General features: G+C 39.8%; 6 protein-coding genes across 6 annotated transcripts; 4 read left to right on the top strand and 2 right to left on the bottom strand.

Annotated features, from left to right (window-relative positions):
• Positions 1 to 14810: 14810 nt before the first annotated feature.
• On the top strand, positions 14811 to 16292 carry LOC140945280 (uncharacterized). The gene is made up of 2 exons (XM_073394327.1): positions 14811 to 14942; positions 15605 to 16292. The coding sequence occupies exons 1-2, from the start codon at positions 14811 to 14813 to the stop codon at positions 16262 to 16264; spliced, it is 792 nt and encodes a 263-aa protein (XP_073250428.1). The 3' UTR covers positions 16265 to 16292.
• A 3046-nt stretch (positions 16293 to 19338) lies between these two features.
• LOC140945279 (uncharacterized) lies at positions 19339 to 27221 on the top strand. Its single transcript, XM_073394326.1, has 5 exons — positions 19339 to 19498; positions 20892 to 21050; positions 22907 to 23043; positions 23730 to 24213; positions 27139 to 27221. Exons 1-5 carry the CDS (start codon positions 19438 to 19440, stop codon positions 27219 to 27221), a joined length of 924 nt encoding a protein of 307 aa, XP_073250427.1. The 5' UTR covers positions 19339 to 19437.
• A 1819-nt stretch (positions 27222 to 29040) lies between these two features.
• Positions 29041 to 32627, top strand: LOC140945276 (neuropilin-1a-like). Its single transcript, XM_073394325.1, has 5 exons — positions 29041 to 29141; positions 29838 to 30018; positions 31060 to 31207; positions 31431 to 31675; positions 32535 to 32627. The coding sequence occupies exons 1-5, from the start codon at positions 29041 to 29043 to the stop codon at positions 32625 to 32627; spliced, it is 768 nt and encodes a 255-aa protein (XP_073250426.1).
• Positions 32628 to 35497: 2870 nt separating this feature from the next.
• LOC140946027 (replication factor C subunit 1-like) lies at positions 35498 to 69590 on the bottom strand. Its single transcript, XM_073395094.1, has 23 exons — positions 69480 to 69590; positions 69275 to 69403; positions 66563 to 66653; positions 64791 to 64824; positions 64207 to 64283; positions 62620 to 62710; positions 61695 to 61806; positions 60773 to 60970; positions 59249 to 59569; positions 58599 to 58778; positions 57594 to 57852; positions 56788 to 56934; positions 54618 to 54836; positions 53865 to 53950; positions 52060 to 52197; positions 50866 to 50961; positions 50447 to 50545; positions 49887 to 50038; positions 47180 to 47297; positions 38459 to 38604; positions 37661 to 37742; positions 36769 to 36912; positions 35498 to 36193 (listed from the first exon to the last, which is right to left on the bottom strand). Exons 1-23 carry the CDS (start codon positions 69480 to 69482, stop codon positions 35879 to 35881), a joined length of 3237 nt encoding a protein of 1078 aa, XP_073251195.1. The 5' UTR covers positions 69483 to 69590; the 3' UTR covers positions 35498 to 35878.
• LOC140946605 (uncharacterized) lies at positions 40986 to 43848 on the top strand. Its single transcript, XM_073395725.1, has 2 exons — positions 40986 to 41795; positions 42094 to 43848. Exons 1-2 carry the CDS (start codon positions 41274 to 41276, stop codon positions 43846 to 43848), a joined length of 2277 nt encoding a protein of 758 aa, XP_073251826.1. The 5' UTR covers positions 40986 to 41273.
• Positions 44063 to 45499, bottom strand: LOC140946025 (uncharacterized). The gene has a single exon (XM_073395093.1). It carries the CDS (start codon positions 45410 to 45412, stop codon positions 44159 to 44161), a length of 1254 nt encoding a protein of 417 aa, XP_073251194.1. The 5' UTR covers positions 45413 to 45499; the 3' UTR covers positions 44063 to 44158.
• Positions 69591 to 71091: the final 1501 nt, after the last annotated feature.

The raw sequence follows: 71091 nt of genomic DNA, 5'->3' as shown, positions 1-71091 counted from the left end.
ACAGTGCAATGGCTTTTTACATCAAAGAAGATAATTACGCGGTGACGTCATTAACTGTCGAGTGGCAAGGACCTTCATTCCTGGAGTTGACATTATTTGAAAAACTTTCGGAGGCAAATGCCGCCGAACATATCGGAGCAAATTTATTGCACCGCAGAATTGAGGTTTGTTAATTGTGAATTATCAACTGAAAAAAAAAAAAGCGACAACAACAACAACTTAGCAACAGTGATCGGGTGATGACTTCTGTCAATAGTAGGAGAGTTTTCATTGGTATGCTGCACCTCTATGGCACACGCGGGGAATACTAAGATATGGGCGAAAATAATTTCCACGTATGCGAAGAAGTGCTGCATAACCGGGTTTTCGTCGCTGAGGGGAGGAGGGAGGGCAAAACACGCAAGTATATATGCACTCTCGGGGCATGAACGCATAGAAAAGCGATCTGATCAGTGATCCTGATGTTGGCAAAGCATTTCAAAACCACGCTCAATACCCAGGGGTAATGCAAGGGTCCCAGGAGGGAAAACGTGCTAAATTATGGGGCCCGCGTGCCCATTTCGGAGCAAACATTTCAATGAAAATAGTAACCGTATTAAAGGAAGGGGGTGAACAAACTTGTCAAGTTTTAAGTTAAAGTAAACCGTTAGTGATATTTTGCAAAAGTCATTTACGACATTTTAGTCTGTTACCACGATTTTCCAGGATAAATGACGGGGACGTTTGTGTATCGTTGTTGTTGACCCAGAACAAGGATCCCCTCATTCTCAGAACACGTTTACTTTTGCCAATAAAGGTCAATTCTCCTACAATTTTTTCAGAGCCAGGGTCAGTCCTATTACTTTATACAAATGGGTAATTTGAGTCATTACCATAACAACAACATTAAACCATTTTTTCCCTATAACGTTTTGTCAGTTTGGAAGTTTTAACGTAACGAAACACGCTCCTGTGAGGTTCACCTTGCTAATAGATCCGAAGAACGAAACAAGGAATGGACGATCATATAACGTAACAACGTGGTTTCGCTTGAATTACACTTTGGTTGGAAAAGAGTGTGCAGACCAAGAAGAACAGTATTTTCCATTTTCTTTCACTTTTTACAGTCCAGGTAACGAATAAAGTAGTGCAATCTTTCAGAACTAAATTTTTTTACACAGCTCCGTTTTCAGCATTTTAAGTGCACAACCTCGTTCCCAGGGTTCTTTTTGACCTCTTGCTTCCAGAGAGAGAACTTTGGGAACGAGTTTGAATAGTGCTGTGTACTGGAGGTATGCGTCATCGCATGCGCTGTAAAAGGGTAGCAGTACTTCAATATGTTAGGTAATGCTTTAGTTGTTCGCATTTAGGATGTAACAGACTTGCACATCAGCGTATGTATTTGGGCTGAATACCACTAGCGACACAACCATAGTCATAAGGGGCATTCATGTCACATATTTTGCATTGGCAGCGCCTATAAAACCGACACTATCATAAAGACGCTTATCACTTTTCAAACAACAGAAAGTGGGGCGTGTGTTTAAAGGTTCAAACACAAATGTTTTGTTTTTAATGTTATGTTGTTACCGTTTCAGCTTGCGACATGTTCGGTCCATTTCGTGCGAGCGTACTGAAAGAAAGTGATATTACATCCTCTTATGTGGCTCGACCAGAGCAAAATTTAGTTGGGACTTCTCCTTTCAATGCGAGGCTGGGAGAAGATGACACTTTCTGGAGATCGAATAGGAAAAGTCGAGATGAATTCATCTCCATGGAGTTTAATAAAAAAGTGCAATTTGAAATGGTGAGTAAGTTTCTCATCGACGTAGTTACTACCTTGTAGGATTTTTCGGAAAGAGTCTTGGAAAGGTGATTCCGCGGAGCAAGATTCTGCTTAAATAAATTAAATAGCACATGATCTCTTCGAAGCAGTCTAGCATGCAAGTTTTGATTTTAAGGTGGCAACCACCATTTCTTGCTCTGCTACAAATGGTGGAACAGACTTCCTTTTATTAAATTATTTACAATAAATAAAAACTTTCTCCCGGAAGAAGTAGGTCATGATGTTAACTTAGTCTAAAAAATCTTACGGTGGTTACAAATAATTCTTTTTATTTTTCTTACTTTTGCCAACATGGTAGCTGGCTGTCAAAGGATCGGAGCAGAGAAGAGTCACATCGCTATACGTCTATACAAGCGATGACGAAATACACTAGAAAATGTATCATCATCGGGCATTAAAGGAAATGGTATGTACCAGGCAATCAGTCTGAAGCTTGAAGAAAATGGAACTCATGTGAAATGTTTGATAAAGGCTCAGAAGAGAAGAGGGGAAGGGGGAAGGTGGGGGGGAGGGGGGGGGGGGGGGTGAGTAAGGAGATAAAAATGTGTATAACATCAACACTATCATCATCATAACTACCACTGTTATCTTTACCTTAATCACCGCCACCTCCATCATCGTCATCATCAACATCAACACCACAACCATAGTCAACATAATCATCAGTATATTCATCATCATCATCCTTATCATCACCACTATCATCATTACTACAACTATCGTCATCATCATCATCATCTTTATTATCTTCATATTTTGCACCATGATCATCACTTTCATCGTCATCAGAATTCATGATCTTTGTTCTCATTGGGAGTTTAAGAAGAGGTAGGGGTTCCGATTCCATGCTTCTATCAAAATCAAAGTTTATAGTTGCTAATCTTAATTTTTGGTATATTTTAGGAATTCCGCATATCCTACGACTGGACTTTTATTACCCCAATTGTTTTCAACCCTCCAATCAAGACACGATTTGTCAGAATAAAATTACATTCTTGGTCAAAAGAAAAGTACCTTCAGTTTGAAAGTTATGGTTGCGTGGAAGAGAATGCCACAACAATACATCCACTTGGTAAGTTTACAGTAGGACTCAGGCGATTCGAACTCGGATAATTCGATCGAACTCCCCGCTAACTCGAACAAGTCTCATTTCCTGTGAATTTGACCTTCCTTTTCAGTCACTTTTACCCGGATAACTTGAATTCCCCGCTAACTCAAACTAAATTTCGTTTCCCTCGATCAAAATTTACCTCGATAACTCGAATTCTGGATGTTACAACTCACCATGAATGCCAACCCGTTAGCTTTTCTTGTCGTGCAATCGGTAAAAACCATAAAACTATCACTACGGGGATTTGTTTTTGATAAGTGCAACGAACAGATCACGTATTTCACAGTCATATGCATGTTTAATCAACATCTTTATCTTTAAAGGTTTCCCATTACGTTTCCCTGTATAATCATAAAAATGAGTAATCGTGTTACAATGTCTAATAAGTCTGATTTGCACTCTGCTCTATATTGATGTGCTGAAATATAAGTTAACTATCAATATTTAAAGCTTTAAATGCTGTAATTTGCATGATCGAAAACACTTTTCCTTGATAATGTAGTCTTGACTACTCTGAAACGTTGGATTTTATCGTTCTTTTTTACCGTTTTATGTCTTAAGAAATCTCTTTTAATACTATCAATATTAACATGGAAAATTCAAGATTCAATCGACCCCGCTGAATAACTGGAACTGTTTTTTGTTTTCCTTCAGAGTTCGTGTTAACTGGGTTCTACTGTGTTTTCAACTACAGAAACAAATAAAGCTCACCCAGAAAATTTGTTCATCATTAGTTCACCAGGCTTTACAGTGCGGACACTCAAACCTGGACATTTGGAAGAAGAATGTCCAAAGACAACGTTTTCAGAAAAGCAACAACAACAACAACAAAAAAAGGTTCAACAAATCAACCGTTGACAACTTTAAAACTGTTCAATTTTACCTGACCTCTCAGAGAACAGCCCTCAAATGTCTGAATTTTATTGGTCCGTTTGCACAAAAAAAAAAAAAGATTAAGAATGTTTTATTTTCAGAAAACGTTGTGATTGGGCAACCTTGTTTCAAGTGTCTCAGTTTGAGTGTGCGCACTGTAAGGTTACCATCTCATTATTAGAATTTTATTTAATTATTTTACCCTCTTTCTTTCAGACTATGGCTACCCTCTAGGGACTGAGTCAGGGGACATTTTGGACAGTCAGTTTTCGTCTTCCTCGTCATCTCTTCCTTCATTTGAACCCTTCAAAGCGAGGCTTAACTCTGTCTCCGCCTGGTGCATGGATGAAAGAAGCTTGTCTGACTACTTACAAATTGATCTTTTGGCGCCACACTTTATTCAACAGGTACTTTGAAATTCAAAATGTTTTGTACCACAATTTTGCGTAATTTTACTTCCCTGATGTTTTCCTGAATGAACTTTTATCTAGAGAAAAAAAGCCACGGCAAAGGTAGAGAAAAAAACTTTATTAAGGGCTGGTGATGCACAGAATATACTTAACTGAATTTAAAGTGTTACTGCCATTTGTACTGATATAAGGCCTAGCACAAGAGGATCGGGAAAAACAGAGATCTTTTTCTCTTTTTTCAAAAAATAAATAAATAAATAAACACGCGTCCACACGCAGCATATGCGAATCGTTTTCACCCGTCCTCTCGAAAATGCCAAAGCAATAGACTTAGCGTCCCTTGCAGACGGAGCATGCGCTATAATGTATGACATCATCGAATTCGAAAATCTCCGTTTTCGTCTGTCCACATAATCCAGCGTCTTCAAAAAAACACCACTCTAAAAGGCCTTGCTAAAACAGACGGCTAAAACGGTGAGCGAGATTAATACGTTCAGTAATAACGCATAAAGGACGCCACGCTATGTGGGGCATTTTATCTGGTTCCCTTTTCTCCGTTTTCTGTGAGACGTTTCCCATGGCATTCCCAGTCATACATTTTAGGGACATATCGAAAACAAGCAGCGCCTCAGTTCTTCTCTTCACCCTGGGGGTTCTGCGGTATAAAAGACCAGATAGGTATAGGTAGGTATAGATATCAAACCCAGCAAACTTCTGTCACTTCTGGAAAATTTGTTTGGGGTTGTACGGCTCATTTTCGGTAACCCTTACCTTGAGACAAAAATGACGAGATCGGGTGGTTTTCCGTACCATATTTCAGAGGTTTGTTTATACTGACTGTATTATAGTGAAAAAAATAGAATTTTGTTGGATTAGTCAATCTCACCTGTAATTTGACCGGTTAATCTTTTGAAACTGATTCCAAGCGCGGGAAGGTGATAGAAATCTTACGATGCATCGGTAAAAATTTTCTCTTTTTGTTTACTCCCTTGCGCGCGTTAAGGATAATGGACACTTAAAAATCGATAAGCCAATCAGACAAAAATCTCCTTTGTTATTAGAGTTAGGTAACCACTCCAAGAAGAAGAGACTTACAACAAGAATATTTTCCCTTCTTAGGTGGCAACACAAAGTGAGTACTGTGACGGAAGCAAGGAAAATTTTCGTGGTGTGACGTCATATTATTTACAATACAGCGTAACAGAGAGCGATTTTGTTGACTACAGACAAAATGGCGATAGAAAGGTGTGGATCAATTTTGCAACGAAAATTTAATACATTGCCGCAGATGAGAGAGAAAAAGTGGTCTTTACATTTTATATGAACAGTAAGCTCGGATCTCAGTATGCAATGGCGCCACTGACTACCGCTATCGGTCCATTTATGAGCTTACCGTAGATGTGTGATAGCTAAGATGATAACAGAGGTAGAGGCAGACCATACAGGGGCGTAGCAACCTTTAAGCCATTAAGCCCGGGCTTAGCAAATGTTATCGCATGTTAATGTTGACGGGGCACGTATTTTTAGCGTCTCTCCCCAGTCGCGCTCTCCGTTTTCAGCCTCGTTCCAGACCTTTTGTTTGACTGCTCGCACGTATTTAAATACTCAAAACTACGGACTGTTTTGCAGTCCAGGCGTGAAAATGAATGACCCTCCCGAATACAATACTCGGTATGGGCACCAATGTCTGTCGTGGTGGTGGATATGGGAAATTGGCACATTTTCCATATCCCATTTTTGGCCGAAAAAATAGTAGTTAACTGAGAATTGGGTACCCCCATTAGCACCCTCTTTGACTGCTAAAATTAAAAAATAAAAATAAAATTCCGAGCTTTCGCCGATCAACATCATTAGGGATAAGAAAAATATTCCGCATGGTAATATACATATGAAAATATTGGTGTGAGCAAAATGTGTGAAAAGCGCAAGAATGGGGCGGAATGTATCAGAGGTAAAAAAATATAAACTTGAATAAAATACAAAGATCTAATGAGCGAGTGGCATAGGACAAAGAGTCTCTCGAAAGGCAAAATGATTCGTAATGATGGTATTTAAAACAAAAGGTCCGCAAATTCATTGCATTCCTCATGGGACGCGAGGACCGGCTCAATGTAAATCGAACTGCGAAGAACACGCTGGTTCTGATAAACGTTTTGAGAATACAACCCTATTCCTTGATTACCTACCGCATAAAATTCAATTTACAAAGGAAAATATAATACTGAAAACCCTGGTTCTGAGACGAGAAGCGATCACACTACCTCAATGTAAATCGAGCTGCGAAGAACAAGCTGGTTCTGACAAAAATTGGAGCGTAAAACCCTATTCCTTGATGAGCTGCTGCTTTAAACGCAATTTATAAAGCAAACCAGAGCACTAATAGCCCTTTCAAATCTAGAAATCGTATTAAAGATTTCCTCACCTGTTAGGGCCTCTTAAACAGAACACGGGATCACCCAATTTCCAACCACGAGTTGTAAATACAAGATCATGACGCCACTACCCAAATATGGGGTCTTACTTACACCCAAATATGGTCAAAAAAGCAAATTTTAGAGGGCTATGCAGAATTGAGAGATTTTTTTCTACTTTACGCGGGATTATGAATCTGCCTCGCTGGCAATTAATGGAGCATGAAGTAGACAAGAGGGAGGTGTTTTTGAGCGAAGCGCTGAAACACTGCTTAAAGATGAAACTGGCTGAAAAACCCTGCAAGTGTTCGTCCTGTCCATCAGGGTTTGGATTTGATATTTCTCAGCAAATTATCGATTGAAAAAAAAAAATCAAACCTTGGAAGCTGGGTACTAAAAGCAAGCTCTTGTCTTGTAGGTTTTCCTCGGAAATATGGTAGAAAACGTAGCGGTGAAGCAGAAGTTACTCAAACCATTCTCCGCTCGATTTGTTCGGTTTTTCGCCAAGACGTACATCGACCGCATTTGCCTAAGAGTGGAACTGTATGGTCGTCAAATCAATCAATCAAGCAACCACCCAGGTAATGATTAACAATTATTTCACGAACGCGCGTGGATATGAGTTGGCTATAATCTTCTCATATCCAACAAGCGCGAGTGGAATAATTGTTTTATTTAAAACGCCCACAAATATCGAAGAATTCTTCCCGACTTTATTTGTGAAAACAACCGATTTTCAGCTTGTTTGTAATTTGGAGCAAACGCGTACAGTTACCATATTTGGAGAGCATGGTATAACAGCTTTTAGTAAAATCCAGATAGTGATCTATTATCAATGCTGCGTTCTGATTGGTTGAGCTACTACTAGGCTATATATTATACCCACTAGTAGCGAAAAGCGCGGGCTTTTTGGGGGCAAAAAATGATTAAAGTCTAGCTTTAACTAGCTAAAAGTTTTTTATTCTCTATACTTTTGAACGGCTAGTTGGATTTTACTAAAACAATTATTCCTCTCGCCCTCATGGCCTCTGAGTCAACAGCCAATTCGGCCTTCGGCCTCATGGGCTATTGACTCAGAGCCCATTCGGGCTCGAGGAATACTTGTTAAATATACTATGATGGCTAAGCCAATAAGAGCTCTAGAATTGCATTATCCAATGATTCTGTTTTTAATAAAATTGAATAGATGTCGCCTTTCTGCGGGGAAGGGAATTTGGCAGATACTATCCCGCCTTTAAATAACAGAAAAAAACGAGCAAGAGTGTTTTATTTATATGGAAACACAATCAGTAGTCGAGTGGTTTTTAAAGACCTTTGAACGGCTAAAAAAGATCAATTCTGTGCAGAGACTGATTTTTCATAAAGGCTTTTTCGAAATGATCCAGAAAGTGTTCTTAATTTCGTACAGGGTGAATTGAGCATACTCTGAGACTTGAAAAGCTGAAGTTTCTTCCGTTATAGCAGGTTTTTTATGGTCGGATAACATCAAAGTCGGCTTCCTCCAGGAATACAATAGGCAGAATTTTTAATTACAGTCATTTGGCCTTACGTGTAACATTTTTCATGTATTCTCTATAGATTTTCCACCCGTGTTAAAACGGAGTTACCTTGTGGAGCCAGTGTCTGGTTTGGTGTTTGTCTGTAACGCCAATCAACTTCCGTAAGTGATTGCTATAAGTTATTGCGTACAGTGACTGTTTGTAAACAGACATACCTCAATAGCCGATAATAAAACAAAGCAGATTCAGGAACATGAAGGAACAACAACCTCGTGAACAACAAAATTAGCCACATAAGAAATTGAAGCTTACAAAACTTGCCATTTTGAATCATCAGTTAGACCAACTTATCCAGAATTCAAAAACGACCGGAAAATGAAAGAATCAAAACAACACCAAAAACCGGAGAAAATTAGTCTTTAATTAAATGATATTCTAATTCACTTTCTTTCTCAGGCCCGTTTCTTCAAGAAGCTATTGCTATCATGCCACACGACATCGCGGTATCACACGGTGGACCGGTCAGTAAAAGTCGGTTAAACCCAGCCTAGTCCTAGGCATTCTCTCTTGATCCGTTTTCAGAGCGAAGTCTGGGAAAGAGCGGGTGAGTCCCTTTCGGTGACCTCACAGCTCACGGTAGAGTCCAGGATTGACCGAGCCGAAAACGCCTAGGGACTAGGCTGGGTTAAACCTTATTTTCAATTTGTTATAAGTTCTCTCTGGGCAGCTAATTCAAGTCGTTACTTCCTTAGCTGGATGAAAAACTTCCACTTTGTCTTCATCTGCATTTTGTTTGAAAAGTGATGTCAATCCATAGATAGAGTTTTTCAACAAAAAATAGCATAGTGAAGCATTAAATTGACGTCACTATGCAATTGTCTTTTTACCATAACATTTTGCATATAGTTTTGCATTTCTTCAGCAACTATTAAGAGACACTTGATCGAACACTCGACACAGCGTTTCATCCAGTATCCAGGAAATCGGTCTTACGAGTAAAGAAAGTTGGCTGAACCGCGTTTGATGTTTGAATTTATCACATCAATAAACATGACTTAATTTATGCCGGGTAAAAAAGTAATACTTTACCTGGGCCTTGCTAGCCTGCGAGCAAGCTCTCCTTTTGGATCGGAGTAGTCGAGGGAGGGCCTAGCAAAAATGACGGAAAAAATAAAATAATAAGAATACTACTACTAATAAAAAAATAACAACATTATCGATGATGATAATGATAATGATGATGATAATAATAATAATATAGAAATAATGGCATTCTTATACTATTACGAATTAAATACAAATTAATATTAAATTCATATCATTTAATCTACCTTTAAACTGTGATTGAATTTCTGTACAATTAATCTGCTTCATTTTGCACTTTTGGCATCTTTTTTCCAGTTCTTCTTTCAGTGACAAAACACTGCGTCTATGTTGTTTGATAAATCAGAAATATTCGTCTTTTATTCACTTCCTATGTAACTAACTCCTCACACTTAGAGACAGTAATGTAAATTGGTATGCTAATGATTCTTTAGGACTAGGATTTCGAATGCTGAGCATGCTCGGATACGACAGTAGGAAAAGAACACTCTATGGAGTAGCAGGAAACAGGAGGGCCTATATGAAGTACAATATGGATGACAGCAGGGGAGTTATCGGTGTGTCAAAGGTGGAATGGTTCCAAGTAAGAGACCTACACTCCACAATACTTGCAACTGAAATTCCTTTCATACCAGAGACGGATTTCAGTAACACCCTACAACCTAACGAATGTCTGGAAACACAAGACGCCAACGGAAATTCGTGGGGAGGTAAGTAACAAATTCTAAAGAATAGAGAGGTTTAGAATCAGTCTTATAGTAGGCTCGATTTTCGTCGCTTTCTTGGGACCGATCTTGTTTCTCTCCGAGAAGAGACTTCTTTCGGGAAGAATCGCGGGCTCATTTCTCGAATAGCGGCTGGTCATCTAGCCTACATTTACGGCAATTGGCAAACGTCAGTTTTTACTACGTGACCATATTTTTTTCTTTACTTGCCGTTTAGTGTTCATTGCTTACGTATTACTTAGTTTCATATCCGGTTTATCCATACAAATGTAATTGCACAGTTTTTATCTTTTCATTTTCTAATTTGAGAAACATGAACTCGAAGAAGACTTTTGCTGTCTGTCGTAAACGTGACTCTGAGTCCCTCAAACGATAAAATGACAAGACGTAAAAAACAACAAATAATCTTTGAAAGGTACTCTGTTGCGAGGAACTAAGTAACCAATCAAGTCAGGGGAAGGATAACTAAACCTCAAACAGTAACAGTAATTGGTCTGTTGTTGTGCGGTTTCGCTTGTGCTTCCGCCTGATGTTCAAATCTATATTCCCGAAATGTCTCAGACGTTTTTGATTTTCTTACAGAACTGTAGCATCTACTCGTTCGTAATGTGTCTCCTCAGGGACGCAGAAAATAATAACACAACATTGTTTATCTTTATTTCCATTGTTTTACGGTTTGGCAGGCTTCCCAATCGATAGAATATTAAAATCCTTCTGTGTCGCATACATTTATTGCCAGATTCAGACAAGAAACACTTTTCTTTTTTCCCTGGAATTCTCCTTCAATTATGGAATTCGAACAAACCGGCATTCTCAATTCGCGAGCGCACTGTAATCTGAGTTGTGGCATAACGCTCCACGAACAGCAATCAACAAAAACATTCCTCTATCCTTTTTTTAAGTAAAGCCACCCTTACTAAGTTACCAAATCCACTTTCTTTTCATATCTCTTGAAGGAAACATCTCCACTATTTCCTAATATCCTTCAATTCTAATGAAATTACCATCAAAATTGTTTTACGTGGGTCATTCATCTAATGGACAATAGGGAGCTTAAGCAACGACAATGGCGACGGCAACGATAACAGCAAAAAGCAATAGGTTTAGAATGGCAAATCAACAACTTTGCAAGTGTATCACACTTTTTTGTACATTTCTTTGCGGTCACTGCACGACTACGACGTGAAACTTCCTAGTTTCACCTTTTATGGAGGACGTGAACGCAAGGCAAAGATCTTCAGTTTCTTTTTCTTAACTTAAATACACTCCTTCAGAATTAACTCTAGAAAAATTCTCCAACGCTTGACAAATTGAATGAGAGGGAATAAGAGTAATAAAGTTTGAAACAGCACGAATTCACTTTTCAAGTGCGGTTTTCACTTCCGTTGCCGCCGTGGTTGCTTAACCTCCCTAACAGGGACCTTAAGATCCGAAGACGGCGACGGCAGAGAAAATGTTGCTGAAAAAGTGAATTCGCGCTCTTTCAATCTTCATCGCGATTTCTCCAAGTCACTAACTTTGTCAAATGTAGGCGAACCCTTCTAAAGTTGAATTCCTAAGAACCATATCCAAGTTCAGAAAGAGAGAGGAAATTTCGTCGTCGCTTGTGTACTTCCTCTGTACATCGTGAAACTAGGCATTTTCACGTCATAGTCGTGCAGTGACAGCAAGAAATGTACAAAAAAGCGTGATGCACGCGCAAAATTGTTGTTTTGCTAATTGAACCTATTGCTTTTGTGGCGTTCCCGTTGCCGTCGCCGTCGCCGTCGTCGGATCGTAAGGTCCCTAGTGTAAGTCATGCGACAGCAATTTTTTTTCAATTCTGTTTCTGATTAACACCTGAGTGGGTCTTTTTCTTTTTCTACAGTTAGTGCGAGAGGGTTACATTTCAATGACTACCTCATCGCCACCTGGAACAGTCCGGGTAAATTATATTTATGCATGGTCACATAATCCGCAAAACTTTCCTATTTCGCGTGACGTCTTAATCCTTGTTGTAGTTTTCCACATTATTTTAAGGGGAACCTAGTATTCTAAATCGTGTGAGTGTAAAATGACTTATAATTTGTTAGTTTGGTTATCTGTTCGCCGAAAGGTGCACGATCTCAGATGTCTCAAACATGAGTTTCAAAATGGCGAATGTTTAGCCTAACGTGACGTCATAGTAGTTAAAATGATCATCTTACACACACATGACCTACACCTGAGTTGACTTCTTAACATTTCTCTTGAATGAATTAAGACTTTCGGCAGTTCTTAGATTTCTGGATAGCTTGGACAAAATGAGAGGCCCCAAGTATTTTACAGAGTGTTTACCATATCAAACAGTTTCGAATTTAGGTAGTTCAAAATATATTGTAATTGAGCTACAGTTAAAGTAAAGCGAAGATACAATTTTCCCTTGTCTTTTTCATTTCAAAGTGCTACTTATTTGAAATTAATTAATTTTTTGACGACACATCCCGAAACTAAACAGATTGTTTCTCTTACGCTAAAAATGTTTTTAAATGCCAAAGTAGTCTTCCGAGATTTTACAATGACGACGTCTGATGAGAAATTTAAACATCATGATATTAAACATCGGCCATCTTGTCACTCCAATAACCATTTTGATGAAGCGGGTGTTTTACTATCGCCCCATCAAAAATGTCACCAAAACTGAGTAACACGCCCCAATAACAACATGATTTATATTCTGCAAGAATAGTTAACACATTTTTGGCTATTTACATTAATATATCGACTTATCCGGACTCGTGATCTGATACGTATATATCCCCGGTATAGTCCTTATCCGACTGTAGAAAAGAATTGTGTATGTAATACGTTTTAACAATTTTAGTGTTACCAAGATTTCAAGAATAGATATACTCAATTTAAGTATATAATTTTTTAATAAGGGATACTTATCATGTATGTAGAAAGTCTGTGTCCCCCATTAGCTGCAAAGCTAAATACATTGACACGCGAATACATTTTTCAGTCATTCATCCCTGTAATTTTGTGCTAGATGAAGACGAGTGCCATGCTAATATGTGTCAAAACGGTGCTACCTGTAACGGTCATCACAAGGGATATACGTGCTCATGTCGTTTTGGCTTCAGAGGAGAAAGATGCGAAGAAGGTTTGCATAAGATCATGATAATGATAATAATAATGACATTGGTGATAAAAATACATGAGTTGTCGTCGAACCTCTCCAAGATAGTGCAGGTTCAAGTAAACTGAGACCTCATGATGCTCTGAGGTGACCACAGATGCGGAAGCGGGTTCAAGATTCAGTTCTAGATTGGGTTCAGTTAATGCATTTTGACAAAGAAATGGAGTTTTTTTTTGTAAAAGGAAAGTCCAATTCAGCTCAGTACGCTGGCTTAAATGGACAATTTTGTAATGATGGCCGTTGATAGAGGTTCCGTTGTATTTTTGGCAAGTTTTTAATTTATTTACCCGTATTATTTTTTCTTTCTCCACTGTAAACAGAAATTGATCCGTGTTTAGAATCTGATTGTGTCACTGGAACATGCGTTGTGACAGGCTTCTTAACTAGTACTTGTGTCTGTTCAGATGGGCTATCTGGGCAAAATTGTGAGAGAGGTATGCTTCTTGTGGCATTAATTAAAATGGATATTTAGTAATATTGGATAGCGAAAAATGATACGAAGAATTACACACATCGACTGACGCTGTTATACGAAGCTAAACTGGATAATTCTTCATATCAGACAAACGCCTTGGTTAATTCATTAATTATTTCACTATTTATTCAAGTTCATAACATTGTTGCCCTTAGGCACAATTTCGTCAAACCATTTGTAAGTTCCTCAGAAATCAGTTCAAAATATGAACTGAACCGCTGCGTGGTTAGCTCAGTTAGAAGAGTGCTGGTCTGCCGAGCGGAAGGTCGCGGGTTATAATCCCGGACGGATCAACATTCAGGGTCTATAAATATCTGAGGAGAAAGTGCTGTCTTCGCAATGATATGTGCAGACGGTTAGACTTTCTAGTCTTCTCGGATAAGGACGAAAAACCGTAGGTTCCGTCGCACAGCACTTACACTTACCTGGTTCTTGTTGGACGTAAAAGAACCCACACCACTGTTCGAAAAGAGTAGGGGATGAGGACCCCGGTGGCGTGGCCAACCTCTCCTGGGCTGGGTGGGTTATTTGTAAGGACACACATAAATTGGAGCCCTGCTCTGTTGTGTGTTCTGCACCACATGGTGGAAGTGATTAAATGATGCAAACATTTTAAGAGCTGTTGACATCCCTCGAGAGGCATTCTTGCCTCCTTTTTGAATGGGCCTGTAATTAAATGGCCACCCTCGTATAACCCGCCATCGAACATTCTATTGTTAATTTTTACACAGCTCGGGTATCTTCTGAGGACATCCACGCCAATCTTTCAGGGAATGTTAGTGGAAGCTATGAAATAGGTGCTTTTTCTCAGACGTTTACGGTAAGCTACTAAAAAAGCCGCAGTACAATGAAGAGATAACTTTAAAGATGCAATAGATGTTCTCAGGCCCTTAGGAACGAATTCGAAAGTAAGAGGGCACGAAAAATACAAGCCCTAACAACATATTTTTTAAAATCGAAAGGGGAATTGCCTTGTGTTATTAACCAGTATTTTCGACGGTAAAATGGTAGTCTTCTTTTTTTAAAAATTTCGCCCAAAAAGTAGGGGGGACACGGGCCTACTCGGCCCCTCCTGCTCCTACGGGCCTGGATCTTTTGAGGCCTCGCGCAGTTTTAGCTATGACCAACTTAGCGAAATTTTTCGCAGCGTTTTTCGTTTTGAGGGGAAACGAGATGAAATTTCATTCTGCCTTTACTTTAAGCAGTGTGACGTCATAATGACGTCAAATTACGTCATTGTGTCAATAGAGTTATCCCTAGATTTTGGAAAGTGGGTCATGAGCAGGTTTGAAGTTATTGAGAGTGGGGGCTCCGAGGGCCCCCGCGGTCGCAGGAAGCAAAAAAGCCCGGTGTGAATACGGTTAATACACGAAGCGAAACTTTGATAAAAAAATGACCTACTTGTTTATTGCCTAGTTTATATATGCACTCTTCTGCTTTTGGCTAAGGATTTCTTAAATTCAGCCGATCGAGTCGTTATAGTTTTCATAGGTAGAAACATATTAGTTTGGATCATTGATGGTGTTAATTGATATTGAAGCATAAGTTTATATTTGGTCACCTAATCGTCGAGAGTTCTCTAAAAGTTGTTGTTACTTTAACATACTGAACAACAGCCAACGAGCAGAGCGTCCTTTTCGACTTATTCTTGATCGAAGAAGAGAAAGGTAGGCTGTGCCTGAATCGCATCAAGCTTTTGAAGTCGCCGCAGCCCAAACTTCTGCACTAGTCAATCTTGTTTCTGTCAGTCAAAGTGTTTAAGCGCGAGAACCCGTTTACTGATAAACCGATGGCCATAACTGAGCCCTCTGTACCGAGTGCACGACTATTAGGCCTGGGCTCGAAACTGTATCTTAGCAACATGAGGCGCATGCTCAATCGAGAGAACAAAGATCTTATTCGATTCATGCAGAGTCTTTCTCGAGTGCGCCAAAATCAAGCAAGTGAAAGTAGGGGCTGCTTTCAGAACAACAACAAAAATTCTCTTCTTTATTTTTGTCTCGACTAACAGATTTTTTATGACAACGGTACGTCCCACAACACAAATGGCTCTGATACCGGATGGATCTTAATCGCTCGGTTCTCGAACGCTGACTCTAAAAATTGGATGTTGGTGTCTGGCGCTTGGTGGTATGACGTAAATTCCACTATTGGAAACAACATAGACCCGGCGGAAAACAGTGATATGATTTCACCTGCATTCTGGTTGATCAGCGGAAGGAACTTCAAGATAACGCGCAGTGACGACCCTAAACACACGGCGCTGCTGCAAACCACAGATGAATGCCTTGAGGGAAAGTCATTCAGGCATAAAATGTTTAGTTATGGCGACTTTCGAAATGGAAAGCCCTGGTTCGCAAATAGATGTCTTGGAAACTGCAGGGTAGAGTACGGAGGTCAATACCAATCAACTCAAGGTTTTAGCCAGCATAACTGTACGGGAGGCTTTCAAAACCCTGACATGATTGGCTTCTGGTGTGATTGGTACGGTGATGGATCCGTGATGATGATTGGTGGAGGAGGCAATGGCTGTTTACGTGCAGATCACGGGATCGGAGTAACGGAAATAGACGACGCTAGATTTAGCTACAGCTCTAGCTATGATGACTTCGGAAATTATCCCGGTGGAGTTAAAGATAAACAATACGCGTTGAACCTGTGGATAAATTAAACGTTACAGATAATAGTGACCTTAAGCAACGAGAACTTTGACGACCCCCATGGCAATAATGGCTACCGGAAGTTGATTTTTTTCTTTTTCAGGGCTTTGACTTTGCTAATTCGTACTACAGGGAATAAAAAAGGCTTCACACAGTAATTTTTAGGGAGTTATTATAACTCCAAAAATGGAGTAATAGTTTTAGGTACAGGATAACCCCTTTTATAGGTTTACTTTAATTCCTGGTTTTACTCCAAATTTGGGGTCATTTTTAGTTCTGAAAAAGAGTCCTTTTAACTCCCAGTGTGGAGTTAAAAGAACTCCGAAAATGGGGTTATTTTTACTCCTTACATGGGTTGTTTTTACTGTTTTTGGAGTTACCCTACCTTTGAAAGTAGAGTAAAAATTTTAGGTCCGGGATAACTCCTTTTTTGGGGTTATTTTAACTCCTTAATGTCTGGGGTCATTTTTACTCCTGAAAAAAGAGTTCTTTAAACTCCTTTTTGGAGTTAAAATAACTCCCCCAAATAATAACTCCACTGTAAGGAGTTAAATAAACCCCACTAGAGGAGTTATTATAACTCCTTGAAAATTACTGTGCAAACTCGTTGTTTGAGAGGGGAGAGTTCCATCAAGCAAGACATCAAACTACAGGTTGCTTGATTTATAAATTTCCTGGAATTTAGCGTTATCGTTGATTAAGCTGCTAATATGATCCATTCACTGAGATTTAGCTTCAGATATATGGTGTTTTGCAACACACTGGTAGGCTGACATTCAACTAGCTAGAAGAAATTAAACCCAAAGTATACTTCTGGAATCTTTACACCTTCTGTATTAAGCATTGTAATGGAAAGTCCTGTTAATTTTTTTGTACACAATGGAAATTATTGAAACTTTTCAGCACCGTTTTCCTAAATTCTCATCACAGGTAACGATTTTAATTGCTAGCTAAACCGGATAGTATAGAATAATTAACTTTGAAACTAGGCTGCTCCAGGTTCCAAGTTAGTAGGGAAAGCGTATTGAGAAAAGCTGCGTGAAAAACGCTTAGGGGCTTTGGAGAGACGGGTAAGCAGAGCCTGTAAGCATTGTTTGTAATAACACTTCATGCCGGTATACCAGCTCTTGGTGTACCGTATGAGTGGTCAATTTTGACAGTTTACGGCAACAATTACAACAATCATTTTGCTTCGTGTGCGCAGAGACAAACATACATGGCGAGGGTGTGAAACCCTCCTAAACCGCACATTTTGACATGAGAAACGGTTTTTTTTAAAGTGGGCGTTGTGGTGGCAGCATTGAGGTATTTGCAAAGATGCTTACCGCACAGGCTCGTCCCTTCTCGCTTCCCAACGTCTATCGGTCGCTCTTTTTTTCGCGCTCATCTGCACTGACCGGGAGCCTGGCACAGGCTACTTTGAAAAAGTATAGTCTTTTCAATGGGCAGGCGAAAAATGAACCTCAAGATAAAGTAGTAAAAATAAAAACTTCAATGATTATAGTTCAATAGTTTTACTTTATCGGAATAAAAAATTATAACTTATATTTTAACCTTTAACTTTAGACTACTTCAACTTTAACTTTTTTATCTGTGGTTTTACTTAGGTTTCTGGGGACCTGCCCGCCTGCCCCTTCCCTTAGCTAACATTAGCACTTACTTCTCACTTTGGGCAAAATTATGGCTTAGGGGAGGGTTAGGTGGGCATTTTCACTGAAACCTAAATTGATCCACCGGATCCACTGGTGTTACCATTTCAATGAAAACTCTTTGGCAGTACCTTTGATAGCACTTGACATTTGCTGGGATTTTCAAAAGCTAATCGGAATATTTTGTTAATTTTTTTTTCCTTTGGCCAATCATATTATTAGGAGTGAAAGGTTAAAACCAAAAACATGTTATAGATTTCCGTTCTTTTTCCTTTTTGAAGTAGTTAACCAGGTTAACTTTCACACTTGAGATTTGATTCACAGACTCACTAGAAAAAAAAAAAAAAATAAAAGTTTCAAAAATTATTATTCATTAAAAATATTTCTCCGTTTTTGCCAGAATTGGCTCAAATCACCTGGCTAATTCTTCGATCATAACCAGCCGGCGGGCTCCCCATATTTGGAAGATGAAGGAAATATACCATCGATCACGACTTTTAGATATTTAGAGCAACAACACTTGAAACCGAGGTCCCGAGGGAAACAGGTAATTTTGTTTTCCCTCGAGAGTGCCGATGTTTCCCGAGCTCGGTATTCGTCCATCTTTACAGAACAAGTTTGCCCAGTAAAGGATTTATTACTTCTTGCGCGATAAAGCAGATTTTCCCGAGCGTGTTGGACATGTTGCCCGTTCGGGCAGGTCATGAGAATTCAGGATTCGCCTCATCTTACCCCGAGGGAAACAAGTAATTTTGTCATCTCGAGATTCCCAATGTTAATTCCCTGAGGCCAGTATTCGTCCATCTTTACCGAAGAACTTTGCTAAATAAAGGAATCAGTACTTGTTCAAAACAAAACCCTTCTTGCGGGACAAAGCAGATATTTCCGAGCAGGTAAAACTCTTGCCCGTTGGGGTAGCCAATCAGAATTCTGGATTCGCCTCATCGTATCCCTTCGCGGAGCAACCTAGAAAGACCCTTAACTTAATGCAGGCGTCTTGAATGGAAACGGACAGTCTCTGTAAAGGAAGCATTTCTTAAAACCAAGTGTCATGTCAAATTGAATTAACCTATATAGATTTGATTAAAAGAGCTACCTTTACACAAGTAATTTCCACTCAAGAACAAGAGAATGTCATTACTTACTGTAAATTAGCCAACCGTTTTAAGGGGTTTGGCGTACAGATGAACACGTCCACTCACAAACCAGTTACACTGACAATACTGTCACTGCATATAGCTCTTGCGAAAAAAAAAACCTAACAAACAATGATGTAATAATATGAGGTATTAAGTTCGCCGAAATCAAAACCCCATAGAATGAAACTATTTTTCACAATTTTTACCATTTCAATGTTTCAATCAACATTTGAAAAAACTACAGTTGTTGGTTACGAAGACATGTACTCTCAAGAGCCATAATGGCTCTTGGTACTCTTCGATTGTTCTCAGTCGCTGACCTTAAAGATTTCACCCGCTATTCTAAAGGATAAGGAGTTCACCAGAGGTTTTACAACCACCTTAAACAACAGAGAAATGTCATTGTTTAAAACACCTGTTTTGTTGCTTTGTCTCGTCGCTGTTTTCCAAAGAGCAGGTAAGTTTGTTAACTAGAACCCTTCAAGTCCCATTATGGCTCTTGATCGCTTACATTCGCTAGAAATGAAGGTGTACATTGTAAGTGCTTCGACGCAAAGTAATAGAATTCTCAGTCAACAAACATATGATAGGTAAAATTGATTTTAGCTACCTTATAAACAACCTGTCTCGTCAGTCACGCACCATTAAATCTGTATTTTACAACCACCTATTCGTTTGCCAACCGCTTACTGAATCATCTTGACAAGTGTCCTCGCCATCACTATCCTCTCTCTAGTTGAGACTAGGGCAGGAATATGTTCCTATTGATTCAGTAGGAGGGCCGGAAGAGATAATATTTGGCACAGGGTCAGGATGTATGGACCAAGCGCAGCGTGGTCTGTGCAGTGCGTCCTGACCGAGAGCCAAATATTTTTCCCGCCCGGACAAACCTAACTCAGTCATCTTTTTGAATTTTTCTGACGAAGCGAACCTGCGTCGATCAGTACGCCTTTCTAGCAGGGCTGTACGCGTTTTTCCGGCCCCTATCACTTGACCCGTACGGCCCTTATACGGGTCTTTTTTTCATATGGTTTTCCAATGATATTGCACGATGATATTGATATTGATGATATTGCTTGTCATGATGATTCGGCTACAACAATCAGTCTTTCTCACGAGCACAACGAAGGGCTCAGTCTACACAGCAAGAAACTTTGCTGTGCGTCACTATGTCATTTTGGGTCACCCTTTCATGTATCTGCCTTTTGGTGCCCGCAGCATTGCGGCTTCTGACTGGGATCTCTTTTTCTGCATTCGTAGTAACATGTATGGCTTATACCACCGCTACCGTCTTTGTTTCACTTCTAACAACTTACCAGGAAACTCTGAGCCAATGTTTGTTAGGAATTGCTTATAACCGAGAGACAACAAATAATATCCAAGTAATAGAGAGATTTCGAATCACGTTTATGCGAAACGCGCGTTTCAAGTTGAAAATTTCTTTAATTAGAAGACGAGTAGGTGAAAACTGACCAAAATACTTCTCTATATACTCGGGTGTCCCAAAATAACTTGCAAAATGGAAATTTCAGTTAGTCTGAAAAAAGAGATAGTGGAAAAATCACTGGTTTAATAAACCGGATTACAAATTTTGGAAGCGATGACATGATTGAAAGAGGTAAGGGCTCCAGTGAGGGCGCAACCTCTCCATAAATTTGTCGAGGTTTTTGGGTAACTGACCACGTACCCTCCCCGACGTCACAACTTTGCCCTAAGTGAGAAGTAAGTGTTAATGTTGACTTATGGGACGGGTAGGTGGGCAGTTAACCAGAAACCTCAATTTATCCAGAAAAAATCCAATAAATATACTTGGATACACAACCATAAAACCCGGTTATGCCTGTTTTTAGGGACCGATGAATTGGATTTTGGCCCGTGGTCTCGATGGTCAGCGTGCAGTCAGTATTGTGGACCAGGAGTTCAATTTCGCACTCGACCCTGTATCCGTGACGGTGACTGCAGAGAAAAAACCCTTGAAATATCCACTTGTTATAAAACCAAATGTTACCGTAAGTTACTGTTACTGTAATTCCTTTGTTAATTCTTTGGTTTATAGCCAGTGAAGACCTCTGGGAAGGAAAGAGCTTAAAACCCTGTCTTTATCTGGAAGTTGATAATTTCTCCCACTATTGTTCAAAAATCAAATACTTTGAATCTATGCAGACTCTTTACCGGATAACTCTTGGGCCGGCACGAAAGCCATACCGGATAGGGCATCTGTTCACACATAAGAACAATAATTTCGGAGCGACTTATGTAATCGACATAGAGTACTTAAGTGAGACGTCATAAAAATGAAATTTCTGAAATTATGGGATTTGTCAGGATATTCTGAAAGAACAATGTTCAAGAGGCCTACTTGCCAAAAATGAGCATTTCGGAGCAAATTGTCTCCGAGATCGTAGCCCAGTTATGCTTAGAAAACTCCATACAAACCCTCTAAAATTTTTTGGGTCGACCCCCCAAAAAATTAGAAGGGTTTGTATGGAATTTTCTGAATATAACCGGCTAACATCTCAGAGACAATTTGCGCCGAAATGCTCATTTTTTGGCGAGTAGGCCTCTTGGACATTGTTCTTTCAGAATATCTTGACAAATCCCATAATTTCAGAAATTTCATTTTTATGACGTCATCACTTTAGCACTCTATTGGTCAGCGGTGGTGAAACAAGATGGCCGCGATTTTTCTTCGTGCGACATTCTAACCTAATTTTCAACATTTTACTTATTTTTCTGTTGTGTAAGTCTGTCTAACTGTCATTTCTGTGTTAATGTGTCTGCAAATCAAATAACTGGTAATACAAGCTAGTGTGTGTGTATATATCTGTGTGTTTGTGAGTACACAGTCTGATATGCTACCATATTGTACCCCGCACAATAAACGTATTTAAATTATCGCACTGAATCTGGCTTCTTGTCATTTTAAACTTATTAGCTGTTTCAGGACGTCAGTACCCCTTTTAGTTAACTGATTAATTTATCAACTTGTAAATAACTATAATATTCTGCTTTGGGTTCAATAGAATTGTTGTTGTTGTTGAATGGAGCTAAGCTGCGTCGAAAGAGGGCTCCACTGATCGAATAGGTTCTGTGCCACGCGTGTGAACACGTCGTATTCGGACCGTAGGGGAAGTAAATAAGTATGAGCGAGGATTGGAATCTACTCAGACTGAAGTAAATATTCAGGTGTGAGGACAGGGTTTTAGTGCACCAAACCCTCTCGGTCAACCGCTCCGGCAGGATGTTCCTTGTGTGTAAGGGATTTTTTCCAGTCCCTGGCCGTGACGGGTTAAACTATAGCGGTTGCTTTTTCGTGTCAAGATGAAAAGCTGTCTGATCCGGCATGGCTAACAGACATAGCCTAATTCGCTACCCAAGCCTTAGGGTATCATGATACTTTATCTTTGGCGGGTAATCGTTTCCCAGATATGAAGCTTAAATTGAAAGATATGATGTTGAGCAGAAATAAGATAATTACGCGAGTATTTTGAAAAATTACTGCTCTACTATTGAAAAGCATCTGCATCTCAAATATTGAGATATTTACACCCACTTCATTTGCTGCAAGTAGTGTAGGGTGTACCAGTTATTGTTTTCTTTTGGACGGGAACCTCATTAAGGAGGTCAGGAATACATGAACGCTGATGACGTCATAATGTTTGTGTCTTTATCTCAAATAAAGTGAAGAGGAATCTCATTAAGATAGTGAGCTTATCTTAAAATCCGCTGCATTTTATTCATAAGATAAAGACAAAAACGCTATGACGACATCGGTGTTCATGTATTCCTGCCCTCCTTAATGACATTCCTGCCCTGAAAAGGAGAAGTCAATGCGCCCTTTACTATTGTTCCATGTATTTTGCAGTGAGTTGTCAGCAGTATTTAGAAGATAGTTACAAGACCAGTGGAGTGTACCAATTATTTGTCGATGGTCCTTGTAAAAGACCAGTCAAGACTATTTGTGACCAGTCGAAACTTTACGGAGGAGGATGGACTCTTCTGGTAATATAAACTTTCTACCCCACTTTACCTATGAAAATGGGAATAAAATAAGATGGATGTGGTGCATACTGGTTCTAACTAGAACTGCTCTGGATCGCCCCATGTAAGAGAAACCAAGATTCTGGATTCCACCCCGTGGATTCCGGGTTCCAGGTACTGTATTTCACTCCACAAGCATTCGGATTCCACAAGCAAAAATTTCCCGGATTCTGGAATCCGTATTCTCTTATACGGGGTGACCTGGATCTCGAGACATTGGACAAAATTTTACGTTTGACCATTCAAATGAAACCTCATTACTAGCAGCCGCAGTGTTTTTCTAAGTTATTAGTTCAATATGACGTTCGCATACTTTCTTGAATTTATGTTCTGAACAGCACTTCTAAGAGTTTAATGAATAGAATAGGAAGTGAGAAGAAACCCGTCGTTCAGCAAGCCTGAATAGCTAGTTCTAGAAAAATGGAGTGTTTTGCTGAATTTGAAAAACTGAACGCTGCAAACTGTTAATGTTATTGGCGTTTTTTGGGGGGTTTAAGACATGTTATATTTGTGACCAAGTTTTCTTCTCCATAACGAAACAAATGTTGATCTATGAGTGACCATCGTCTTTGAAAGAAATGCCAAAATCGGCTGTCAGATTGAGGATGGAAACCAACTCGCCTTTCTTGATGTTTAAATCCTGTTAGGTACAAGTCATTTCCAACAAAGGCTGGAACCAAGGAACAGTGCTTCAGAGAAACTCTTATGCCAATGCTCGCAAATTAAAACAGTCGGATTTCTCCATTTTAGGAAAAGCGAATACCATTAAGTCTGACTCACTTAATAAAAGTCCCTTCTATTACCGGCTTGATGCAAAAGAGGTTGGCCGCTGGGGCGGAGTATGGCAGGCTCCAAGTCACTACACTTTTACTGGGACATTTAGCAATTTAACTGGTGTATCTTTGATAAAAAAGTTTGACAATTGGACAAGTGGTCCTTTTGCTATTAGCAACCGCATGCCTTGGTTACCGAAAGGGGACGAGTTTGCATTACTAACTACAAACAACAGAATGATACAAGAAATTCCCTGGGGTACCATAGTGACCCAGAAGAATTGGCCTTCACCCTGGATATATGAAAAGATGCCTTTCCCCGGGCGAATCTGGTACTGGTTAAAAGAGAACAAGAAAGGTGTGTTTTTATTGGCTAACAAGAAAAAGTGTAGACCGGTATCTATAACGCCTACCAAGAAATAATTTTGTGGAATATCCTATTTTAGTCGCATAAACCGCGGCCTTAGCGCCATATACTCGCATGCCGATATAATCTAGACAAAAATTAATTAAGGTGCTGTGACGGTCGCCTGGGCAAGTAGGCCATTTCCGAGTGCATCAAGTCTCCGTTTCAAAGCGAGGCTAACTGCGAAGCCAGAGATACGGTTTCCTTTTCTGTAACCGAGATATGAAAATAATTTAATCTCTCAACTACATCTGCTGGAAATATATAAAATGGTAGGAGCTTAAAGCGATGAAGTGTAGAAACTGGAAAGGAAAACTTTTTCTGAACTTTTCTGCGCATGTAAACCTCCCCCAACGGAAAACTAACAACCTGTTCGAATCAAGGTCAAAGTCGTTATGATCTAAAACTTCTTTTTTGTATTAACAACTTGCTCTAACAGCTCGTGTAATATAAACTTTTTTTTGTCTTTTAGCATACAAGGAGCCAGACGTTGGTTGCCCCGTTCAACTTCCTTTGCCAGGTACTGACTTCTATCTGAGCCAATCAACCTGATAAATCCTTCCTTAACTCATGAAGACGAATGTCCAGCGGTTTCTTTGCTCCGGCTCTAATCTGATCTAGATATAAATTTTCAACGAAGTAAAAGATCAAAGATAAGACTTAAAAGATAAAGATAAAACTTTTAGGACAGACAGCCAAGACATCGTCGAACATCGGTAGACTGGTGAAAAGCATTACACAGGAGATGGACTTGGAACCAGTGTGAAACAACTCTAGTATTCAGGAATCTATGTTTTACTTCTTGTGCGCGAAAAACGTTCTCATACTTTGCATAAGAAGCACCATGGTGCAGAAACGTGTTGCTACTGAAGCACTTTCCTTTTGTATGGTTTAAAATTGAGGCCACCGGCGGTATCTGGTGTTTTAAAATTACAGCTCCAAAATTTCACCGTCAAAATTAATTAGCACCAGGTTACGATTCTCTTTACCATAATCACTTCCCTCCCTTAGCTGATGGTGGATACAGTTCATGGTCAGCCTGGAGTGAATGTAGCAGGACGTGTAGCACAGGGTTCAAAGTCCGTGGGAGGTTTTGCAACAATCCACGCCCCGCCAACGGTGGAAAAGATTGTTCCAGGCTAGGTCCTCCACGTGAGACATTCGTGTGTAAGCCATGGCCACCATGTGACGGTAAGTATATCTCCCCTCCCCCTCCCCCCCATGTAAAGGAATTCTGGATTCCATGCCATGGTTTCCGGATTCCATGTACTGGATTCCGGATTGTTTGTCAGTGGAACTTGGATTCCGGATTACAATTGTTAGTGGGATTCCTGATTCCTTTAGCTTTATTACGGATTCCAAAGTCCAGGATTATCGATTTCCTGGGTTCCGGAACCCGGATTCCCTTACCTGATGGTGGGCGATATATCCTTATCAGGGACCTTAAGCAAGGACGACGACGACGGCAGTGAAAACGTCGGTAAAGAAATGAATTTGCGTTCTTTCAAACTTAATCGCGTCTATTTGGACCCGCTCAATATGTGAAATACAGGCGACTTTTCCTGGAGTTGAATTCGTAAGGATTTTATTCAGCTTCAAAAAGATAAAGGAAAAGTCGTCGTCTCATGTCCACGTCCTCCATAAAACGTCAAATTAGGAGGTTTCACGTCGTAGTCGTGCAGTGGACGTCAAAGAAATGCACTAAAAAGCGTGACGCACGTGCAGAGTTGTTGTTTTGGTCATTAAATCTATTGTTGTTTTGAAGTCGTCGTTGTGGTCGTCGTTGTAGTTGCTTAAGCTCCCTAATAACGGCTGGTCAAAAAACAGCAACAAGCTCACAGACCCACACTACTGAAAGTCAGTTAGCCGCAGCTCTAAACATACAAACCGTGGATTTGGCTTGTATTACATGGAGTTTATTTCATGGCACTTATGGCATGAATTCCTGTACGGTTAACCTTGGACATAAATGGGCCTAAATAAGTTTGGCCATTATAAGAGTTAATGTCAATGAATTTAAATACCTTACATTTAATGTTGGCTAATCGAGGAGCTCAAAAATTCGCTCCTAATTAACAGAGAAAATGTAAGCACCATGTTAAGTAATCAAGAAAGCTTTAGATGCTGGATTTCTTACTGTGGATTGCGGATTCCTTGTCTGTGGAACTTGGATTAGGGATTCGAATCGTCAGTGGGATTCTGTGTTCATTGAGCTTAGTTCCGGATTCCAAATTCCTCTATTCCGGATTCCACTAGAATACCTTAATTGTCAGTTTGTTTCAAAGCCTTAAAGTTACAATTCCTTACTTTTATTTGCAATGACACTCTCCTGCTCAGGTTTCCCTAAGCACAGCCCACTTCGAAGCCCTAACGGATTATGTTTAAGTCCAAAACACCACTCATGTACTGCCAGTGAATCAGAACCCCTTGTATTCGACTCGGATTGTATAAGCGACTCCACGTGGTTTCTACTACGCGACGACGGTACTCTCCAGCACGCATGCTCAGAGATGTGTGTTAGGCCGCTGAACAGTAGTGGCGTGCCTACTGAGTGGACCCCGGTGGGGCTGTCTTCTTATGCTTGTGATGACCAGACTCAAAGGTTAGATTTGTATCACACGTTGAAAACAATAAAGCAGAATTAAGAAACTATAATCACGGGCACCCAACGACTTTTTTCCAGTGTGAAATAAATGTTCGAAGGAGCGAACATTGTCCAGAAATTTAGAAAGCTCGCGAAAAGCTAAAACATTTTGGGCATCCGTTCCATTCGTCTAAGATATTTGGAGGTTACCTACTACCCCAGCTACGATTTTCGGAGGTTGTATTATTCACATTTTATTACCAAGTTATGGCGAATGTTGTTAAAATATAAAGGTCTCCTGAAAATTTGGTGTAAAGAGAAAACGAGAGAAATGAAGCCAGTTAGACTTCTTTGTTATCTGTACTTGTGGACTTGACGGTGCATAACGCTTAATAGCACCTTGTCCCATTAATTCATTCCGTCACAATTTGTGCACAAAAAACAAAGGATTTGTGCACCGTGTGAGAGCTCCCATCATAAACTGCAGCACAGTTGTTTTTATCTTTGCTGTTCGCCGCCTTTTCGTCTCTACTATGTTTAAAAACAAATGGCCAAAAAAAAAATATGACAAAGGATAACCTTCTAGTTTGAGTTAAGTACCCCCTATTACCCTTATAAAAGAATTATAGAAATGGTCTCTAACTTTAATAAACCTTTCTATCTGGTTGTTGTTAGATTTCAAAAGACTCAAGGCATGGCTCATGGCAAAGCCATTCAATATCGTACCGGGGAAATGTGCTTACAGTCCATCAGCGGCAACACCCCAGCTAAGGGAGATATTGTGTCCTTGGGTAAAAAATGCATGGAGGGATCAGACGCGTACGACAGGGTGTTCACATTCCCACATCCTGGTAAATGTTTCTCTTCGTTATTGCGTTTAAGGTACGAGAACGCAACCCCTAATTTCTGTTGGGCTTCTGTGCATTGTTGGGTGTCCTGTGCAATTAATAAGCGAGTTTTTTTGAGATTGCATTTGTGTCGACACACATTTGCCTCGCTTTGAGGCGCTTGCTTACGTTTTGGCTCACTTTGACGCACTAATTCACATGGTGATTTGCGTGTCCTCAGCGTTCATCTTTCAAACGTTTGCTGAGGTCTGCTATTCTGTCTCCGTAAAGAGTTCATCTTTTAAAAGTTTGCTGAATCTACGTGAAGCGTACATATTTCAAGAGTTTGCTGAAGGTCTACTATCGATCTGTGTTTGCTGAATCTTCCAAAACGTTCATCTTTAAAAAGTTTCGGCGGCTGTTGTGCCACAACGATCGCTGAGATATAAAAAGTTCTATCCCAGCGATCGCTGGAGAATGGTTTCCATATGACCTTCTTTTTCTCAGCGATCGCAGCGATCATATGGAAACCGGGCTTAATCTATCGAAATAACCATCCACCCTTCCTCCTCAACTGCTACCTGTTCGTCTTACAAACATAATGAACGCACTCTCGTAAGCTCCCATTACTCCTAGTTAATAGGACAAAATATTCCCAATACTAAGTGGAGCGCGCTCGAGAGCGTCATTTTGGCGGGAAAACGTGTTAGCCGTCGTCATTGTACGACAGGTTTTGGTCAAAATGTCGCAGTAGAGGAAACAAGTTATCAAATGTTTGAAGTTTTATCATTTTACGTTCAGAAGAGGGCTTACCCTCCTACAATAAAAATAACCATGCTAACTTTTCACGTGAAAAAAAAGTAGTATGGAGCTTTCCGGGACAAGATAATAATCCTATCAGTATGGATCATCATACGTTTCTGGGAAACTGCCCACCTACCCCTTCCCGAAACCAACACTAAAACTTACTTCCTACTTAGGGCAAAATGTTGGCTTAAGGGAGGGGTAGGTGGGCAGTTTCCCAGAAACATATAATGAGAAAATCCTGTCCCCGTAGTCGTCCTCGTCTTCGAATCTAAAGGTCTCTAATATCTTTAAAAATTAGTCATATTATTACTCTAACCAATTTCGGGCGGATTCAAAGCCAGATATTATCTCCTTTAACACTTATTCGCGAGCTCATTTTTGAAAGTCGGATTTTCTGGTTTCTCCTCCCCCCCTCAAAGAACAACAAAGATATTTCAGGCGAGTGTTAGCGCACGCAGTGTTTTCCTAGATACGAGTATACTCCCGATCATTTGGTTGCTCAGTATTTTACATCACCACACAACTTTTTCAGATTGTGCCTATGGCCTGCAAACCGGCCTAATGGGTGATTCGCATTTGAACAGTAGCTCTGTGCTTAGCAGTAATTATGCAGCACCTTATGGAAGATTACGGAACAGGACTAGTGCTTGGTGTCCAAGAAGGTACCGACGTTATATGCTTCATTACAATCACATTTCACGGATCGAGGCACCATTAAACATTCTAGAAACGTCAATGTAAATATCGAAATGAATAACGTGGGAGGATGGGGAAACGGACTGCAAAAGGATTTTGAAACAGCTATCATCGTATCATAAGATCTCCTCCAGTTAAAAAGTGTTTTCATGGATAAAAAAATAGACACTCCACCTATAAGCCACTTTTAGCCTTCGCAGTTCAACTTGGGTGAGAAACGGTATGCACTTAATTTTATGCCAGGATCATACCTCATAACCAGTTGATAAATAACAAGAAGAGGAATTCATATTTACTCAGGTAAAGCCAAGTAAAGTTTTCTGCAGTATGCATAAGAACAATACGCAACAGTGGAAAGTCACCCTAAATGACGTCTTACAGAGGTGAACGCATAGTGCCCATGCGTCGTTTGCGCACATGGATTGAAGTTACCACTGGCAAAAAAGATGCGAATCATTTATACGAGTTTCTCGCGTTTATGCAAGATATGTTCGTATAGCTAGTACGTTTCGCGTCTTAAGACGGTTCTTTAATTTTTCCCCGTATAAATGACCCCATTATTTACTTATTTTGTGAACATCTTGATACAAATGGACAGCAAACGCGTATGATTCTGCTCGGTAAAAAATGTATGTGCTATGTGTCTTTGTTTTATATTTCAGTGATGATAAAAATCCATACTATGAAGTTGATCTTGGTTATCCAGACGAAATAAAAGGTGTGGCTACTCAGGGCAAAGATATCCAAGACGGGAAATACTGGTTTGTGAGATCATTTGCGATGAGCTTCAGCCTGGATGGAAAAACCTGGTTTAACTACACTGGAGATGGTTCGAGAACTAAGGTCAGCGTGGAGGAGTGGGTTCTCTAGCTTTTGTCCTATTTAGTACACTTAGGCAAAAAAACCCCGAATTGATCGTTAGGTGGATATGGAGAGAGCTAAGGAGAAAATAAAGGAAAAATCAGGTGCCTTAATCTAGCAAATAAATAAATTGGCTTTAGGATCAGTAAAAGATTCTTGGAAGCTGTTAGCATTTCATTTCTATCAACACGACCTATAACTAAAACATAAAAGAAGGAGGAAAATGACGGTTCTAGCAATTTGGAGGCTGCGCTGGAGACTGGGTGGGTTTAATGTCGAATTGCACTATGGGACAGACTTGGAAGAAGAATTTCAACCCAGTTTCTCGCACAACTTCGTAATAGCCAAAAAAGGAAGTGACGGCGTTCCCAAAACAGTCCCATAGTACAATTCGACACGACACCGATCCAGTCCCCCGCTCAAAATTTAATTGGCCTATTGTCAGCTGATGCTACTGGTACTTTATATCTGTATGCAGATTTAGGCTTTGTATGCTTTTTAAAGGGGTTACGTCACGAGGATATTGTTGTTCTAATTCAATTCTGTAGTGACGTCATTACTTAGTGCCTTTACCCATACACACACTGCTCCAGTCCAGTTACCATGAAGATGTTAAGTCGCAAATTTCATCAGCGAGCACTAACCATAATAATTTGTTTTGGCGATTTTTGCAGGCGAAGTATTAAAAATTGAAAGCGTGCACAGATTTTTTTAAGTGTCATTATCCATGTCCATCCTTGTCATCCGTTGTAATAGACGACACGAAACAGTTTCAAAACCTAAGTACAGTCTTCAATAACAAATCTGGACCATTATGTCTGGAATTCAACTGATGGGAAAAAAGGTTTAGCTTTTTAAAAAGGTAGTAAATAATATAAAATAGCACCTTTAAGTTACTCTTGATTCCGTCTTTCTTCTCAGTTTAGATCAAACTGCTGTGTCGTTGAACTATTGTCTAACAAAGTTAACCGAGATTGATCTCACTTTCAGGTTACTAATGTTTTCTATTCATAACATTCTCAGATATTCATTGGTAATTCTCATCCATTAATTGTGGAGCCAAATCCAATAGAACCCTCAGTCACAGCTCGATATGTACGAATAAATCCAGTTAATTGGAACCAGAAGCCTTGTCTTAGATTGGAACTATACCGATGTTCCATTAGAGACGGTGAGTACTAAAAAAAAATTAATTGACACAGTCAAAACGCAAAGACTTAGTATAGTGGTCGCTTAAGAGAGGTGATAACTTATGAGAAAAGAAGCACAGGGGATCTCTTCTGAGGAAATGTCCGGACACATCCAGTTTATGAAAGTTAATTGATTGCATGCAATTTTTAAGTTACGAAATCATGTGGAGTTCCATGTTGCTGCTAAAAGTTCGTATATTCTAGGTAGCATAGTACAGACAGAAAACATAGAGATCAGACAAGCCGTCCTTAAAAGAGGTTTAAAGCAATGGGAAATCATTGAACCGTCAGCCCCAAAACGTGGTCTCAGTTGCGGTCGCTTATCAGCTGAGCCCTGTTATCGTTTACGAGAAGTTCGGATTATAGGGATTGACTGGAAAAAGTTTGGTGTTTTGGACTATATGGGTTGTGGCCATACCATAGGATCTAGGTGGTGGTCGCACGTAAAGGTTTGACGGTATTTGGAGGTTCATCGTTCTGCCTTTTTGGTCAGACGAAAAAAAGCTGTGTAAAATGAAATAAACTACGAAAGGTTTTTTTTTGTAAGAAATAGATTAACTCATGGTCATGAAAGGCAGCAAAATTAAAAGTTTGAAACGACGTTACTGCAGTTCGCGTTATGTTCTTAGGGAGCTTAAGCAACGACGACGGCGACGGCAACGAGAACGGCAAAAAAAGCAATAGAATTAGAATAAGCGCGATAAAGTTTGAAGCTGCGCAACTTTACTTTTTAAGTGACGTTTCCGTAGCCGTCGCCGTCGTTGTTGCTTAAGCTCCCTATCAACCCGAAAAGTGGAACGGAGAACGAGCACAGGGAACAGAAAATTAAAAAATGGGAACAAAACAGAGAACTGGAAATGAAGTAACTGATAGCGCTAAGCTTCAAGTTGATTAGGTTCCCATTTTTCATTTTCCCATTCCCCGTTTCCCGTTTAGTAACATCCCTCCCAGAACGAGCAGAATCTTTTGTTCTGTGTTCACGACCAGTGAATAAATAATTAAGAGGTTTAAACTGATAGAAATGGCCTATAGAACGCTGTGAAAGGCCAAGTTAAAAAAAAAAACATAACAAAAACATTCAAAAAAGAAGTCTGACAGGTTCATAATTAATGCACTTCATGAACGAACTAGTGGCCATCGTTAGATGATGAAGGTTACATGCCAATTCTTCAGTCTTCTATGAAATAAATCTCTAAAATTGCTTGATAGAATTTGCTTTTAGTTTAATCAAGCAAATCGCTGAAATACAACATAGGCTTTGCTTTCTTTAGCCTGGTGTTTATCCTTCTTTATGTTTATGTCTTTTAGCTGATCGTTACGAATTATGAAGAAGATGATATCCAGTGGAGACCTTCAATTCTGTTACTGCTTCATTTTCATGGTCGTAATGCTCTCCACTAGGAAGTTTACTGAAGAAAGTTCCAAACTGGTTTTAAAATGCATATTTGTGCTGTTTTCTGTGGACGTTGAGAATCTTTATTGCTGAACCGTTTCCACAATTCCTCATCTCTATTCAATAACATAGGCAACTTTGTATTGCGCCACTTGTGATAACAAATGTTCATGCAATGTGCAGTACTGAAATACTCCCTTAATGATGCCCTCTATTTTAGTTAAGTCAGAGGAGAGAAAGGTCGCTCTGAGGCAAACATCACAAGAGGATGCTGCGTTATTACGACAATATTGCAATACTTAAAGGTGAAAGTGAATGAGATGGTGAGAATCTTTTAGACCCACCATTGAACAGACAATGATCGCAAATGCGTTGATCTCAAGACTAAAAGAGAAGCTGCCGCTAACATATCTACATTTTACTTCAAACAATAAACTTGCAACCATTGCACATAAGTCCACAAATCTATACTTCCTCTCCATGCACAAATCGTATTATTTTAATGGTAGCACGGAGCACACAACTGTAAAATGGGCTATTGTCATTGTTTTCCTTTCATTTGTCTTCACAGGGGCGTAGCGAGGTGAACGCATGGAACAAAAGTTAGAGCGGCAAAGGCGTTCCAAATTAGGGGGGGTCTGGGGGTATACTGCTCCAGAAAACTTTTAAATTTAGGGTCTCGAAAATACCGTTTCCTGTGTTTTTCTTTTTCAGTATATAAATAAGAAGGATGATGAATTAGTTGTTTATTTTACCCATCTTTCGTGTCATCGGTAAGTTAAGGTACAGTGTACAGCAGCGGGAAAAAAGGGTAAAACAGTGACGTTATCTACGAGGTTACAAGCAAAGGGCGAGATGTGTACCCTTCAAATGGGCAAACCCTGTTACAACGCCATCAATATCATCGTCCTTGTGCTGGCATATGTACAAAATTGCAAGAGAGCTCAATCGCTCGTCTGTCAGCCCACCATAACGTTTCTTGCCGTGCGTTTATGGAATAAGAGAGGGTAAAGGGAATACTAACACAAAAACACCAATATAATGATGAAAATTAACAGTCATCCCGATTAAATGACAAAAATGCTACCAGGAAATTTTTTCCAGATTTCAGCTGTACGCACGGGCGCAAGTGCGTATAAGGAAGCTATACCCCAGCTTCAGACAGCAGCAGTTTTGGTCTGAAGTAGGGTAAAGGAGTTTATATATTTTAGTCTGAGATTGGTTTAGCGTTTTAGAATGTACACCACACACACTCCACACGAGACTTGTAGGAGCAATTGAAGTTTCATGTGTGGAACGCATTTTGACCACCGGCGAGCATACCTCCACACTTTGATGTAGTTTACAGGAAAGCATGAAAATATCCGTTTCTTAAGGGCACGTAGTTTGAGATGGCATTAAAATGATGTTATGATGAGCAAACAAGGTAATTTAGAGTAGTAGCAATACACTTAGGCATGCTTTATGCTAAAGAAACCGGGATAAGCTTCGGCCGTTCGGGCCTTTGGCTCGTTTGCGCCTTTTCCTTACCTTACTTTACACTCGCGTGCCAATTGATCCAGACTCCACAATTAGGCGTAAAGGCAAGTCATTCAAGTGCCAAATATTCTAACGAGTACACGAGGAGAGGATAACATCCTCTAAACTGGGTAAAGCTTAATATATACCTTTACAGTGTAGATGGATCAGACACAAAAACGAGTTTATTACTGCATACAAACAGGACGCAGGGAATTTTAATATTTCTCTAGTCCACTTCTGAAACAATTTTTTGTGCACGTAACTTTTTTTAAGCTGTTTAGGTTCTAATATAATATTGTAATGTATTTCCTATTTTCTGTCCAATAAGCCTTATTAAAACTCGTTTGACGGTTAGCTACGTAACTGTAAAAACAATAAAAGAACACAATTGACTATTTTCCAATTCCCCATAATACACTCTGTCTGCCCCCCAAATTTTGCATAACTTATTGTCTTAAAATGCTCTTGGGAAAATGCAATACTCCCAGGAGCATTTAACAAAAATGGTTTATGCAAAATTGGGGGGCAAACAGAGTGTATTATGGGGAATTGGAAAATAGAGAATTCAGTAAGCAAGTTTCTTCCATTGTTTTCTTTACCACGTTTTTAATAATACGGCGATTTTTAGTTCTAACGTCTTAGCTTACCTTATCAAGGTTAATGGTTGGGAAACACGGAAGGCCACATGACAGGGACAAGTCCCGAGGATATATTGGTGGGACATCTCCCCTGGACATATTGCGAGACACGGCCCAGACATATGTTGCAGAGTATCTCCCGGGGATATGTTGCAGGACATGGCCCGGGGACATATTGCAGAACATGACCCAGAGATATGTAGCCGAACTCGTTGTAGAGATATGATATGCGCTTAAACAATTTTATGTCGTGTTACATATTTGTCCCACGAAATTCAACTTGTTAAACTTGATCTATAAGGCATACCCCGGGAGCAAAAGGGAAAATAAATTATTTAACACGTCTTTGCAACGAAATTTATAGTTGAACCAATAAGAGACACTGAATGAATGTCCTCACAACATTTTCTGAGGGTACAAACATGATTTTGCCCCTGTTACAGGCCCCTGTCATATTCATGATCCCTCAAAACGTACGGTGTATGGACAGAGTAATCCTCTCGATTTTCCCAATTCCAAGCTCACTTCATGCGCGGCGCAGTCGCCCATTTTCACCAGGGGCGGATCTAGGGGAAGGGTGCAGGGGGTGCGCACCCCCCCCCCCTCCCTGAGATGACCTGCGGTTTTCTAATACAACTGGTATTCTGCAAAAAAAACTATGTGGTTTATTGGTGTTGAAGTAGAGCAAGATACGAGTACACCCCCTCCTAAAAAAAATCCTGGATCCGCCCCTGTTCACTTTCAATAAGAAAAAGGTAGCCACGCAGTCTGTGTTACCGTTACTCATACGTCCTAAACCAAAGTCCTCTGGACTCACGCGATCTCTTTCGGAGACTATGTGAAATGTCACAGTCACGATAACCTATGGTCTCATGTATAAAAAAGAGGTTTTTTTGGGGGTGGCAGCAGGACCGGAGGCGATTTGTAAGTACCATTCTCCTGTTAAGTCTTGCAATTATCTTATTCAATTCACTCTACAGTACATTCAGTTCTGTTGTATTTTTTCTTAAGAAACTCCGTATTCTCTATTGTTATTGACCAAAAATTTCCATTCTCTCGATACAATTTCCCTCTTTCATTCTCTTCTGCACTTTTTTTGATTAATTTCGGTTCTTTCCTCTTCCCTTTCCTTTGCCCTTCGTCGTTTCTTTGGCAGCATCTTTGTTTCCCTTCCCTCCTCTTCCTCTTGCGCTCCCTCCTTTGGTTGGTTTCTTAGTAGCCTTGATCATTGCATCGTTCTCAATATCATCCTTCTCTTGACTATTTTCCTCGCCTTCTTGTTCAAGGCCTTCTTCGTCCATTCCTTGGTCATCCTCCCCTGCGCCGCCCTTTCTTCCCTTCTTTGGCGCCGCGCGGATGGCGTACGGCGTTTTATGTTTTTCCTTGTTGTATGAGCGTGTAAACGCCGCTTTTACCTACACAGAAACGTTAAATAGCTAACGGTGAACATAACGGAACCCAATATAACTGACCCAACACAGTAAAATTTTCGATAAGGAAAAAGCGACTACGCGATCCATGAACCTTCTTTATATACACTAGCTGGGTTTCCTTGATCAAGTCAATTTTTTTGGCCATGGTTAGGAGTGAAGGGGTGATGATGTCGCTCTCCTTCAGTGCAAGTTACGAAAAGCCTTTGAATAAACAGTCGGCGACAAAATTTTTGCGACAATTACGAATGGTGTTTACTTCGCAGAAAAAGAAACAAAAAGAAAGAAATAAACAAACAAACCGCATCCTCCCTCCATTCCCCCGCCCCCATTTCAAGCTGAGTGGAATGTCACTTCCTACGTGTAGCTTGAACAGCGGCACAACATCGCTTAGAGGAGGTGGGGAGGGAAATCTTACATTTTTTTTTCGAAGTGGTTAGTCTAGATGGCCCTTTAGGGCATATAAGTCCTTCAACTGATTTTGTCGCCGATTGGCGCCCTACAATCCTTTCACATTATCAAAATCTTGAACGAAGTTTAGAATAAAAAAAGATACGCACCTTAGACGGGATTGACGCTACAGGATCTCTTTGGCCTTCAAACTGGCCAACCTCTATAATGGAATCCCAGTCTTCTTTGGTCAGATCATAATCTTCCATCACTTGAATTACTCTGGACACTCCGGAATTGATCTCAGTCGAATCCTAACGAATCAATCAGTTTTTACACACTTTGTTTTGACGCCAATAAAAGGCTCTCGCGCTCTTGAGATGTTCGGAAATTACAGCACTAGATTCATATATTTAAAGGGACAATGTAAGAGGACTGTTTTATTTTGTTTGTTTGTTTTTGTTTTTTCAGAAGATTATAACATATAGTATAAAAGAAAAACCAGTCCCTGCTATTTTGCATTTCTGAAAGTTTAGTCTCATTCATGTCATTCTAGGCAGACTGTTCACAGTCCCCTGTTTTTCAGTGAGATCGTCGAGATACAGCGCGTCTTACCGTTAATGGCCGCCATCTTGATTTTCAAACGTACCGAGGGGGCGGGTGTCGGGGATTATAGCTCTAGGGGGAGGGAGGTGAGACAAAAAAAAAAAATTCTCGCCCCCTCCCAAACCGTTCCCCGCCCCCTAAGTAGTTTTGACACTTATGCAAGATGGTCGCCCGTAACGCAAAGTTTTCGATCTCGACGGTCTTACGGAAGAATAGGGGACTGAACAGTCTACATTCTAGGCGAAGCCGTAATTCTCTTTGCTAATAATTAGGACGATACTCTGCCATTATTCGAATAGCATGTTGACCCAAATACGTCTTTTTGGCTTGCTTGGCAAAGCAGAATGCTGCTCACAGAACTAACTGAAGAGCCTTTTAGCGATGGGTATGAATAAAGTTTACTCTCCTTTTACAGAGATTCTAAAACGTTAAAGCAAGATCAAAAATTGTCCATACCTGTGCCATAAGAGGCGTTGTTAGAACTTTCCTAAGATGGGGGACGTAATCTAATGCCATGGACAGCTTACTTGAAGAGGTACTATTTGGAAAGGGGTGGACAATTTATCAGAGAAAAACTAAAGGACAAAACACCACTAAAAAGCAACAATTTAAGTTACAATATGCTTGTGTTTCTAAGGAAATCTGCAATGACAAGTCAGCTTTTAAGCTAAAAACTCAAGCGACAGATTCGCTGATCAGTCTTGTTGTGAGACATTGCTATGTTTTGAAGAGTTTTTTTTAATCGCTCAAACTGCGAGTCGAAATCGTCGCAATATTTGATTTTGAAGTCATAGGAGCTCGTCTCTTAACTTTGTTGAACTCGCGCAAGCACAGTGTATGTCCTTTTCCCTGGCAATGATAAACAGGCATGCATGATAATGATGTTTTTTCCTTTCACTCACTGATACAGGCGACTCAAAGCAGTGGCAGATCCAGACCTACAGATAATTCGGGCCCGGTCATCCAGACCCTGAGATAAGGGGGAGGGGGAGGGTTGTTTGAAAAAAGATATTTTCGGCCCTTCGGGCCTCAGTTTCGTCTAAAAATAAGGGGGGGGGGGAAGGAACGGACCCCTCCCCTGTATACGCCACTGCCAAGTTCTCCGGAGGAGAAGGGACCTTCTGATCATGCATGCACGTTGCAAGGTTTTGTGTGTTTGACGCCAAAAAAGGGACAAGATTGATTGCCGCATTTCGAGCTATTCTGAACTTTCTCTTTTCACGGTTAAACGTTTGAACAGTTTGTTTTCCTTACTTTAATCTCATGTGACTCTGCAGTTCCTGTAGAATGCGGTCTAGTCTGCCACGTTTGGAATGTTTACCAAGCCACTGGGGAAACTCAATTCTCTGCCCAATGCCACCACTGATAAGATCTGACGGGATCACGCAAGACATCATGGCCTAGAAATTGAAATCACCACTACAATAAGCTTCTTCTAAAACTGGACCTCTGAAATTAACAAATTCTCAATAAAATGCTTCAAAAGGTGTTGAGAAACTTTGTACGAAATTAGAGGACGTTTATGTTTTCGTTACAGACTCAGTACTCAAGTCACGTATGGTTGAGTAAGATTGTTGAAAAACTCATGTTCATTTAAATGAAATCCTTTCTGCAAAACTTTCACATTTGCCTTGGGCAACAAACTCGTGTAATCAAGGAATAAAAATGAAAAATAATAGTTTCAAAAATGTCTCAGTTCTAGAAGATAAATGAATGATGATGATGATAAATGATGATGATGATGATGATGATGATGATGATGATGAATAAATGATGATGATGATGATGATGATGATGATGATGATGCTGCTGCTGCTGATCATTCCCCAAAATTTTAGTTCCCTTTTCTCTTTCCCTCCTTAAAGTAAAAGAAGCCTAGGAAAAGCAAACACTCTGTTCACGCTAAACACGCTATTCACTTGGTCTAACAAGAGAAATTCCCACACTACCAATTTCTCTCATTTTTCCAATGATTTTGCGACAAATTAAGAGTAACAACAACAACGGCAACAACAACAACAACAACAACTACTACTACTACTACTACTACTGCTGCTAGACTAATACTTCTATTTGTTGCATTGTTTGCATCGGAAAAGTGAGAAGCATGGGTTACTGAAGACTTCTTCGATCCCAGAGTTTATTGCAGGATAAGCGAAAAACACGGGAATAGCCTGAATACTAAAGAGACAGGTCAAGAAATTGCTTACTGATGTTACAGTGAAAAGCGATATAAACGTAAACAACGGATATGGCCTGAATACTAATAGCATGCATCTTGAAATCAGTATCTGATGTTGAAGGGTACAGTGATTTAACCGTAAACTGCGGGTATGGTCTGAATACTATCAACAAGGATCCTGAAATTGCTTTTTGATGTCAAAGTGTACAGCGAGATAAGCGTGATATACGGGGATGGACTGAATTAATTAACTTAATTAAAAAAAAAAAGACAATGAAAATCTAAAAAATAATAATTATAAATAAAACAATAATAATAATAATAAAATAAATTATTATAATTATTATTATTATTTATTATTATTTTATATTATTCTTGTTTTTGTTGTTAATTAAATTCAGACCAAACCCGTAGATTACGCTTAACTCGCTAAACACTTTAACATTAAAAAGCAATTTCAAGATCCTTGATATTAATATTCAGACCATATCCGTAGTTTACGCTTATCTCGCTGTACACTTTAACATTAAAAAGCAATTTCAAGATCCTTGATATTAATATTCAGACCATATCCGTAGTTTACGCTTAAATCTCTGTACACTTTAACATCTGATACTGATTTCAAGATCCTTGTTTTTTGTCTTCAGATCATACCCTTGGTTTCCGCTTATCTCTTTTTAGGCACCAAAAGCAAGAATAATTTTAACAAGTACCGTTAAGATTTAGTTCCACAGGTAGTTTGCTAATGTTTTTCGTGTGTGAAGGGAATACCGGTTATCGCGTGTGAGGCGTATTTGGACTGAATAATTTAGTCAGACTGAGGTTAATTTATGCTCGCACTTTCAGTCAGCTAATCCAGCCAATGGCACAGACTTGTTCTATCCCCCTAAGTATTGTGCTAGATATAACATGGCCAAGAGGCCTTGAAAAAACGCTTTTACTCGACTTCGTTGGCTAGTCAAGATGAGCAAGCCTTGTTCGCAGCTAAACAGCAAAGTTATAAGAGATAAAGTGGAGTGTCACATAGTAGCAGCAATTGAGAAAACGTGTTCTGTTGTAGCATTTAAGTGTGTTTGGAGAGTAAGCGATGAAGAAATTCAACAAGCCTGGAATTGGATCTGCGAAAAGCGAGATGAATGTGATTTGGAATTGTCGAAACTGAGCGAGGTTTGCTTTTTCTTTTCGGCAATAAGCACCTCAAAGCTTGACAGCAAAAAGAAAAAATCAACAACATCAGATGAAGGACGAGAAATCGACGAGTCTAACGAAGAATCTGCCATAAACCCCTCTCAAATTTCAACGCCTGGAAAGCAAGTTTTCCCAGCAATTTCGTATTGGGTGGCTTGCCAAACTCAAAATGGTTCAGCTGTTAATCCCATGAAAATTCAACGTGCTCTTGGGAAATGCGGCCTCGAGTTCTATCTTTCCAGGGCATCAAGGAAAAAAAATTCTCACGACTTAAACCAACTCTGCCAAGTTTTAAAAGATCACAAGAATCCTTGCCTGATGAATTTTGTGGAGGCTTCTTATCAGCATTGTCTCAGGTTAGTATACTCAATGCAAAACTGTTATAGTAAAGGCTATAGTTAACCAAAGAAATCAACACCTAGAAGTCCACCCTTATTGTTGCCATCTTCTCGTTGTCAAGCAATGTCTCTAATTAACTGTCTTGACTCAAATAAGTAACAATATGCAAGGGTGCAAGTGGCTAATTAAGTGCGATTTAGACCATCTGGGAATTTCAACACGAAAAAGAGCGTTAATTCAAACTTTGATGCGCTACTCAAAAATTTATTCTGAGATAGTAACCTTGTCTGTTTTTTATTCTTTATTGACAGCGCCCTTCAAGACGAAATAGATATTAGTGATGAAGAACAGTCTCAAGAAATGTTGTCGACAGAAAATGTGGTTCGTGTGCGAGTGCTTAGGGAAGAATTTAAACCGATGATGACTACATCTATCCGAGAATTGCGCCGCGCTGGTTTGAAAATCGATTGTTTTGGTCTCCATGAAAACGAAAGCAGCACCCCGGGCGTAGAAATACCGTGTACACCACATAAGCCATTGTCTTGCCCACTAACAGTTCTTTGTAACGACATCCATGCCGCAATGAAAAAGCTTCAGTTTAGTGTCTACCGGGGAGATGTGTACAAGAAAGTTGCAGAATCACAGTTTACTTTCAAGTTCCTTTGCTCCATGAAGTCATTTCTGTTAAATCTTATGGAGAACGAGTGCTTCAAAGACAGGCTTGTCCAACATTTTCAACGAGTTCTACCACTTCTGAGTGAGCCAGAAAGTTCCCTGATTGGCCAACTTAACATAGATCGAAACTTGGTTGAAGTGCAGAATGGCTGGTTTTGGTCTTTCTCTGAAGGAGCTTTTGTACAAGGAGTGATCCCAGAATCAGAGGTGAGAGCATACGTTTTCATCAGTAAAGGTTGTTTTAATTCCGTTATCACAATTTCCTTGGCTACAATTTATCTGCTGGCTAAAATGACAATGTATCTGTTCAATAGAAAAGTCGTTTTTCTATTACTATACAACATAATTAACCTTGGAATATGTCAAATCAAGTGCTATTCAGTTTCGAGTTACCTAATCTAGGACTACTCCAAGTTGGTTGGCGGGTAAAGGTTTCTACTTGTTTTACCTATTCATTACATGTTTGTATGTTTTAACAGTTCTTTTTTTTTTCTGTTTTCTACAGCGAGGTATCACATCACCAAGAGCGTATGTCCACTATGACAGCCTCCAAGAGCCCGATCCTAAATACTTCGAGCAAATTCTAACCAATAGCCTACCTGAAGGGCAAATACAACAGTTTTGCGCTGATTTCCTCGCGCTATTCAGAGATAAAGAACATAAGCGACCTGTGCCATGTGCCATCGGAGCTTCTGACAGCGGCAAAACGAGCCTGTTCAGCCCAGTGTTTCAAATTGTGCCGTTAAGCCGAATTGCTCGCGTGACCAAACAGAAGAGCTTTAACAAGTCGATGATTGACAGCTCCACGGAAGTTATCTTTCTCGACGAGGCATACAACAACCTGCTCGACATCGATGACTGGAAGATAATTTGTCAAGGCGGTTTTACATCCCACGATGTAAAATGGAAGAAGGCCCAGGGGTTCCACTGCCGTGCAAGTATGTACATTACATGCCAACAAGAGATGGACTTTGGCGAGGCCCACAATGACGCGATGAACCGAAGACTTCACAAGTACTTCTTCAGAAGCTTGCCGCAAGTTAACCCGGAGGCCAACCAGTGGCTGCGAGAACATGCAATGGGCTGCATCGTATGGGCCCAAAAGATGGTTGCTACAAACTCCACTACCGCACAGACTGGAAGGACTTTAGGAGATCGTGAGGACGGTTTAGAAAGTGAAGACATTCAGAGAATTTTGTCCGTTTCCCTACTGGACGAGAACGCCCCCGAGTGCAACACGGAGGGCGGTGAAATCTCACTCACGGATGAAGAGGAGAGTGGAGCCGAAAGCGACAGTTCCGATGAAAATGAAGATAACAACCACATAAACAAGCTTCGCCATGAGCTCGAAAAGGCGATGCCGGGTGGGTTTCGGCACAGACAGCTGAGCATGCTCCTGCGAAACGCTCAAACAGAGCACAAAGCCATCCAAGATCGTCAAATCGCCGGACGACGACGATATCTAGTAAATTTGGGAGTGACCAGCAAATCGCAGGCAGATCGACTGATTACGCATCCCGACGAGCCACTACCAACCGACCTCGCCCGCAGAGAACAACAGGCCTTGAATGATAGGGCAGAACGTCTCGAAAAGCAAAGGGAAAGAGATGAACAGGAGAAAGTTAAAAAAGCATTCTCTAATCCGTGGCTGTTAGAAATAGAAAAAGAAATGGCTGAGAACAATATGCGTTTAGAGAGAGGCACAGACCCCGACATGAGTGCAACGCTGACGAGTCTTTTGGAGATTGATTGTGAGAAACTCCGCGCATTTCACGAAAAACAAGGTACCCTTCGCCTGCAGATGGCCGTGGAAAAAAGGAAAGAAATCTGTGTGAAACGTGGATTAGTGGATCCTAGGTACGCGAGTTCCGTCAGAGATGTGTACTCACCCTTACCGGTTATCGTCGAAGGTAGCAACCAAAACATGTCTAGACCAACGGCTGCAAACGACGATGGTAATACGCCAAAGACACCATCTTACGACCCGCCTGAGGACACGCACCAGACGATGTTTACTCCACCTACGAGCCAGGAGGTCGTCGAATCGGAGAGCGAGGACATGTTCATTACACCGAAGACACCTTGTTACGAGCCCTCATTTGATGAAAGCATTTGCACAGGCTCTTCACCATTACTGAGGCGAGTACCCTCACCTGACAACAGACCTTCGAAGCGAGCAAAACTCTCGAGAAGCCAAACAACCGAGGGACAGAAGCGGGTGACTAGCTTTTTGAGTTCGCAGAAACGTGTAAAAAAGTAGGATCAACTTAGGTGCCCGACATGCAATTTAAGATATACTAAGTTAAACTAATTTGAAGGCCTTTACGCCCGGAACACTTGTATTATTAATGCTTTGTTGTCAGTTTCAAATACCATGATGGCATGGTCATGCCGAGGAATTCAGTCATTAAATAAATATTGACGTCATGGATTTAGCTTACATTATCTCCTCTTTCTATATTTGTTTTCGCATTTTACGTAGGGCTAAAGTTTGCAATAATTCATTTATTTGAGTTCAAGAATTTAAGATAGCTACATGCCCTTGAGTTCGTTCGTTAAGTAGGACCTTGTCAACGCTCCGTCGATTTTGAATATGATCCAAATCTTCTAGCGGCTCGGCTCAGAAGAGAGTTAGCCGTTCTTCCCTTTTGGAACTGAAAGTCGGGGTCTGTTAGAATCGCTTTCCATTGCCCAAATCCGTACCGTTTAAGTCCAGCTTTGAGAAATTTGTCTTCCTCGGGAGTGAACATTAAACTCTTTCGTCGCGTGCTTGTTTCGGTCACTCTGAACGCATTTTCGCGCCTTAATTTTGGCACTCCTACTAGAGGCTCGCGTGTTGTATCTGTAATTACGTCTTCTTCGTCATTAGAAGACGTATCGGTTTTGCCAACATCTTGTTCTTGTGAAGAACTTGAATTCTCAGAAAGCATGGAGCGTACGTCCATCTCTAGCTCTGATCCCCTCTCGCCCTGTAGTCTTTCCAAAAATGCATGCGCTTTGCTGGCGACTTCGCGAGATCGCCGTTTTTGATCGTGAACTCTTGCCACAACAGAGCTGTGTTTCTGGTCCTCGGAGATCGCATCTTGCGCGCTGCTGCTAAGAGTTCTAGAGCTTGCCGTCTCCACTACTTGGCGGTAGCGAGTTGGGTGAACATACTTGCCTGTTGCATCGAACACCAATTTACTCATTGCTTCTCCTAGCTTGTTATGCTGTCGACCATTTCTCGTGACTAAAACATAATCACAATTAGGCTTGAGAAGTGGGCGAATGTGGTTGATGTAGCCTTCCAGGACTTGCATACTGGTGTCTGTCAGGAAAAGCGAATCAAAACCATACTTTCCAGCTGTCTTGAATTGTTTTTGGTCTATGAATCCGCCGTTAGTCTTAGCTTTGTCGACCATTTCTACGGTTAGATATTGGTACGTCATCGGACGTGAGCCTTTAACCTTGATAAACAAATAGACGGCCAGAAATTTGGTAGCAAACGATAATTCCAGTGGGGAAACAGTATCTGGTTTATCCCTGCATGTTTTAAGCACGCTCTCGTAGCGCGGCAAGTAACGCCCCACCACCTCTAAAAGCTCTTCCATGGTGGCCCAGTGTCCCTTGGCTTCTAAAGCGTCAATATCGAGTTCGCTGGTCCATTGCAACCTCATCATCTTTGAGACGGTTTTTCGCACCCTTTTTAAGTACATTTCGGCTGTGGACAGGCCTCTCCATACTGTTTCTGATGCGCCATTTACTTTTCTGAAATCCGCTAATTCTGCAATGGCGTCCAAGTAACCTATGCGTCCCGCGTGTCCGAGTTTCCACTCATCCTGCATCGTATCAACGAATTTAAATAGGAGATTCGGTGAACATAGGCTAAAATCAACAATACCAAATGTGAGTTCCTCTTCGTCTTCGCAACAGAATTTGAGAAACTTTAAACACCTGCTGACAATTTGCTGTGCTTGTCGATCGCTTTTACAACCCCCGCCGCTGCCAGTTAGCCATGTGAAAAAACTCTTAGCAATGTTGTTTTTCAAGTCGAATGAGGCAATTGCTCTCGTTGCACGTGGAATCGTCCGATCGTTGGCTTCAAGTTTCTTGGATTGATTATGAAACGATTCCATTTGAGCACTGTTCGGCTTCTCGTCGAAGTAATAGTACCAACTGTGCTTGTTCTTTACGTGTTTTCTACAGCCTCTTTGCGTAGTGAATCCATCGTGGTTACAAATTTGCACTGGGCAGTGAAAAAGACCATCACAATCATCCTCTTCTAAGTGAAGTCTCTTTGGTTTAGGCGAAGCATTTGCTAACTTTGACCAGTTGACATCCTTGACTCGTTTGTTCATCTTAAGGATTAGCTTGAAATCGATATCGTTCTAAAGTATGCACGCGCTTATACTAGCAAAAGGGTCCCCAAGAGATCATCCTATTCGCCAATGAGATATTTGTTAGCCCATCTCTGCCCACACTTGGTCATTCTTGCCCCTTGCCCCATTGTTTTCTTGTCCGTATTTGGTACACAATTAATCAAAAGGAACAAAGACACAAGCCTGAACTTGCGCGGGCAAGCCCGAACGCGATTGAACATGTAGCGGGCAAGTCTCGTACTTAACTTGATTGTTGAAGGATATATGTTTTGATAAATTTGTATAGCCGAGGTGATGGACAGTAGTTTCAGATAGCGTACGATAAATAGGAACTATTGTTCCTTATTCCTTTTTACACTTTGCGCAAAATGGAACGCTAGTTCCTTTGTCACAAATTCGGAACCTGTTCCCATTTATACGCGGAACATAACACTCATTTTGAGGAACAAAAAACCACCTCGATTAGGAACAATTCCGTTCCTGTTGGGCATGAATAGGAACAATTTGAACCGAAAGGGAACAAGGTGTTCCGAACAGCAGTGGATATGCCAGTAAATAGGAACAATTTGTTCCTTACTGTGTAGAGTGAGAAATTAGATTGGGAACATTTGTTCCCCAATCACTTCGAAAGGAACATGAAGGGAAATCGGAACTGTTGAAAGAGGACCTTTTGTTTCTGAAAAGAGCAAAGAGGAACCAGTTGTTCCTTCTGACTGAAATGAAAAGGAACTTTGTGTTCCAATTTGCTGCTAACGGACCAGATTGTTCCGAAATTTGCCGACCGTTGTTCCTATTGTGCAAATAAAGTTCCTATATTGTGCGTTCCTAGGTTGTTCCTAAAGCCATTAAAGGAACAAAAAGCAAAAACGCGCGGAACACTACGTTTTTGAAAAACACATGTTTCCTCGTGTCGCGTCACTTAAAATCAAACTTTGAAAGTTTCCTCATGTAAAAAACTGCCTGGCAATATTAAGGACAAAAATTCAATTGAAAACTACGGTGTTTTAACCTGAAATGTTGCTATCATTACTTTTGGGGAATGTATATGATGATGATGATGATGATGATGGTGGCGACGATGACGATGACGATGGTGATGAAAATAACGAGAGTCAACTTCTGCTGGCTACACAGGATGTACGGTTCATTCTAATACTTCTACTTCCAGCAAAAATTACCATATAAATTCACTGCAGATCTGAAAGATTCGTTAAAACTTCTTCTGACTCGTACCTGCATCGGCAACATAGACCAATGTCCATTCTGTCTGATAAGCTTTTCAACCGAATCTCCATCACAGATGGAGTCAGCAGTCTTGCTTAGTAGAGACAGCGTCTTCTTTAAATCACCACTAAATAAAACACAGGGAAGTAATATGTATCAGATGCGAAAAAATTAAGCGATATCCAATAAATTGCCCACTTAACTAAGGGGGTGAGGCGTTGTGACCGAGCGGTTAACACCTTGAACTTTGAATCTACAGGTCCGCGTTCAAGCCTTTCCATCGCGTTGTTTCCGTTTGATCTACTATATTTCTCTAAATCACGTGCCCAGTTGTTCAAAGTTGGCTTACGATAACCCAGGGTTAGTGCGAAATTCGAATTCAGAAATAGAGGCAATGTATGAAAGGTAACGCGTAATGTATCAGTCAATTGCAGCTTCGCCCAGCGCCCCCCCGCCCCGCCCGGGCTATTGCGGGGCATTTGCCGCCTTGTAAGTCCGGGGGGTGTGGCATTTGTGAATTTTGCGCTGCCTCGGGGTCGGGCATTGCTGGCCTGTTCCAGGCTCTCAGATAGTGCTCTCCCCAGTTTCCTCCCGGTTTATTTTCGTGTTTGCGCTTTCTCAATTCAGCGGACCCGACTTTCTCGGAGCCTGGAACAGGCTAGGCATTTGCCAACCCCGAGATTTTGACACGCACGCGGTTTCCTATTAGAATATAACTACACAGAGGGTTTTAGTGGAAAAACAAGAAGATTGGCTCATCTGTCAAGGACGGGAAAAAAAATGAAGAGATTTGCAAAGGCATGTTCTCGATTTTATGCATGCATGTCTTCATTGCTTATCAAACCAGAAGTACATACCGAAATTGGGAGCTATCGATGTGAATCAACGTTTTTTTTGGTTATTGAATCAAATTTCTGTTGATATTATTTAAAAAACATCCTTTCATATTTATAGAGGTTTATGAAACTATTCATAACAGTTAAGTTAAATTTTAATGTCAATAATTTTATAACAATACTAAAACCATAAACTGGTGTCGTCGTGGCGTGAAGTCTTAATTAGAATAGCACCATTACAAAGGATTGGAAGGGAGACGTTAATTGAAAAAAGAAATCGAACATTAAAATGCTTAAAATGGCACTACTCGACTGTGCGATCAATGAAAAATGCTGCAGTGTTGACGGAGGACGGGGCATTTGCCCGCTGTTTTCGTACCCACCACGGGGAATTTGACAGTTCAAGAGTCCCCACCCCCGGGAAATTGCCATCCAAGGCCAAAAAAAAAAAGCTAATTCCCGGGGGATCAGCGGGGATGCGGGCGCAGCTGGAATTGACTGATGCATAAACGTAAAAGTTGAGTTAGGTTCAACTTTTACCTTTACGCGTGACCTTTCATACATTGCCTTTATTTATTTAAGTGCGTAAATTTTGCGTGCGTTCGCACGAAAAAATTATGCGACAGTGGAAATCAACCTTTAGGGAGCTTAAGGTGGTCCGAACCTATTTATATGCGTGTTGGTTATGTTTTTGATTTGCGTTTTTCAGAATGAAAGATTTAACCGATTTCTATGATTTTTGGCATCCATTATAATAAATAAGCAAGGGCCAATTTAAAATTGGCCCTTGCTCACCATAGAGTCTCCAGTAGCTCAAGTGGTTAGAGCATCCGACTAGATCACGGAGGGTCGTGGGTTCAAATACCATCTGGGACTCGGATTTTTTTTCCGAGTCCTCCTCAAATTAATATCATGTTGTTGTTGTTTCATCTTCAATATACTCACTTTGGAGGTTGGTTGGCCGCATCTTTGATATGCTTTAAGGTGACAGCGCGATGCTGTTAGTGAGTTCTTCACTTCTTGTGTGCCTATCATTACTTGGCTGTGTAGCCGCGTGATGCGGTTCCAGTCGAGACCCACAAATTGGCCCTTGCTCACCATAGAGTCTCCAGTAGCTCAAGTGGTTAGAGCATCCGACTAGATCACGGAGGGTCGTGGGTTCAAATCCCATCTGGGACTCGGATTTTTTTTCCGAGTCCTCCTCAAACTTTAAGAAAATGTTATTTATTTTCTTGTAGGTATAAAAACCTTAGATCAAGCGTTTGGCCATGTTCTCACGATAAGCCGTCATAGGAACTATATCGGCTAGGCCTTTTCGCCCTATAAAAAGGATCTCGGAATCTGGAATCTGGAATACGGCAATCTCATCTGGTGCCGGTGGAATACAGAATCCTGGGATTTGGAATCCGGAATACAGCTGAAGGAATCCAGAATCCCACTGACGATTAGAATCCAGAATCCAAGTTCCACTGACAAAGAATCTGGAATCCACGGCGTGGAATCCAGAATCCAAGACTGTCTTGGATTCCCTTACGTGGGGTGAGCCTTTGTTCACACATGGAACACTACAGTGAAAAACCGCCTTAAGGCCACCTCGGTAATACGGTCACCTCGTTATTACGGCCACTCTTTTTGGCTGCCTAGCAAAAACCGCCATACAGTTTCTTGTAAAACAACCCTTGTTAATACGGCCAATTTTTTTGGCCCATTGGTGACCGTATTAACGGGGTTCCACCCTATTTTCTGTTCTACTTTTGTGCCGGAGCTCTGCAAAACTACGTCCTACTTTAAGCCGGATCGGTTAAGGACCGACTAACGGGGCAAAAAAAAATACAGAGTGGGTATTTCTTAGAAGATTTTAAAACTTGTTATAAACTTACCGCGACTGTCCAGGGTCAACCAGTGCATAGTTTTCCTGCACAAAGAGTGGCATCATGGAGTAATCACAAAAGAACATGTCTGATTTTTCAATCAGGTTCATCTTCGAACTCTCATTTCCTGAGAGAAGTTTTCTTACGGCATCAAAAGCACCCTACAAAAAAAACTGTGTTTAGGGAACGGCTATTATACCTCAGCAGTTTATATTTTGCAGAAAAAATGGCTGAAACCCGTAAAATTTATATGCGTCCAAATTTCAACACGGAAAATACTGGTTTAGAGACAGTAATCGCTTACTTACATAACAGAGCTGTCACGTATGCTCAATATTCGTTTAAAACTTTGCAAAACATATTACAATCAAATAAAAACTACTGATTTACGGCAGTTTACGTAAAATTATGTTACTACTCTACTCTATATTAGTGCCACGGAGAAAAATATGGCCAACAGTGTCCACTTTAATCATAAAAATATTCAGGAAGCGGTCTGTCCACTTCACTAAGGTAGTGATAACATACTCGGTAAATTGAAATACAGTAGTTTGAATAAATTGGTTTACCATTTTAATATCTTTTTGGGCCCTTGCAGCTTCTGCTTTTGCTTGATCGTAGTTAAGGCTCTTTTCCTTGGCAGTCCACATGGACATATTGTGAAGAACCTGTCAAACAGGAAAAAAAATCAATCAACAAAGAGCCTGAATGAAATAAAGTAAAAGAAAATACAGGCGCAAAAAAAGAACAACAACAAATATAAGAGCCACCAACGAAATTTTCAATTTGGAATATATTTTAAAAAAAGAGAGAGATCCAAGTGACAGATTTCAAAGAACTGAAATCACTTCTCCCATCTCAAGATTAATTTGCAACGACAATACATGGACCTACACGTGAACAATAAATTTAGATTTCTTCCTACCCCTCCCCCCCCTCCATCCATCCCCCACCTCAAAACAAAACAAAAAAAGTTTGTTTAGCTAACCTGTCTGACATCCTGGTTGGCTCCAAGAATAATTTGCTCCATGGCCTGGGGAGGAATCTTGAGTCCTTCCTTGAAAGCGATGCTCATCATAGCTCCCTAGTGAACAAGAAAAAGAAAACACTATATCTACTGTACTTTAACTGATAAAGTCGACTCCCGATAACTCGAAACAAGCAGGACAATTCTTTTCCCAACATAACGCTCTCTGATTGTTGGTTAATGCTACTGAGCACAAGCGCGACAAGTCAACGCCCTATACTAAGATCGGGTCGAAACAACAAAAAAGAACAGAAACAAAATGGCGCGCTTCACTCGAGGAAAGTCTGTTTTCTCTCCCGACTGATGACCAAACCAAGAGAGACTTTTAGAAAGTATAGCCTATCTACGGATCTTCCCAAGAGCTATTAGTGGAACCCGGTCAATACGGTTACCAGTGGGACACGCCACAGTGTCTGTATTATCCGGGTGTCCGTATAAAGCGGGCTCTCAGAAAAAACTTCAAGGACACCACGTAGCATTTTACTAGAAAACGTTGTTCAACAGACCTTATTCACGATACCCGCCATCTTTGCACGTGCATAAGGGCTGATGGGTTAAAAGCAATGTCAGGTGGTTTCTCAGGCGTAAACAAGTGATAATCTGTCAATACAAGGAATCACGGTTGTTTTTGTTTATTTTAGACAACAGAGGATGAAGACCTTTTTATCTTCAAGACGATAATAGCAGATTATCGGTGGAAGTGATCGCTATTTCTTTTAATGCAGTAGCGACCGTAGATGTCCTTACAGCAAGCAATAATGACTTGTCGAAACTTGAACTGTACATTTTTCAAATTTAATATTGCCTTATAGTTTTGAGGGGACAATCAAACTCGACCGCGACTACTCTAATTAGCAAATTTTAACACTTGTTTGCCCCCTAAAATACCACGTGACATTGCTTTTATCCCATCAATCCTAAAGCGCGTGCAAAGATGGCGGGTATCGTGATTAAGGTCTATTCCTCATCTGTTACCGTAACAAGTTCATCCTAAAGAAACCTCACGATCATCCGTAGAGCGGAGCTCCACTGTATTGGTTACCCGACAAACAAATGGAATGGGCATGTAAGAAGGTGATGCGTTTACATCGTCATGAGAAAAAAAAGTCAAATTTCTTTAAAATAAAAGACTGAATAATGCCGGACAACACTTACCTTAATCTGTTCTACCCGAGGCCTTTGGAACCTCAAGTCAAAACAATAGTTGGCCAAGCTGCGGATCTTTTGACTGTTTCTGTCATTACACATACAGATGACTGGAATTTTGGTGTTTTTTATGAGTCCAATAAGTTCCTGGTTAGGATGCAACAACAGATGTCAAAAGATATCCTTAAATCCCAAACTTAGATAGGTATCATTTTCGTAGGTTATGGTGATCATCACAAATTTAAAAACAAGAAAGCCCACAACGCCGAGAAACTATGCTGGAAGAGCGTCGATCTGCTGGCTTGCGCGGGTGGCAGGAAGTTCAAACCCCAGATGGACAACCGTACAAACAAAGGCCTTTAAAGGACTGCTAAGATCATGCTCGCTGTTACCAAATCCTTGTCTCAATTCAGATGATCGCGTCAATGACAGGTGACGTTAAGGTAATCCCTTTGAAAAGGATGTATTATCCACATTTTTTCAAACCTGGCACACATGACAGCCAAATATAGGACATTGAAAAACTGTTATAAAACGATGGGGTAATCCGGAGCCCGTTTTCGCCCAGCGTGTCTGCATGTAATTCTAAGTGTTTTCTTCCTAGTTGCGCGCAAAATGTTCCAAACTTAAACAACCGTCAAAAATTCTTATCATGTAGCAAAAACTATCTTGCTTTGTTTGTCTGGGCTAACAAACAAAGACAGTTTGAACATTATCTCATACTCCCTTGCAACTCCAAAATGCGGAGTTTATGTCATTCATATCTAAATAATACAACTACTACAATCCAGATCTTCTTCTTATTGAAATATGTTTTTCCTGTAGCCATAACGAGTAAAAAAACACAACAAAGGAGGAATTGAAGCGAGTTTTTAACTGCTATTCAAATCATTTGGATTTCAGAAAGGGCCTTTGTTACCTCTCTTCAGGCGGCCGGTGAAAATCAACGTCACCTTACATGTCCAAATGTTATCTGCAATAGGTGATGCGCAGTGCAAAACAAGGGAATTACCTTAAACCATTAGCCTTGTCTCCTTCACCATTACACATCATTTAGAAGAGGAAGTAAAAGAACCCAGGAATATATTTATAGAAAATGTACCGTAAGAGGGCTACTGGGGAGAATACTCATTATTACAGTAATCGGTGTTAATCTCTTTTAATAAACATTACTCTTGTAATCTGAAGTGCTAATCCATTTCTTTACTTAACAAGGAACTCTGCACAAAGAAGGATCAAAGGACAGTGTTTGTTTCCCCTGGGCCGGGTTGTTCAAAGCCGCGGGGTTAAGATAACCCAGGGTTAGAGCAAAATTTGAATTCATATATGAAAGCTTAAAAAGCAAATTAGGTTAAATTCTTCTTGCCTACTCTACTGTTTTATGATTGGCTACTCTAAAAAGAATAGAGAAAATGCTTCTGATGAAAAGAAAAAGAGACCCGGGTCAAAATTTAACCCTGGGTTAGCGCTAATCAGCCATCAAACGACTGGCATGTATAAGTAAGGGGATCAGAATACAGAGCCGCAGCTGAAAATCTCAATTCTCTCGCTGCTCTCCACCAAAACAAAAGAACTTCAGTGCGCTAAATTCCTCCAGCTAGGCAGACTAAAGGTGATGTTACACGGGATGATTCGCAACGACGATTTTTAACGCAACACAGCATTGCAATGTTGGAACAATGTTGTAACTATTCGAAACAATGTTGCAACGCTGTGTTGCGCTAAAAGTCGTCGTTGCGAATCGTCTCGTATAATATCACCTTAACTGCAGATGGGAACGCCATTTTTTATCTGCAATTGATTATCATCCTTACTTGCATTCCTCCCCTGTCTTCATTGCCTGCCATTCCATCAACTTCATCCATAATCAGCACATGCTTCTTGGGATCTGCTTTATGACCTGATAAAGCACAAAGAATCCAGTTACAAGGAACAATGTAGACTAACGTTCCCCTTTGCTTTATTCTTTCAAACAGACCTTGCTCCAAATTTCCCAAAAGGCTCTTACACCCGCATCCAATATATTTCCTAAATTTCCCCTCTCTTCCACATCCACCCCCCTCTCCCTTCCCTCCATTCAAAGGTGGGAGGTTTGTTGTTCCTAAAAGTAGCTCAAACAGCGGCACAACATTGCATGGAGTTAAGGGGGGGGGGGGGGGGGAAAGAAAGCCTTATCTTCCCCTTATTAAGTTGGCAAATCATCAGAAAGGATCTTTAGAGTAAAGTATCTCAAATCAATTCAGTCGTCGATTGTTGCCTTAAACTGTGCAATGTATTTCTCAAGGGAAAATCTACAGTGCATGTTGGGTAAAAAAAATAATTAGCTTGGCTTTACCAGGTAGCCTGTACACAGACGTTGTTTTATTGTTCCTTTTACTCTTTTCGAGCACGCGAAAACGAGCGCGGAGGAGCGCGACTGCGCGAGAAAGAAAAACAAATAATTTCTTCTTCCTCCACCACTACCCCCTTGCGCTGGCGGTCAATAAATCCCCCGCGGTTTCTATTTTATCACGCGCGCTCGACGGACTTTGAAGAGAAAATAGAGGGTCTGTGAACAGGCTATTTACCAGGTAGAAAACCATCCATGGTTTTGTTGCTAAGTGACTGAGAAATGTGCTCCTCCAGTGTCTTCTTGTTCCTTGTATCACTTGCATTCATTTCAACGTAGCTGAATCCCAGCTCTTCACACACGAGCGTGGCTGTTGTTGTTTTACCAACTCCTGGTGAGCCAGAGAGTAACGCAGCTTTATGCATGGATCCATCTTGGTCCTTTTTAAAGAACGAGGCTGGAATAAACAACAACAACAAAAAAAACAGATTGAAGAGAAGGAGCATTACGATGAACGACGTGATAATCTTTATTATTCATTCATTCACTCTATTTCTCCGTTTCTGGTTAGCTCAAATCCGCCGATGAATTCTTCATAACCAGCAAGCGTTGACCAAATTTGAAACCCGTTTAGCAATATTGGTACCACTGACGTCAATTATACAGAATATTCACAGGAAAAGGGACGGTAAGACTTGAAGCCCCTGGGGATGCTATGGTAGAGCTGGAGATAACGGCGGAAAATCCCACACATTTTCCGAAGAATAGCCGAACTAAATAGCCTAAAAAACATAGCAAGAACAACAAAAATACAACTCGACAGATGAAAACAGCTATTCGAAGAATATCTGCTATAGTAAACATCCTTTTTATATCGTGAATTTGCCGAGGAACAGGCAAATGAAGACAGGAACTTTACATCGATCGAGGTACGCATTTTTTTAAGTGAGAAATATTTTGAATGAATCATAAAACAATTATTGGTTCAATCTATACAATTCTTCAGATCATACTACTACTACTAATAAAAATCATCATCATCGTCGTCGTTGTCGTCTTCGTCAACATCATTAGGGAGCTTAACAAACGACGACGGCGACGGCAACGGGAACGCGGGCAAAAAAGCAATGGGTTTAGATTGGCAAAACAATAACTTTGCACGTGCATCACGCTTTTTGTACATTTCTTAGCCGTCGTTGCCCGACTACAACGTGAAAGTGCCTCATTTCACGTTTTGTCGAGGACGGGAACACAAGACAACGACTTTCTTTTTCTTTTCCTGAACTTTGATACAGTCTTTTAGAATTCAATTCCAGAAAAAATTGCCAACACTTGACGAACTGAACGAAATGGAATAAGTGCGATTAAGTTTGAAACAGCGCGAATTCACTTTTTGAGTGACGTTTTCGTAGCCGTCGCCGTCGTTATTTCTTAAGCTCCCTATTATCATCACCACTCATGACATCGCCTGTATCATCGTCGTCATCATCATCATTATCAAAACCATATTGACAACATGCGACCATTGTTCATTGTCATCACTATTAACCTGACAATCATAATACTTCTACACGTACCATCACTGTTATCTGTCGCATTTATTTAGCTTTGGCCATTAAGACAATTGTAGTCTCATTCTCTTGCAGTTGGATTCTTAAGGACTCTATCCAAGTTCAGAAAGTGAAAGGAAAATTAGCCGTTGTGTGTTCACATCCACCATACAACGTCGCACGAAAACCAAATGTTCCAAAAGCGAGATGCACGTGTCGAACTGTTGATTTGCTCATACATCCCGAGAATAATTTTTCATGTTTCCGTGGTCGTGGTGGTCGCTTTTAAAGGCCTTGACCAAATGTCGAACTTTTCATGAGAGGAACCTAACTTAGGGAGTTAAGTTCATGAAAAGTTCGACGTCTGGCTCAGTTAAATTGGTCTGATTGAGTTTGGAAGCAGCGGATAGAACGTCTCAAGATCGTCTCTGGGACAAACGTCGATCTTCACATGTGACGAACTAAACTAAATGTATATTCACCATTTTCATATAGACCATAATGCACCTTGTTTACCCCCAAAACTTTGCATAACCATTGTTTTCTCTTAGGACGACAGTAATACCCTCAAGAAATTGGAAACAATGGTTATGCAAAATTCCGGGGGGAGGGGGGTAAACAAGGTGTATTATGGTCTATGTGAAAGTAGTGAATTTAGCCTCGTTCGGGAGAAAATTTAGTACTGATCTGACTCAGCTGATGGGTTCGACGCCTGACCCAACAGGTGATCTTAACTTAATTTAATTAAACCAAAATTAGAGTTTAATTCGTCTCATGAAAAGTTCGACGATTGGCCTAGGCCTTACGTCCCTGTAATCATAAAAATCATCACTTGGTATTTATAGCAACGAGACTTACATTTAGATGGTGGCTTCTTCCTATTTTTTTCCCAGTCTCTAAGCCAGTTCATTAGTTTCCTCATGTTACTCTTTTCACCTTGCTGGCCGATAATCTGTTTTACTGTGCGAGGGCGATACTTATCAACCCACATTAAACTAGGTTCCCCTGAAGAAGAAAAGTCAAAGTTAGCAATGTAAACCAGTACATGTTAGTGTTACTAAGGGTGAGCTAAAGCGAGCCTGCAGACTTTTCTTGCTCAGCTGCACTTTTTAAAACTGTATAACGAGGTTTTTCCAAAATCTGTCCATGATTCGAAAACACCACAGGCACCCCAAGCTGGAAGGAACTAAAAGGGCTTTCTCTGATTCATTATAAAAGTTGTTCTCTTCAATCACATCTCTAAGCTAAACGCACATGTTCAGCCTCACTTCCTAACCATTGGTCACTATTAGCTTTTAGGGGGGATAGGTCTGGAAGAGACGGGAAATTTAGGAAACATATTAGATACGTGTGCAAGAGCTTTTTGGGAAGCTTGGAGCAAAGGTCTGTTTGAAAGAAAAAAGCAAAGGGGAACGTTAGTCTACATTGACCTTGTAACTGGACTCTTTGTGCTTTATTAGGTTACTATTAGTTGTTAAAACAACAAATTTAATATCTGATCGGGTGTCTGTCGGCAGACTTTTTGCACACCCTGAGAAAGGAACTAGGCCTCATCACAGGTTACAGTACCCCCCAGCCCTTAGAAACAAATATGGGCCAATTTTCAGCTCTATGGAGAGTCTGCAGGATGTCCACTTAAAAACAGTCAAAGGAATAAATCAAACCATTCAGTGATGGTGATCCAGAAGGTGTTTGAGTAGCAGGGGATGATGTTGATTGTTGACTCATCTGGGATGACTCTAACTCTGATGGATCCTTCCCTTGACTTAAAGTCTCTGTTGACTCCACTACTTCAGCCTTTGCTCTCTTCTTTGGCTTCTTCTCAACACTAGGTGGCTCATAGCTGATCTTTTTGCCAGGTCGTGTTTTGACCAGTTCAAATAGCCCATCCTCATCTAATTGTGTTGTACCTACCTGCTTGGCCTTGAATTTAAAAAATAATAATATAATTATCATTAAATAATAATATAATGATAATGGTAATGATAATAACAGTAATAATAATTGTAACAATAATATGATAATGACAATAACAATAACGATAATGATGATAATAATAACAACAGTAATAATAATAATAATAATAATAATAATAATAATAATAATAATAATAATAATCATAATCATTTTTACCCAGGTTTTTATTTATTTATTAATTTTTTTTGCGCAAATTATTGTGTAATTGTTACCATAAATTTTAGTCGATGCTGCGGCTGGTTACGGTTTGCTGCCCAGCCAAAGCTTTTATTTTTTACTCTGGGCATCCAGACGTTTGTACTGCCATAATAATGATAATATCAATAATAATAATAATAATAATAATAATAATGATAATAATACTAAAGAAAGGTTCAGGGAAGTTCATCACTGGTATTTCAGGGAGTATCATCCTCTAGAAAATACAAAACACAACATTGTTGGGGTTGCACATAATAATAATATTCTATGGTCTTACACACAATGCACATGTACGTGGATCTATTACAGGACGAAATTAAATTCACGTTAAAATTTTTTAACCTAAGTTGATTCTCAATTTTCCTTTGTCTCCCAGCCCTAATTATTCATGAATTAAGACTAGAAGACAAGGGAAATTGAGAATCAACATATCTATCAAGTGACTACGAAAACAAAGCAATCCATAATGTTAATCCTTAATTTCTTCTAACCTTGGATATCTTGCTTTCACCAGCATCTCTGCCCACGACAAGATAGCTTGTTTTCTTGCTGACTGACCCTGTGACCTTTCCACCATATCTCTGGATTAAATCAGCAGCATCATCTCTTTCTATGCTTTCCAACACTCCAGTTATAACAAATGTAAGGCCCTCCAAGCAATTTTCCTCTCCCTGTAGGTTAAAATAAAAATAAAAATTGACCAAGGGCAACTACAGAATTCACTACAGCTAAGTAAGGTCATTTTAAAACCTTCTTGTGATTTCAGGGCTGTCACTAAGGGCTGACTGCCAGGTCCAGGCATATATACAATAGCTAGGCTGTAGGTGAGCAGTTGGAAGTACTTAATTAGGTTCTGTTTTCCTTTTGGTTATTTCCTTTGAAAACCTTAGACCGTTTGCACCTTTTGTGACAGTCCTGCTATAAAGTGAGATGAAAAAAAAAAAAAAAAAGTGAACAGTTCTTGAGGTTAGAACTTGTAGCATAGGGTTCTCAGGAGCCAACGAAAACTTAAAAATAGTTCAAGGGATGCTTGAAATAAACCCCCAATGAATGAAATCTGGTAAACTGTATCTGTACATGTACAATGTAGCTTATCCTTCTACTTGCCGAGGGCAAAAGCAAGTTATTGGAAACAACTAACCTCAGGGATGGGTTTTGAGCCCACTGCTCTTGGACCATCTCGCTGCATGAAACTACGATAACTAGATTTCCTTTTTTCCAAAGATGGTGGTACTTCGTTGGGAAGTTCATCTTGTTTTGAAGCCTTTGGTGTACTCTTGGTTGGAGAATCTTTTTTAACTGCCTTGCTTTCTTTAGCTGGAGAAGGAGTCTTTTGAGGGCTTTCTTTTTTTGTTTCTCTTGCTGGAGTTTCAGGTATGACCTCTGAGGTTTTTAAAGCTGTGGCAGCAGCTTTGGCTGCAAGTTTGCTAGCAGGTGTCACTTTTGGCAGCTTCTCTGGGGTCTGTGGAGATTACAAAAATAAATAATAATTAAATAATAACAATCAATGATGAGACATTTAACGAGGGAATGACGTCAAAAATGCAGCCTTCCACAGGTTAATGCACTGTTAACCGAGAAGACCTGGGGACAAGGTTGAGTTGTTTTCATTGTGAAAACTAAAATGGCAGACACTTCACTTGTTTTAAGAGTAAGAACTAAAGCTGGAACTAGGCAAAACAAATTATGGCTAAAATAAAAAAAACATAGCAAAAACAGCAAGAAGACAACTTGGAGTGCGACATCTGCTAGACATTTGGAGAATATTTGCGAGAGCTGGACAAACCTAAAAGTACACTATCGAAGATAAACTTAACATTGATGCAGGTAAGCACGTTTTAGCTATGTTTTTAAACTAGGAATTACTTGGAATGAATAATAAAGCAATTAATGAATTCAGCATTCGTAGGATGTGAAGAATTAAGCAGATCTTAGAGGGTGTTATCCTACTTGGCCTTCGACCTCTGCGGATAACACCCTCCTCGATCTGCTTAACTCTTCATATCCTACTCAGCCTCATTAATTAATTGGTAATTATTTATTGAATAACTCATTTGGAACATTCTCTAAGCTGAAAACAACTCTTTTATTCAATTGACCATTTTCACATAGCTATAATGCACCTTGTTTACCCCCCAAGACTTCTGGGAGGTGAACAAGGTACATTACGGTCTATGTGAAAGTAGGGAATTTCATTTTAAATTATCAATATTCAAATTAAATGATTTCAATAACACAAAAAATGATTGTAAAATTTTGGTTATGCAATCTGCTACATGTAATTAAAAGACTTTTGTCTGATCAACCAAGTCAAAAAGTGATGATGACGGAGAAATGAGCACAGAAATTCTATAAGATGACATGTTTCTTCCCAGATCTGGCTCGTACTTTTGATCGCTTGAAGCAAGTTTCCCTCATAGCATGACCAATCAGAAGCACTGCCCAGATCAGGGTAGTGACACATCATCAGTATATGAAATTTCTGCATTTGGTTCCTCAGACATCATTTCATTTTGTCATTTTGTTGAGAAATGTTGCCTGTTTTCTCAAGCTAGGCTTCACATTTCTACATTAAAAAAAAGTGGTAATTCTTAGTGCCCGGCCCACTGCAAACCATGCATACATGTACATAATTAATTAAATGTTTACTAAGTATTCTTCAGACCTTTTTTGACTTTTCAGGAGATGGTTTCTTGACACCATTCTGAGGACTTGGTGGTTCCTCTTTTCGTTTCTTTGATGGCTGTTCTTCTTTTTTCCCATTCACTTTTCTATCTTCTATTCTTCCTTTTCCCCTATCCTCTGTGATTTCTCCTTGCTTTGTTTCTCTTGAGTCATCATTTTCTTCAGATTCATCAGATCGCTGCACAGGGGAGAAACATTTTATCTTAAATAATCATGTTTATTATGAGTTGGCCATTGAAGTCTGTTATGTACAGAAGTACATTAGAATATACCTCCTACTGAGTCTGAAGTCTGTTGTAAGTTGAGAGTTTTTGCCTCAGTTTATTGCCTAAGAATAAAGCAAGAAGAAAAAGAGGGGCTCCATACAGTCACATGTAAGTTACAGTACAGACCACAAAGAGCAGGTTGGTTAGATATGTCCACCCATCGTTGGGTTTTACTTGAGGGGGAACGTTTTCAATTTAAGCAGGACAGTCCCTGATGATCAAATCTTGTAAACAAGTGGAAATTTTATTGAGCCATCAAAATCATTTGTTTGACATGTAAATGTAACATACTCACAATCCAAAACTGCACAAAACAAGCAGGCCCCAGTTATTCAAAAGATGGATAATGCTATCCACTGGATAAATCCCTATCCACTGGATAACACAATAATATTGATTTCTCTAATACTTACGTTCCGGACAGTAATTTATCTATTGGATAGCACTATCTGACGTTTGAACATCTAAGCCCAGTTTAACATTGTTTTTCTGGCATGGATTTCTACCAAAAAAACATTTAAATTTAGAGCTCTGAAAAGTGACATATGGCCGCTAAATTGACCAGTCACAGTGCACTAACCAAGAGATATTACTAGTGCCTGTTTTTTTCTCTGCATTATTTTTAAGGCAACAAACCTGTTTTCTCTTTGTGGCAAACACTTTTCTTGATGCTCTTTCAACAGGAGATGATCCAAAGAAGTCAAGTGCAGACGTGGTTTTTGCTTGAGTTTCTTTTGGCTTGACAGGGCTATGAAAAATCAATTCAATGTGTTCAGCACAGTAAACAATGATCATATAAGACAGCTTTTATTTTATCAAATATATTTGTACCTAGATAATTAATATTCTGTACATGAATCACTCCCGCGATCTTCATTTTTTTAATGGCATACATGTACAGTGTATGTGTGCAGAATGGGGATCACATTAAGTATTGCAACTACAGTGTACAATCTCCCCTATGGTACAGTTTCGAAGTAAGCAAACAAGAAAAAAACAAGGCTCTTAGAGGTAGTTCTGTTTAAAAGTCCTCTTTATGTTTCATGCTTATATAATTTTTTTTTTTATTTACATAGCAAGCCAATAAAACAAGTGCACAGCAGCACACTGTAAAGACATGCTCTCTCTAGAGGGCTATTTTTGAGAAAATAGGGAGCTTAAGCAACGGCAACGACAACGGTAACAAGAGTGGGCAAAAAAACAGGAGGCTTAGATTGGCAAAACGACAGCTTTGCATGCGCATCACACTTTTTGGTACATTTCTTTGCCGTCATTGCACGACTACGACGTGAAACTGCCTAATTTCACTTTTTGTTGAGAACGTGAACAAAAGAAAGCAACTTCCTTTTTCTTTTTCCGAACTTTGATACAGTCCTTTGGAATTGAACTCCAGAAAAATTCACCAACATCTGACGAATTGAACGAGATGGAACAAGCACGATAAAGTTTTAGAGGCATTGGGAATTCACTTTTTAAGTGACGTTTTTGTAGCCATCATTGTCGTTAAGCTCCCTAATGCCCTGAGATAGCAAAGAAATGTTTCACAATAACTGTTTAGTACCTTTCCTTCACATGAACAACTTCTTTTCTTGCTTTGGTTTCTGGTTGCTTCACAGATTTTTTCAGTTTTGGAGGAATGACTTCCTCTTCATCTACAAGAGAAATAATTTTATTATACTGATTGAAGGCATTTGAAGCATGAAGAGAAGGGAATAATGACAACACAAGAAGGAATAAGGACAGTTCAAATAAAATGCATGTACATTACCCGCACATGTACATGTACTGTATATACAATTAAGTATTAAACATCATGTAGCAGAAGATGTAAATAAAATAACAAAATTGTAAAAGTTTTCCATTCATAGGAAAAGCTTAATGCACCTATCAATGTCAATCCCGTGGGGGGGGGAGTGCGGGCAAGGGGAGGGGATTTGATGCCTGGGACTATCCCCGCTGTCGGGCTTTTGATCGTGCGAAGCGACCCCGGGGTCGGGACATTTGACTTTGACTGACAGAAGCCTGATATCAATTCAGAAGCAGTTACCAAGTCCGTCCCTCGAGGCCTCCTGAAAGTCACGCTGTTGGAGAAAGGTATGAAGTTTTCATTTGTTTTAATCGCCATAATCCGATACTTTACACTGTCATCTAAACAGATAATGTCTATTTTAAAAAATATTTTTCATCTTCAAGTTCGCATCTGATTGTAAAACTCGATTGAAAGTCAGAGGATTTTTTATGGGTTACTGATCCGACCTGTTCCGACATGTTGAGCAGATGTTATAAAGCATTTTACGTTTTATTAATATTATATAGCACGGTCAATCTTCCTGGAGTGATTTTGTTGTTCAAGATAAGAGATGCTAGTGGAGAGAGAAAATACTTAATTACAGCGAGTAATTTAATGGAGCTTCCGTTAACCGTAAATAAAAGTAGTAACAATGTGTTTGAAATGTTCTTTTATTCGTTTTACATAGTATTATAGCATTGTTTGTTTAGAATTTTTCCCCTGGGGTGGGGGCTTTTTTGACACTTTTGATTGACCTTTCGTTTCCCACCCTGGGGAATTTGATCGAAAAATTTTAAAATTTGTCAAATCCCCACCCCTTGCCCGCACTCCCCCCCCACGGGGTTTACATTGATAGGTGCATAAGAACATAAATCCAAGAAAGCAAATTTGGGACCTTATGTTGTATACAGTTATATCTATAATTTAGGTGTAGTCACCATCATCAATCATCACCATCATCATCATCATCAATAACATTCAGCTGGCAGAAGGGGGGTGAGGGACATATTTTTATATGTACAGTATTGTATTGCATAAAAGAAGGTTATCACCCATCAAATCACGCATCACATCCTAGACTGTATATTTCTTCTCATAGCACACAAAGGATTGTAAGTATTGTTGCTTAACTTTCTTGTGCAACAAAACTTCAAAGCTTTATACTCTCACAAAGATACTTATGGAATGGTTATTGAATGTTCTCTTTATAATGAAATAATGTGGACAATAAGGTACAGGCTTATTATTAATTTATTTTGTATCACAAGAAGCATCTTCTGTAAATCTCATCTGTTTTTTAAGGTATGCTTCTTTTGTAGGCCACCACTTTCTCCTGTTATAAAAGTTATTAATGTTTACCAGAGTCATCAAAGTTGCTGGACCTCTTGCTCTTCTTAGGCCTTGCACCATCTCCCTTGGATGCAGAAGCAGCCTTTCTGTAATATAAAGAGATATAGGGATGCAGGCTATAAGAAGAATTATTTTGTGTTGTGAAAAGAATGGACTTACATTATTTTATTTCACCGGATTTGCTTTCCGTTGAGCAACTCTTAACTAAAATACGCTGCTATGAGTCCCCAATGGGTAGCTCAGTCATACACACTGCAGGTACAATATCTAAAATCTGTTCTCAGGTTCAACAAGGATTCAACCTAAATTAATTTGTAGTTTGAATCAGAATTTTCTTTGCTCCTCAGCCCTGATAAGTTATACATTGTATGTGACAAAGGAAAATGCTAGTTAACCTGAATAATAACAGAGGTTACCCACAAGAGCTTTACTGTACTAGCCCCTTAGTTATACTGGAAAGCACTTTTGCTCCTCCCTGAAGCACCAAAACTATATTATTACAGTACATAGATTGTTTAAAGAGACAAATGTATCAAAGTACATATATATAATTATAGAGAGTACAAAGGAGAATGCTAATGGTATGCATGTACCTTATTTTAGGTGGAAGAGGGTCTTCATCAGAGTCTAAAAAAATAAATCCAGAAAGCATTAAAAGTATTTTGAATTCAACTTTATTTTCCTTTTAAAAGTACATTATAATCCATGACACAGCCATTAGTTCCGTTTAATTCAACAACATGGACTGACCTCAGTCTTTGTTTGCCAAGACTGAAGAGACAAACTAAGGCACAGAAGAAACACTAAGGGTCGATTATTTAAATGAAGTCTGACTAAGACCACGGTTTAGGAAATCTTTGGACCTCCAGATCATCTCTTCCTCAGTGGATTATTATATGAAGTCAAATGCTTTTCTAGTCTATGCTATATGGTTTCATGGAACTCTTCACAATAAATGGTGTTTACACAAAAACATTTGGCAAACTGAAAATGGCTTGGAAGTGGAATGCAACTGGCTAAACTCTGTTTGGTCAATAGCCCTGGAGAAGAAATTGGAGCAAGATTACTGAAATATGAACCGATTGCCCCCATTTACACGTGGAGATTCTTGAAAAATTCGCATTTTTGGACATTTTTGGTCAGTTTTTAGTCCAAACTTTTCAAAATTAAACATGAAAGCATGCCTTTCTTTGCAATAGCATCCCGTTTTGTGACATTTTTTGGTACGGGCATGCCAAAAAGTCTTACCCAATCACTTTAGACTTTTCTGCTTTTTTTTTTCGCTTTTCCTTTTTCCCTTGTTTTTGTCATTTTTTGTATTTTCCTTGCTGTAAGTTGAAATCATTCCCACAATAAATGAATGTGTTCAGTCTGCTGGATATTTTGTCACCTTCCTCGGCGCATTATCAGCGCGTTTTATCAATAACTGATCGTTAAACAAAGGACTGTTCCCGTCTTCAATGCAGAAATATATAAGTTTAATTTGTGGTCTCTGCACAAACGAGAACTCGACGTGATGAAGCAGGTCCAAGCCCGATAATAAAAGATGTGTATTTAAAGCATGTCATGAACTGCCTTTTCCTATTCATTATTCTTCCACTTCGGGACTGCGGGAGCACTCGTTTCACTCGTCGTTCTTTAAGTATTCTTCGACTGCGGGACCACAGGAGCAGCAGATTCAACTTAGGCTGAGACAAGTTGTGTTTAACAGCTAAAAATAGGACGATCGGTGATGATACAAACTGGAAAAAAAAACGGTTACCATGTCCTTAGTTCCCAGTGCTCTTCGGTTCGCTTCATAGAGTAATCGCGCCTCGCACTGCCACATGTTCCCCCATCGCATGATAACAGTAATTAATGACGTCTTTGCTTAGAAAAAAGAGCCATTAGACTCACCTGATAAATTAACACATGACTGATATTCGAACGACAGTTGACCGATATACCACCGACAGTTGACCGATACACCACCGACAGTTGACTGATATACCACCGACAGTTGACCGATATATCACCGACATATGACCGATAGTAAGTCGAGGTGCGTCGTCGAAATATAGACCGATACTCGGCCGATTGTCTTTCTCACTATCGACCGACTATCGACAGACTGTCGACCGACTATCGACCGCTATATCGACCGACTGTCGACCGAGTATCGACGGACTGTCGACCGACTATCGACCGATTGTCGACCGAGTATCGACCGACTGTCGACCGAGTATCGACCGACTGTCGACCGCTATGTCGACCGCTATATCGACCGCTATATCGACCGATACCTCGGTCGACATTACCCACAGTAAACAAGATCCAAAATATTTATATATCATTATTAACAAATTAAAGCATTTTGAAATATTACCTGAATCAATATACTTCCTTGCTTTTTTCTTCTGAGTTTCCTTGTGCCTCTGCTTTTTTGCTACCTCCTCATCTTCACTGCTCGATAAAACCTAAAGAGATACAAGAGTTTTGCACAGCATAAGGTTAGTTTATCAGGTTACTGTTGTACTTTAACTAAAGTAAATTAAATAAATAATTTAAATAATTATGTATATTAAAATCAGATACAACAGCTGATTGTGAAGGAGTGACAGCTGAGTGTTAAACATGGCAAACTTTAGGTTGGTACATCCAAGTTCAAGTCAGTCTTGCCATTGAAATGTTTTCATTAGACAAGAAACTACAGCTGTAGTAATGTCTTTGTGTTATCAAAGCAGGAGGAGCAATACTTTTATAGCTAAGCCTATAGTTGCTTCATACTCCAAAACACTGGGATGATCTCAGGCTACAAGTACTTTGTATGTCCCACCTGGATTGTCTGGTAGCATCCTTTAACTATTTTTTTGTGTGTGTGCAAGGTGTTTATTAGGCATTAGAGATTAAAGAATTCTCCCTTTACTACACAGAATTCTCCGGCTAATGTTCAATCCTCGCTGGTGCACCATATACATGTACCAAGTGAAAATCAAGTCTTGAGTTACCGCACAAAAAACACAACAATGATCCCTGGCCCTTACACAATAACACAGTAAACTTCACACAAGAGAACGAGACAATAGTGCATATATTGATTTGGTACATCGAGCATCACCCATCCTACATGTATTACTATTTCTTACTGAGATGTAGAGCCTCTTTCAAAATATTATTCTCCTGTAACGTTACAACTTTCTCTTGCTTTTAGAATTTTAACTAATGGACACCCTGGTGTGCGTGTGTTTTTTTTAATTAACAGTGGCTAAAGAGCTGTCTTGTGAGCCCAGGATCAAATGGGAGTGAATAAAAAATACCCAAGAATCAGTCTTACTATACCCTCTGGCTTAGGAGCTTGCTGGCAACTCAGAGGCATGAGGGGGAGGGCAGTCCCGCACTTGGTCGAGACAGGTATGTGTTGCTGAACAGGGTATCATAATTTTTCAGGGTCTCAAGTCTTGAACAAGGTATACTATATTATCACAATATTAAGTACTGTTCAAAAAATGAGCAGGAGTGTATTATCAGGCTTTGCCTCAAGTTTTTTAAACTGATTACACACTACTGCAAGTTTTTAATATTGTACTTAATATTGTACTTAATATTGTGATGATTATACCTTGTTTAAGACTTCAGACCCTGAATTCTTGCACTAATATTTTGATTTGGGGTTATTCTGGTCTAAAACACTGGACGTGAAGTCAAGCCGTGTCTTTATCGGATATAAAGGCACTCTTAAAACATTATTTTGTTCTGTTTTCCTCCATGAATTATTAATGAGTTTTTGAAGCATCTTTAACAGGGTTTCCTTTTTGGACCAGAAACCTTTTAAAGAGAGTTAAGGATGGCAATTAGTGGACTACATATGTCCTACCAAAATATTTTTCAAAATAAAAAAAATAATTCCATGATGCTAATTTGAGAAAATTAATTAATTTATTCTTTGTTGAAACACAATACAGGGGTTTCAGTAATAATTTGAGTAGCCGGCACTTTCGAGTAGAATAGAGTAGCCAACTGTATCAACAAGGGGCTGTTAGTCCCCTTTTTCTAGCGGGGTCTGGGGGTGTGCTCACCCAGAAAATTTTGGAATTTCAAAACCCTAAAATGTGATTTCCAGTGTTCTGGGGACTAAATTGAAAAAAGAAGAGTGTGTTTTTCATTCTAGAAAATATAGCTTTCATTCAGGTTTCATAGCCACACAATCAATTCTTACAAGCAATGAGCAAATGTCAATATCAAAAATTAGGTACATTTGCACATAAACAAATTCTGCGTAAACCTACAAAGAAACGTGGGAAAAATATTGACTGAAATACAGTGTTTGTGTAACCCGAAACGCTTCTGGTGTAACTAAAGCATATCATATCAGTGGACCGTGAAAGCACATCATAATTGACTTACGTTTTAATACAGATTTCATGATTTATCTTTGCTTCTTTTTCAGGGAAAAAAGTAGCCAACTGTTCTGAGCAAAGTAGCTGACCCATTTCGTTGGTTGTCGATGCTTATTGAAACCCATGACAATACAAGTAAATCAGTGTCATGAAGTCATGTGTCATGTCTTGTCTTCATCAGGGCTTGAAGCCAATCTTCCCTTCAGTGCCACCCACCCCATCCCCCCCCCCCTGCAAGGGGAGGACATTGAAAGATACACCTTTGTATAAAAACTATGTATACATATCTGCCACACATGAGCCACTTAGGCGGGGTGGGGTGGGGCAAGGGGGGTGTTAGGTTTCAAATAATCCACCAAAGTGTCAACTCTCTGCAGTGTACTATAATCATAACAATTTTCAGTCGATGAATTTCTGAGTTTAAAAAGAAAAAAGTCTGTATTGAATGCATTTATTTTAAATTAAAGTAAACTTATGCCTTAACCCTACAGCTAACTACAAGTAAACCTAGGTTTATAAGCTTCTCGTCCACGCAATTCCCAAAATATTTGGATATAAAAAGAATTAATTATAAAGTTTACTTCTGTTTTGATAGATATTACACATAACAAAAGATTACGTATTTTGAACGCTTATCAGCAGCGTCATATAATACAATTAAATTGCCCCAAAAATATCGTGGAAGGTTTCAACCAACACACCTTGCTCTTTGCTTTCCCTTTCCCAGCAGAAGGATTTGTGGATAAATTATCTTTCCCGCGTTTATCCTCCGACTTCAAGACGCCTGGTTTCGACGTCTTTCCCTTTGGACTGAAAAAAGACCGAATATCCTGCAGGAAAAGAACTCATTTCAATCAGCATTGGTGAAGAAATCTATTAAAATAAACACAGAAAAGAACAACGAACCATTTTTAATCGCTGTCGTGCATCTCAGTCCTCCGGATTTCGCGCCATCTTTGAAACTTGGGAGAAGAGAGTCAGCGGTTTGCTTACGTAGTGTAAACTGAAACGAACTGTCCCAAGTCCTCTGTAAAATTTTAGATCTGTTGAAGTGCGACGGCTATTAAAGGCCAGGAGCTTTATCACGAAATCTCTCGAAATTCAAACAGAAGGATAAAAAAAAAACTGAGGAAAGCATAAAAATATTGCTTAAAAAATGAAAATAACTATAAACACAGCAAATAGAAAAGGAAGCACGGATTGCAATTGTGGTTTTTGAAAACTTGTTAGCCTAACAGTTTTTTCAAAGTTCATTATTGATGTTTGTACCTTTTTATATATTGCTTGGGAGACGGCGGCATATTTGTTTGTTACGATGCTCTGAATTTGTCATTCACAAGTAATTTGTCACGTTCCATAGCCAATAAGGACGCTAGCTTAATTCGCGTTATATATATATATAAAAAAAAAAAAAAAAAAAAACAGAAAAAAAAAATGTCGACAGCCGCGTGACGGAGCCTCTTTAAGTCAAAATTGAGTCCAATAGTTTAACCCTTTAAACCCTAGGATCAAAATGTAAAGTCCCATTTGTTGCCCTTGTTCATTTCCTAAAGGAGTAGAGGGGAGAAGTTGATAAAATATCTAGCCAATCCATCTGGGCCGGGTTGTTCGAAGCTAGGTTAAGATAACTCAGAGTTAGTGCGTAATTTGAACTCAGATATGAGAGCTTAAAACTGGCAAATTCAGTTTAATTCTCTTTGCCTACAATTTGACGATTGGATACTTTAAAAAGAATAGAGGAAATTATCCGAGAGAGTGCTTTTGATAAAAAGATAAAGAATTCCGGGTTAAAATTTAACCCTTCAGTTCTAAATCTTTTGTGGGTCGACCACCAAAAAATTTAGAAGGGTTTGTATGGAGTTTTCTAAGCATAACTGGGCTACAATCTCAGAGACAATTTGCCCGGAAATGCTCATTTTTGGCAAGTAGGCCTCTTGGACATTGTTCTTTCAGAATATCCTGACAAATACCATAATTTCAGAAATTTCATTTTTATGACGTCATCACTTTAGTACTCTATTCGCCCAATGTTAGGGAATCCAAGACAGTCTTGGATTCTGGATTTCAGATCATGGAATCCGGATTCCAGGTACTGGATTCCAGATCTTTTTCAGATCATGGATTCCGGATTCCAGATCTTTTCAGTGGACCTTGGATTCCGGATTCCAATTGTTATTGGGATTCCGGATTCCTACAGCTGTTTTCCGGATTCCAAGGCCCAGGATTCCGGATTCTACAAGCAGAATTTTCCGTTTCCGGATTCAACGCGCAAAAGTTATCCGGTTTCCCTTACATGGGGCGAAATAATCATTTTAGAGAGCTTTAGATTCTAAGACGAGTACGACAACGAGTACGAGATTTTCTCACTTGCGCGTGAGCCCGCGTCATTTTGCCGGGAAAACACGGTAGTCGTCATCATTCTACTACGAGTCTTTGCAAGAATGTCGAAGAGGCTGAAACAAGGTATCAAATGTTAGAACTTTTTTCCATCATTTTGCGATCAGGAGAGGGCGTAACC

This window comes from Porites lutea, chromosome 8 (genome assembly GCF_958299795.1).
Source record: "Porites lutea chromosome 8, jaPorLute2.1, whole genome shotgun sequence".
NCBI lineage: Eukaryota > Metazoa > Cnidaria > Anthozoa > Scleractinia > Poritidae > Porites > Porites lutea.
This window is presented reverse-complemented; position numbering and strand designations above follow the sequence as displayed.

What these genes read in the sequence shown, in the direction of transcription:
- LOC140945280 (XM_073394327.1), top strand. Translation starts at nt 14,811, where the DNA reads ATGACGTCAAATTACGTCATTGTGTCAATAGAGTTATCCCTAGATTTT. An exon ending in GCAGGAAGCAAAAAAGCCCG is followed by an intron (nt 14,943 to 15,604) that starts GTGTGAATACGG and finishes CTCGACTAACAG; the next exon opens with ATTTTTTATGACAACGGTAC.
- LOC140945279 (XM_073394326.1), top strand. Translation starts at nt 19,438, where the DNA reads ATGTCATTGTTTAAAACACCTGTTTTGTTGCTTTGTCTCGTCGCTGTT. An exon ending in CGCTGTTTTCCAAAGAGCAG is followed by an intron (nt 19,499 to 20,891) that starts GTAAGTTTGTTA and finishes GCCTGTTTTTAG; the next exon opens with GGACCGATGAATTGGATTTT. An exon ending in TTATAAAACCAAATGTTACC is followed by an intron (nt 21,051 to 22,906) that starts GTAAGTTACTGT and finishes TGTATTTTGCAG; the next exon opens with TGAGTTGTCAGCAGTATTTA.
- LOC140945276 (XM_073394325.1), top strand. Translation starts at nt 29,041, where the DNA reads ATGGGTGATTCGCATTTGAACAGTAGCTCTGTGCTTAGCAGTAATTAT. An exon ending in AGTGCTTGGTGTCCAAGAAG is followed by an intron (nt 29,142 to 29,837) that starts GTACCGACGTTA and finishes TTTATATTTCAG; the next exon opens with TGATGATAAAAATCCATACT. An exon ending in GGTGGTGGTCGCACGTAAAG is followed by an intron (nt 31,676 to 32,534) that starts GTTTGACGGTAT and finishes TATGTCTTTTAG; the next exon opens with CTGATCGTTACGAATTATGA.
- LOC140946605 (XM_073395725.1), top strand. Translation starts at nt 41,274, where the DNA reads ATGTTGTCGACAGAAAATGTGGTTCGTGTGCGAGTGCTTAGGGAAGAA. An exon ending in GAGTGATCCCAGAATCAGAG is followed by an intron (nt 41,796 to 42,093) that starts GTGAGAGCATAC and finishes TGTTTTCTACAG; the next exon opens with CGAGGTATCACATCACCAAG.
- LOC140946025 (XM_073395093.1), bottom strand. Translation starts at nt 45,412, where the DNA reads ATGCAGGATGAGTGGAAACTCGGACACGCGGGACGCATAGGTTACTTG.
- LOC140946027 (XM_073395094.1), bottom strand. An exon ending in GCTCAAAACCCATCCCTGAG is followed by an intron (nt 58,779 to 59,248) that starts GTTAGTTGTTTC and finishes TTTAACCTACAG; the next exon opens with GGAGAGGAAAATTGCTTGGA. An exon ending in AAGACAGGGGAGGAATGCAA is followed by an intron (nt 52,198 to 53,864) that starts GTAAGGATGATA and finishes CATCCTAACCAG; the next exon opens with GAACTTATTGGACTCATAAA.